This window comes from Clytia hemisphaerica, unplaced genomic scaffold (genome assembly GCF_902728285.1).
Source record: "Clytia hemisphaerica strain Z4C2 unplaced genomic scaffold, Clytia hemisphaerica genome assembly, whole genome shotgun sequence".
Lineage (NCBI taxonomy): Eukaryota > Metazoa > Cnidaria > Hydrozoa > Leptothecata > Clytiidae > Clytia > Clytia hemisphaerica.
In genome coordinates this window covers 452,415-524,503 of record NW_027103839.1, presented here as the reverse complement: position 1 = coordinate 524,503, position 72,089 = coordinate 452,415, and the positions used below count along the sequence as shown (strand labels likewise).

At 35.2% G+C, this 72,089-nt stretch overlaps 2 protein-coding genes and 2 long non-coding RNA genes across 4 annotated transcripts; 2 read left to right on the top strand and 2 right to left on the bottom strand.

Moving 5' to 3' along the window:
* Positions 1–5,901: 5,901 nt before the first annotated feature.
* LOC136807436 (uncharacterized protein KIAA1958-like) lies at positions 5,902–7,227 on the top strand. Its single transcript, XM_067064024.1, has one exon. The coding sequence runs from the start codon at positions 5,902–5,904 to the stop codon at positions 7,225–7,227; it is 1,326 nt and encodes a 441-aa protein (XP_066920125.1).
* Positions 7,228–27,359: 20,132 nt separating this feature from the next.
* On the top strand, positions 27,360–33,948 carry LOC136807365 (uncharacterized). The gene is made up of 3 exons (XR_010846670.1): positions 27,360–27,487; positions 33,507–33,573; positions 33,842–33,948. It is a non-coding gene; the product is annotated as an uncharacterized lncRNA (long non-coding RNA).
* Positions 33,949–43,556: 9,608 nt separating this feature from the next.
* LOC136807456 (uncharacterized) lies at positions 43,557–50,836 on the bottom strand. The gene is made up of 3 exons (XR_010846680.1): positions 50,683–50,836; positions 43,854–43,965; positions 43,557–43,687 (listed from the first exon to the last, which is right to left on the bottom strand). It is a non-coding gene; the product is annotated as an uncharacterized lncRNA (long non-coding RNA).
* Positions 47,565–50,371, bottom strand: LOC136807431 (uncharacterized). Its single transcript, XM_067064018.1, has 4 exons — positions 50,111–50,371; positions 49,488–49,555; positions 48,332–48,718; positions 47,565–47,988 (listed from the first exon to the last, which is right to left on the bottom strand). Exons 1-4 carry the CDS (start codon positions 50,369–50,371, stop codon positions 47,565–47,567), a joined length of 1,140 nt encoding a protein of 379 aa, XP_066920119.1.
* Positions 50,837–72,089: the final 21,253 nt, after the last annotated feature.

The following is a 72,089-nucleotide window of genomic DNA, read 5'->3' as shown; positions in this document are numbered from 1 at the left end:
TGTGAGGGGTTGAATCTCAAAGCTATGATTAACTCACCAACCTGTTTTAAAAATCCTGATAGGCCAACTTGCATTTACCATATGCTTACAAATAAGCCAAGTCATTTTCAGAAAACTGCTTACACTATTACCACTGGAATATCGGACTTTCACAAGATTACTCTAATAATCCTAAATGAAAACTTTGAGAAATTGCCACCGAAAACAATCAGATACCGATCTTACAGGACATTCAACAGTGATACTTTTCGCATGAAACTAGATCTGATCATCAATAGTGATAACAGTGATTTTGAATCAAAAATAAAATGTATCATAGAAGAACTAGACAAACAAGCTCCTTTTAAATATAAAACGGTTAGAGGTAATAATATGCCTTTTATAAATAGAGATATGAGAAAAGCCATCATGATAAGATCCAAACTCAAGAACCTGTACTATAAAAATAAAACACAAGAAAACAAAACAAAATACAATTTTTTTGCTTATCGCTATTGAGGAGGACTAAGAAAGACTACTTTGCCAACCTTAAAGATTCCAACATAACTGATAACAAAAAGTTTTGGAAAACTGTACAACCATTGTTTTCAAATAAAGGTTCAAACAATAAGAGTTATACCTTAGTGAATAAAGAAAATATCATAAATGACGAGAAACAGATAGCTCAAATATACAATGACTATTATGGCCAAATAATATCAAAACTAGACTTGCCTGAGCCTCCCTATGTTGCATTTGACGAAACAAATAATCATACTGAAGTTTGTATTCAGAAATATAGACAACACTGAAATCAAGAAAACTGAGTATCTAAATAAATTTTCTTTTATACCAACAACGAAAGAGGAAGTAGGGAAAATCATTAAGGACTTAGTTCAAGGAAAATCACAGCCAAGCTCAGACATTCCAGTGAAAATCATAAAGGATAATTGTGATATGTTTTCCGAGTTTTTGTGCTCAGAAATAAATGCGTCATTCGAGTCAAACTCTTTTCCAAAAGAATTGAAACTTGCTAATATAACACCTGTGTATAAGAGAAAAGGTTCAAAGAATGACAAGAGCAACTTCAGACCGGTGAGTATTCTCCAAGTTCTGTCAAAAATTTATGAAAAAGTCATACATGCCCAAGTCTCAACCTACTTTAACAACATTTTGAGCAATAGACAATTTGGATATAGAAAAGGAATGAGTACACAAACTCCACTTTTAGTCATGACTGAAATTTGGAAGAAAGCTACAGATGAAAAGAAAAAGTTTGCAGCGCTACTCATTGACTTATCAAAAGCTTTCGACTGCATCTCGCACGAACTATTGATTGCTAAACTTGAAGCATACGAATTTTCATAGCAGCCTATCTATCAGATAGAAAGCAAAGAACGAAAATTGGCGACCATTACAGTACCTGGCATAATGTTAAAGTAGGTGTTCCCCAAGGATCCATTCTAGGGCTACTACTATTTAACATCTACATGAGAGATTTGTTCTACTTTCTTGAAAATAGAAATGTACTGAATTATGCAGAAGATACAACACCTTTTGTGATAGCTGATTCTTGGGAACAGGTTGGTGAGGAGCTCTCGAATGGAGCTGCTATCATCTTTGAGTGGATAACCCAAAATCAAATGAAAGGAAATGCAGACAAGTCTGAGTTGATAGCTAACAATACCAGCAAAGAAATCTTCATTACTATACAGAATGAACGCATCTTTAACAGCAACTCAGGCAAGATCCTAGGATTAACTTTTGACAACTGTCTGACTTTTGAGCCACATATTAACACGATTTATAAGAAAGCTAGCCAGAAAATCAGTGCACTTGCGAGGGTAGCACCGTACATGAATCAAAAGAAAAAGCAAAGGCTCATGAATGCCTTCTTTCGAAGTCAATTCAATTATTGTTCGCTTGTCGGGTCTGGATGTTTCATGTTCGCAGGCTAGATAAAAAAATAAATCACCTCCACGAAAGATGTTTGAGGATGGTGTATTCTGATCATACATCTACTTTTGAGCAGCTTTTAGAGAAAGACGGTGTCATCAAATTCCACCATAAAAATCTTCAGTTGTTAGCAATAGAACTTTTCAAATGTAAAAATAACATATCAGATCTAACTAAAGAAATTTTCAAACATGATGAAAATATCAAAGTAAATCGCAAAACACCTTACTTCAGATCAAGAGAAATAAACTCTGTTTTTCACGGTTCAGAGTCACTTTCATTTTTAGGGCCAAAAGTTTGGGAATTAATTCCGGATGAGTATAGAGATATAGTTAATCTTAGTATTTTTAAGGAAAAGATTAAGCAGTGGAGGCCTACATCATGCCCGTGTAGAAACTGCCGGACCTATATTGACGGTGTTGGCTTTTTGTAATCACCTTACAAATTGTAAAGTAGCGTTGACTTTTATTAGCCTTTGTTGCTACCTGCTTGTCAACTTGAAATAAACTATTAAATACATACATACATACATTTTGGCGCTAAATTTAGAATTTGGCTTTCTCAGCAGTTTTACACTATTTTTTGGACGCCAGTGGGAATTTTCTAAAAAGTTTCAGATTTCCATTAAAGATTTCTTCAAAACATTTCTATGAGTAGAATTCTTCCTGAAAAGTTCAGCGGCGTCGCTCGCCGGTTTAGCTGTTTGCTGAACGCATTTAAAGTCCCTTGGATGTTGGGAAGGTGGCTTAAACACGATGAAATCAAAATTAAAGGGAAGAATTCTCTTCAAAGTTTGACTCTATCCCTCCCGAGTGACGTATCTTTTAACCATACACCATACCGGCGACCAGCGACGTCCGCGACGGCTCTGCAATTAGATTTTTTTTCTCGCTTCGCTCGCGTTACATTTGCCGTAGTTCTTGATGTTTAGGAAAACTTTGATGTCAAGATAAGCGAAGTGAAATAATAGATATGGCACGAGATTCGTCGAAAAAAGGCAGCCCGTGGGGTACTTAGGTAAGAGAAGGGTATGGGTATGTGTCGGCCTTATGGGTGCCTTTTTTGAAACATGGCAGTTTGAAAAATCGGAAAATCAAACTTCAGTCCCACTAAGAATCGGAAAAATAGGAAAGTTTCAATTATTTGCCACCAGAAAGATAGAAATTTGGTCAAATTAGTCCCAAAAAGTGAATTAAAATTCACACAATTCCCTTGTTTCTTCTCCTCTTTATTCTGCTAAGGGTCCGAGGGGCAGGACCGAAAGTCAACACGCAACCATAGTCCCCCCGGTAAGGCAGCTAGGACATGCAGACAAAAAAGCGTGATAGCGCACTTTTATGTTGCTTTTTATAAAATAACTTCGTCATATCTTTTCAAATTCAACAATGACTTAGATTTACAGCAAAATAATTATCGACATAGATGTTGAAAGGTCCCTTTTTACGAAGAAAGAACTCTAGTTTTTACCGCCTTTTGAATGTATTTTTAATGTTGCTGTTGTTCTAACAATGTGATTGTGATTGTTGTGTTTTATTTTATATTTGTTCTTTTCTTTAACAGATTCTGTTAAAAAGATTTTCTTTTGTTTTGAAAAGAATTCGAATGTCTCAGATCAAATAAGGTCGTTAATTACATTCGAAAACATAAAACAAAAGAAAAGAAAGAAAAAAAAAAGAAAAAAGTCTAATCTATCAATCAAAACAAACTTATCGAACAACTCAAAGTCTTTATAAAACGGCGCGAATCTGATTTAACACACATGTGGAGTAAGAAGTATAAGTCATCTTTTGGAAGAACAAAAACATTGCGTGCGAAAACGAAAGTAGCACAGACAGAAAGACAGAAGACCAAACGACATACAGACTACCACTATTAATATATAGATTGTATTTATATTTTCTTATAAATTTGGCATTATCAGTTTTTTAGCAGTTTTACGGTATTTTCTAGCCTGGATATCCAGGCTGTAAACTATTCCACAGTCTGGTTTTTATATTTCATCTTCTGGTTTACAGTCTGGTCTCCCTAAAGCGATTTGCATTCTCCATATGAGAATGCAGTCCGCTTGCTTGCGCTCACTTCGCTAAAGCCGTAAGCACCAATCTACACGGCGCAGAGCACTTCTAAAGCAAAAATAGGATAGTCCTCCACTTGCTAGTGAAGAGCTTTCTGTTACACGAAAACATGAAAAAGAAGAAAATAGAGGCAAGTTCATTTTCCAAAGAAACATGATCTGATGGTTGGTCATGATAATGCATGCAAACTTGTTGATGGACTCTGGTGTAATCTTTAGATGTTTTAAATGGTTTCAGATCTTGTAAGGATGCTTTTATTAAATTCTGTTTTGCTGCCCTGGGTTGGCTAAGTAAGTTTTGGAAACATGGGTTTGCACTTTCATTCTCTAGGGAGACCAAGCTCTATAATTTTAGAACTTTGTATGTTGAGGTAAATTTTGTTTTTTCTAAAATTTTGAGCTTGGATATCCAGGCTAGGTATTTTCAGGACGCCATTATAAATTTTGTAAATATTTTCAGATATTCACTAATTGATTTTTAAAAACCTTTTAATGAGTAGAATATTTCCTGAAAAATTCAGAAATGTTGCTGAAAATCCTGAAAATCCCTTTTTTCACATTTTGCTACCCAGAATTGGTTAAAATTGGCTCATTTTCCAACCGCTGGAATTTAGGGAATTTATATTTTATAACCTTTTACTGTCACAAACTGAAAAAATGTGATTTATGGGCCTTAAAGGGCCAAAAGGGGGTTCTGCCGGATTCGGACTTGGAACCTTAAAAATTGGCAGAATGCCTTCCAATAGGTTAAACAAAAACTGGCTGTTGACGCCCCACCCTACCATGGGAGTATAACGGTTCGTTTATATCTTCTTTTTCCAAAAAGCAAGTCTCAAAAGTCGCAAAGTTTCCCAGGTCTTGGGCCGCTTACGGAGATGAAATTTGATATCACCCACCAGGATGCATCCTCTCTTATTTTCCCTATATTTTCTACTTTCCTATCCTGATTTTCTGACTTTCTCAGGTGTTTCTAACAGCTTTTTAAGTACACGCTTTTTTTATAAGAATATCAGGGTGAAAATTGGCCAAATCGTAAGAATGCCCTAAGAATACCCTCTAGGGTGAATTTCACAGAGTTTGATAAGAATACAGTCATTTTGTATTTGTTTAACAGAAAAAGCTGCTTCCTTTCTTAGAGATAAATTGAAGCTTTGAGGAAGAAATATAATTTTAAACCAAATGCTTACTCAAAAGTCCAAAACTCTCAAATTGATAATTTTTCATGTTTTAAAAAAGTCAAGTCTAAAAAGAATTTCGGCACTTTCTTAAATATACTTGACCCTCACTACACTATTCTTATAAAAAAAAACCTGTATTTTTCTGAAATTTGCCCGTACCAGTGAAATAGGTCTCCGACCCTGGCTCGAACCACCAAATGCAAGCAACCTTGGTTAACAAACCTAATGCCTTACCATGTTCCTTCTTAAGTTCTAATTCAGAAGGGTAGATATTTTTAAAACATCGCTCAAATTCACCATCATCTTAATAGCTAGAATATCGTCTATGAAGCAAAAAGTGTGTCGAAACCGCCTGGCTGTAAAAAAGGCAGCCTCGATGTTTCTTAAGAAATCGGTCTTTTGAGCCTTAAAATGTTTCTTAAATGTTTCTAAACTTTGTCAAGCTTAAAGGACGTATGTCGATAATACAATAGTCTAATAGACTTATTGTCGACCCAAAAAAATATAAGCATTTTGATTGGCTAAGAGCATCGAAATAATTGCGATATTTGATATTTGCACACTGTGAAAATATGACCGCGTCGACTTTTGGGGGACTGGGTACGCGGGCAACTAAAACCAAAACAAAAACGTTCGAAAATAAGATCAAAACAAAAACAAAGCGAGAAAATTTTTTTTGGCTGTTCGGAGATCTTTTGAGAAAAAACAAACAAAATGAATCGTTTTGATAGCTGCAACAATGATAATATCCAGCAATTTATTGACAAATCGAAAAATCAAAATACGACTAAAGCAACCAGTTTGTCGAAGAGAACATACGATGCTTGGGCTAACGAACGGAACCAAACAAAGGACAATGAACTTTTAAATCCTGTCGATCTCGACTCGTTGTTGCAACGGTTCTTCGCTGAAATCAAGAAGCAGAATGGAAAGGATTACGAGCCTGGTTCACTTGCAAGCTTACAATCTGGAATCGATCGCTATCTGAGGGAGAAACGCTATCAGTATTCTATAATGAATGACATTGAATTCTCTAGTTCCAGGGCTGTTCTTGAAGGAAAAGCTCGACTCCTTAGGGAACAAGGAATGGGGAAAAGACCAAACAAGGCTGCCAGTTTAACAAAAGCAGAGGAAGAAATTCTTTGGGAATGTGGTCAGCTTGGAACTGAAAGCCCTTCTTCGTTGATCAATACAATTTGGTGGCAGTTTTCAATGCATTTTGGGCTCAGAGGTCGTCAAGAACACCACATTATGAAAGTTGAAGATTTTACTTGGAAATTGGACGAAGATGGAAATGAGTTCCTCACCTTTTCGGAAAGTTTCTCCAAAACCAGGCAAAATGGTCTTCGTGAAGTTCATCGTGTAGCTCAGCCAAAAATGTTTGCTAACGGTTCGTCTCGTTGTCCTTTGATGATTTACAAAACGTATCTTTCGAAACGTCCTCTTTCACTTCGACACTCAGGTCCATTGTATCTGTCCATCAACCATAAAACAACCACGAATGTCTGGTTCAAAAACCAAAAAATGGGCCAAAACACGATTGATACGATTATGAAGCGTATGGTAGAGAGTTCTACTCTTTCTACAACAACAACAAAGAAACTATCAAATCATACGGTGAGGAAGACTGGAATCAAACGAATGAAAGCAAACTCCATTCCACGTTCGGAAATTATCACAGTCACTGGACATAAGAGTGAAGCAGGGCTGGATCCTTATGATAGTGGGGACGAGGTTGAACAACGAAGAATTTCTCATGCCATCGATAACGTTCCCTGTTCCTCGCGATCAAATCCACATCAAAATTGGGTCGTACCTGCAAATAACCACAGTGTCCAAAATCCTACTTTCAGTTTTTTTGATCAGCATCAACAAGTTTTGTGTCCACGCACCTCAGCTTTTAATTTTAGTAACTGCACAGTCAATTTTTATAATCAATCACAGGCACAGACACCATCCAAAGCTCCTTGTTCACCACCACGACCAAAAAAACGCAGATACATTATTTATTCAGACTCAGATTCTTCTCAAGAAAATTAACATTTTGGTTTACTTTTCCACGTCTTGACTCGTCGAAGTCTGTTTTGGAACTAAATGTTTTGACACGTATTGGAATTTATTTTTGACAAATAGTATGTTTAGAAGATATTGAAACAATGAGCATAAATTATGTCTACTTTTTCTTTTGTCTCATCCTTTTGTTTCATCCTTTTGTTTTGCAACATTTTGAATCGTCATTCAAAAAAAAAAAGATTTTGTTTGAAAAAAAGACTTTTTTTTCTCTTTGTTTGAGTGAAGGTTCTTTTGTTATCAAATCAAAACATTCGAAAATTTGAAAAATCAAAACAAAAACATTCGAAACTTGCCTCCCTCTGAGAAAACCCTTAGGAACGTGACTGTTTTGGACAAAAAAATGTATAGGTTTTTCTATAAACAAGCCTTTCGACAATGATTCTTGAGAAAACATTTTTTTGGGTCGACAATAAATTAGTTATCACATGATTTCTCGTGCAATACTCAAATATTTTACTCGTACCGAGATTTTACCGAGATTTTTCCTCGCCTAAAGGCTCGGAAAAATATTACGGAAAAATCTCGGTACTCGTAAAATATTTCTCGTATTGCACTCGAAGTCATGCGATAACTAGTACTAATTTGCGGTACTTTCCTATCTTCTATATTGATTTTCCGACAAGTATTTTTCTGAAACTGGGCAGTTTGCTGGGCCAAGTCCAGATCTCGTTGCAGTGGCTTTATATATAACACACCTTTACCAGTTGGTTTTTTTCTTCAAAAATTTACCATGATACCACATAGTGCCAACTTCTTCAAGAGGTTGAGATGTACCACCCTCTAACGCACGAAGCAGGCTAAATCCACCAAATGAGGATAAGCGAGGATATACTTTAATTATGTTAGCAACAACTTCATTGCGACCATCAGCTTGCTTAAAAGCAAATCCTGGTTCTTCAAGCCCAGCTCGAATAAGTAGTTTCATTTGTTCATTTGATGGACAAACACTTGAGAACTGGTAAGGGAGACAGCAAAACTATCTTATGTACAACTTGAATGAAGATAGGGTCCACTCAGATTTATTTTTTGGTGGGTTTCCTTCGGTGGTTTGTTTCCTCATTCATTTTCCTGAGAGCGTTGGGAAACTGCGTCTTAAGTATGGTGTTATAACCCTGATTATCATTGTCACTATTTAGTACCTTAGGGAAGAAATTTTGGCAGGAAATAAAATCCTAGTTCTGTAGGTTGTGTCTCGACATTTTTGCTTAACCTAATTTTATTCTAATACCAACTTATTCACCATAATTCCCTTGTTTCTTTGCCTCATCTAGTCATGACAATCTCAACGCAACAATCAAATTCAGGTTTCCTTTGAGGATTTTTCATCAAATCATTTTCAACTTCTTGATGACAATTTTGATACTAATCGATTTAAAAATATTTATACAATTACTTATTTTATTATGATCATGCAATAAATATCGTCCATTTATTCATATTTTAAAATAGTTTAATATTTTATTCTACAATTTTAGTGGGTCCCCATTTGTATATTTACAGCCAAATATTTGCTTAAAAAGATTTTATATTTTGGGGACCTAGACCATGGTGATGCAAGGTGTCAACTTTGACCGACCATGTATCTCCAGAACCAAGAGCTTTTAGGAATTTTCGAAGCTAAAAGTCTTTTTCAGGTGCCGCCCCTTCTAACCCGATCGCCTCGCATGCGATGTCAGGGCGAAAGTTTTTTTTCAAAATTCTCACATCTCTGGTAAAGAAGGGGTTAAGAGCCATTGGCTGTAATGGAAAATACAATATTTTAAATTTTAGCTTCTACTTGAACAAACTGATGAGGAAATTCAAGAAGTTTTAATGACTGATGATTCAGTTGACAAAATAATGGAGAGAGTAGGATTCACCTCGTTAATTACAAAATTTAAAATTTCCCAGAGAAATGAATTTTTGAGGTAAGCTCATTTGTTTAATTAACCCCATAAAATTGATAAATAAGATAAATAAAATAGGAATATGGAATTTCTCAAATTTAGTGATTCCTCAAATTTAAGAATGTTCTGTCCTTTTTTGGTTATTTTGGTTGTTTTACTCTCTGTCTCTAATAGCCTGTTTGGAAAATTGAGGCAAAAGAAGACTATATAAGAAAAACTGAATACAACGAATTTGAAATATTCCAGGAAGTATCCATTTATGAAAAAATCTTAGCATCATGCTTATAATGTAATTTTTTTAACTATCTAGTTTTCAGATGTGTGCATTTCAAGGAAGAGATCGAGCCAAGGCTCCAACCTCTGAATCGATTGGCCCTAGGCTTAGATATTAATGGGTTTCTTGAAATCATCCGGAAGAATTCAAAATCTTTCAAAGCTTGTTTCATTAGAAGAACATTAGAAGATCTTGATACAGCTGATCTCATGCACACCAAGTTTAATGGACCTGAGGGTTCCAACCTCCGAACGAAAATAATGAAAATAATGAGATTTTTCGATGATGCCATGGATAATCTGCTTCATGGAGGTATCTTATTAGGGATCTTTTTATTCTCATTTTCTAATATATAACAAAGCTTATTTTAAACTGAAAACGTTTTCAACTTTTGAAAGGTGTTTGTAACTTCGGCAGGGAAATCTTTTTTCAAATTTTGCGAATTCTGGCCTGTTTTTGGAAAATATCTCTGTTACAATTATCTTTGCTTTTCAAAGCGCTTTTCAAATTTTGAAAGGTTGCCATTCGTAAACATTTAAAAATTTGTAAAGAATCCCAGATTAGCGAATATTTGAAATTAGGGATAGAATTAGGGTCGTCTAGGGGGGGTCAACCTTCAGGGTAGTAAAGCATAGCTAAAAGTGGTTATGCATTAAAAAAAATTTCGAGACCCACCTATCAAAATTCCTAAATTAGACCCATACCCATCTAAGAAGTACCCAGGTATTTCGTGAAAAAGGGCTTTTGGGTACCTCAAAAATGAGCAAACTGACATTGCAGGGATCCAAATTTCATTTTGCATTGATACATTTTATACGCCAAATCCAGTTTTCACTCTAACTTAATAAGAAAACTTGCCCTTTTAACCCAGGACGCCCCCTCATCCTCTGCAACTGACTTTGAACCTTGTCAAAAACTACTTTTTATAAAATATATGTAATTTTGACATATACTACCATAATTAGAGGCCAAAATTTGCCTAAGATGGTCTGTGATAAACAGTGATCAACAAAGAAAGCATACCATTTTACTAAAATGTAATTTTGAGAAGTAAAAAAATACAGAGTCTGGTTGTAGTTTAAAAAAAGTTTGAAAGAAGACCCACGGGCTTTACTACCCTGAAGGTTGACCCCCCTGGTCATCATGCAATGAACAAATTAAAAATGCAACATCTTATTATTTAAATTTTCTTCAACATGGACATCCCAATGAGTGCACGGAAAATTAATGGCTTTTTTCCAAAGCAACAGTTTGCTATCAATGATACGATACAATAGAATAGTAGTAGTTGAATCTCCATCTATGTTTCAACATATGTGACTCATCGATATCTACTATACTTTCCCACTTTATAGGTATTGATATCGCAAAATATTGTGTGGGTTGCAAAGGTAAAACTTTTGGGAAAATTTCAATTTTCAATAGCTTTTAAAAACCACCCTCGCAATACGGGCTTTATAGATTTCTGTGTATTTCTCTCTGTAAAGCATAGTCTGCAAGCCCCTCCCTTTTCGAGACTTTTTCAAGTTCTTTTTTCGAGACTTAGCTACCCGGGGGGGGGCACTGACCTTGACGACCGACGGGGACGTGCTGTCGATCCTGTCAGAAATGAAATTTGATGAAAAATAGACCCTGTCAGAAGAAAAATTCGATGAAAAACCTATACCCTGTCAGATTCTATGTTAAAAACCTACTCTTTATACACACTTTTCACGTTTTTCGTAAAGTATAACGCGATATCAACATTTCCAGGCTAAAAAACTACAGCATTGCATAAACATTAAATCTCAATACCTGGAAAACCGACCAAAAGAATCGACGACGTGAGTTATGAAATTACAAAGTAAACATATCTTTAATATTATTCAAAATCATCACTCTTCACTTCCACAAAATGTGTTTCAAAGCTAGAAAGGTCATACAATATTATAGATGTACAAGAACAAATAGAACGCTAAAGTTTTAAAAAACGTAATAATGAACGTAGATAAATTTCAGATATCCGTTTCCAGGATTACCGTAGGATCACATAAGATTCCGATTCCCGCTCTGGCATTACTGACGCTTTTCCAGGTCATTCCGCTAGTTTTCCCGGGCATACCGGCAGAAAAAAGTGAATTAATCCAAGCTGGAAAATCATAAAACGCAAAAAAGAAGTAATCTTTTGATTATTTTTATAATCGGCCAACTTGTTTCATTTTTCTCAACTAGTCGGGACTAACTATCATCTGTTTTCAAGTGGCAAGTGGAATGTTATAGCAGGAATCGGAATCTTATGTGATCCTACGGTAAGGTTCTCAAAATCAGAACTGGTGAAGTCTAGGTTTGAAAGGAGTATTTTGCAGGTATAAGCTTTAAACGATGCTTTTACAAAGATGGCGAGAGGATGTCAATGAGACTAATACAGAAGAGTCGACAGTATTGTTCTGTTCTACAGCTGTTCTAAGCCTACATCGGAATGTCTCAACGATATGGGAAGAAACAAAACATAACAGTTGAAATTCAAAATCTGGAAACAATGTTGTTAGTACCACTATTCGGCTGAAGATTTATTCTAAATAGTTCAATAGAGGTATCTTTGAAATTAGCCTCGATCCCTTTAAGAGGGCGAGACAACAGCAGCAAAGCGCCTGTGTAGGCCGTGCGATAAGTATTTGCAAAAAGCTGTTTGCCCCTTGCAGGGGTCTCCTCACCGCCGTATCAAAACGATTTGCAAAATAACTCTACATGCAAAAATAGCAAAAACAGACCCTGTCAGACACACATCATGAAATTGCGCCCCTGTCAGATCAGGATTTTGCAATTTTAGATACCCTGTCAGTAATTCTGAAACACTGAAAAAGGTACCCTGACCAGCAGCACGTCCCTGTACCTATTTTTGCCTAAGTGCCCCCCCCCCGGGCTTAGCTAAGATTATTTTCTATTGTAAGGCAATTGCTATGTTTTTGTCTGGTTATTGTCTTCTACAAGAAGTTAATTTTTTTGTTCTTCCTTTTCATTTTTTTTAATTTTCAAGTTTTTCGTTTTGTATTATTCCACTCCTCAATATCTTTCCAACGATACCAAATTTATTACGATTGAAACATTCAAGTTATAGACAAAAAAGAGTGCACACTTATCGTGAACAGACTTTAGTTGTATTTTTTTTGTCCCGTGGACCTATTTTCAAAATTCAAACTATCTTAAGTAGACTTCTAATTTAAGTGCGTATTTTTATTTCGTAAGTACTTCTATGTCCCTTTATATATAGGCACGATCGTCTTCTCAGATCTTCTTCAGTTCATAACCGGAACGCCTACAATACCAGCTGGAGGTTTTCAATCCCAATTGACAGTTAAATTCAAGCCTGATGACAAATGCCAGGAAAATTGCAAATGTCTTCCAGAATCTTCTTTGTGCGACTTATCAATTGTTCTACCTATGCATTTACCGTCGTACGAAGACATGGAAGATTCTATTGTGAAAGTGATTAAGGCGTCCAATGGTTTCGGGCATGTGTAAATAAATGTTCTGACCATTCCGTTGTCTCATCTTCTGTTATTATTTTTGTTTTGGCTAAAAATCGTTGTCAAAATCGTTGGACATTTTTAGAAGGTAAACTTGTTAACAGGCGTACAGACTCATTCATGTTATGGTTTTGGTTTTGGTCAAAGCGTGTGCTGTACTACAGTGTGTTCCGCAAAAAAGTATACTCAAATAAATAAAGTCAACTTTTGAAATAAATGATGATATGTTTTGAATGATTTTTATTGCTACTGAAAGCACAGCTATTCAGCTTTCTACCGTCCAAATTTCATTTCGAACAATTCTTCTTTAAGTGAGATATGACGCTTTTACTACACCCTGTTGGAGTTTAAAAAAAGTCGAGATGCATCATTTTTATTACCAAAGAGTTAATTAATTTTTGATTGACAGGTCTGTTCTTTTTGTCAATTTGATGAAACTTTGCATTTTGAAAGATTGACCTATGCAGCTTGGAAATTAATTATCTCATTAACAAAAGGCTTTTCCAAAGGACTTCTTTCAGCAGTGGAAAGAAGAATGATTTTCTTTCTTTTGCATTAAAAATTTAGATTTTTTATATCTTTCTTCCAATTTGAAATTAACGTTACTTTTTAGTGAAGTAATTATGAAAAAAATTACTTGATCTCCGATGTTTAAAATCTACACCTTTGCTTACTTATGACTTGATATCTCTTGAATCGAAAATTCTCTTGCAATGAATTTTTGACTACAAAAAGCTTGATGGTTATGCTTTTAGCTGGTTTAAAAATTAAGCTCAATATATAGATAGCTTTTTCAAAGCTACGCTTTACTTTTTGAGTATACTTTTTTGCGGAACACACTGTATAGTGTTTCATAGTTTTATCTTTTATATAAGCTTGTCAACCCTGGGAGCCGCAACTCGTAGTGCAGAGTGATTACGATTTGCCGAACTGATTTTAAAATATCTTGTTTTTTACCTCGAGTCTTGTTCCAGGATTTTCTAATCAGGGATCATGGCGTTGAGTGCTTTTTTAAACTTTTAACAAACTTACTTTGTCTAAGATTGTTTTTCTGATAATTATATGCATTATAGATTGAAGCAATTAGTAGATGTAATCGCATGATAACCAGTGCAATTCGAAAATAATTGCATGAGTGATTTTTTTTGTTTTTAATTTTCCGATTCCGAAGGACGAGAAAGGACGAGACAAATTAACAACAAAAATAATCACGAGTGCAATTTTCGAATTTCACGAGTTATCATGCGATTCCCTGCTAATTACCCGATGTTGACTGATATATTTTTACAGATTTTTTCGTTTGAGAGAAAGTTTTATTTTACTTTGTTTGTTTTTTTATCCCAACATAATGTTATCACGCACACTTTTCATCTGCTGTTTCTGGAAATAATAAATGGGAACTCATTGACGACTTGAATGATGAAATTTTTTCATTCACATCATTATATGATCTTTATAATCTTTTTCCTGAGGGCTGGTTTTTTTTGTTTACATTAAATCAACATCATGTTTTGTCAATACTGAATGTTTCAATGCGTCGTTAAGAAATGACCATAACTATACTGAATGTTTCAACGCGTCGTTAAGAAATGACCATAACTATTGTTCTCATGAATTTCTAAATAGTAATGAAAATGGCCATGAACAAAATTTTCACAACAGCACTAAAAATGATATCAAAATTGCTAAATCTCCAGTCAAAAAAAATGTTAAGTACTCAGATAATTTTGAAACAGGTTGTCATTCAAGAAACATGAAAGTAGCATGCAATGAAAATTTTAAGCAGCAACAAAAAAGTGAAAACATTCAAACAGATTCTGGATCTTCATCTGCTACAAAACATTCACAAAATCCACCTGAAAACGGGTTGGTCTAAAAAGCAGGGTAGCCAATTGGGTAGCCAATTGGGCTAGGTTATGGGGTACCTCTTTTTGCCTAAACTTTTGAAATATGAAACCTGTTTAATGTGGAAATAACTATTACAACATCTTGTTAATGATTTTATGTAATAAAATTTAAGATTCCTTTCGAACTTCAGCCACAATAGCCTTTTTTCTAAAGGTACTGAACTTTGTTACTTCTAAAGAGACCTGGCGCCATTTTGTCTTCCTTCTTGGCTTCGTTTGAAAATTTACAGACCCGAATAAAAAATATATTCAAAACAGTTTTTAATTTTTTAGATTTAGATTTTATTTATGTTTTTAATTGTTATTTCCGTGAAGCTGTAATTCGATGATAATAGCTTTGGAATCGCCTTTGGGCCATATGATCTCTAATCTTGTCATATGTTAACAATCCTTTGTTATTGAATCTATTATTTAATTTAAATCATATTTAGATGTTTCAAACAATTAATTCCTTTCAAAATTTTTAAATATGGCAGCTTATAATAGGTACAAAAGGTCTTTTTAAATAGCTCTATTATAATGAAGCTCTATTTCTTACTCCTCGTGCATTAACACGCGGTAATTTATATCTTTGTTTATCTTTGGAATCATACATGATCAACCTAAGTATCAATCAGATTCATGCTCCCTGGTCAGTAAAATGTGGTTCTATGCATTCATTTTCGGTATTTCTATTTTGGTCTGTAAAATATTTAGGTACCCTACAACCTAGCCCAATTGGCTACCCTGCTTTTTAGACCAACCCCCTGGAAACTTAATTCATGCTCAAAAGTTTCATGATTCTCTTAAAATGACAATTAAACAATGCAAAGTTTCTTTTGAAGCTTGGCCTTTGAAGAACTGTAGCAAAAAACTAAATGATGAAAACTATAAATGTACAAGATGCACAAGGGATAAGGGTTCACCAAAAATATTTAGCCGAGAAAACAGGATGATTCCTAGTGTTGTGCCTCCAGAATTACAAAGTTTAACGCAATGTGAGGAAATGTTGATCTTGCGTGCACTTCCAATAATGTCAGTTTACACAAAGCCAGGTGGTGGGTATTTTGGATATAAAGGTCATGTTATAACCTTACCGCATAACGTTCAATACATTGCTTCAACCCTTCCAAACTTAACAAAAGATTTACCTATCATAAAACTGAATGACCATCCTAATAGCAGGCAATTTTATGTGAGACGAGTAAAAGTTCTCGAAGCTTTAATTTGGCTTATTGAAAATAATCCCCACTACAGTACTATTCAAATTGATTATGACAGAATTAGTAATTTGCCTGCAGATGGGTATTTAGACATTGAAAGTTTACAAGTAGAATACCCATCTGAAAGAACTGATGAAGGTCCTGAAATGGAAGTTCCAGAAAAAGAGAATATTGAAAGTACCAGCTTCCTTCCTAGCAACATAGCTATGCCCACCGAGAAGGAACGTTTGAACAATACTCTTGATGAAATAACATTGGAGATAAATCAGAACGAGCCAATTAATCCTACTGATCCAAATGAATGGGTTAAGCCATCAATTCATCCTTGTAAAGTTAAGTTTGAAGATGCAATGAAGAATGTTGATGATGATTATGTAGATCTTGTTAATTCAATTCAGCGTCACACAAAATGTAATTCTGGATATTGTTTGAGACATGATAAATTTGGCAATCAATTTTGTAGATTCAAATTTCCATTTGAGCTAGCAGGAAATACAAGTATTGAATATCAAAAACTTGAAAAGTGATTATAGAACCATTATCAAAAGTGAAAGGAATGATAGCCGTATAAACAAGCACCAACAATTTATGATCCAAACATGGCGTGCTAATTGTGATATTCAATTGATCATAGATTATCATGCCTGTGTGGAATATCTAGCAAAATATGCCTCCAAAGCTGAAAAAATGTCTGCTATTTCCAAAGATAGCTTTACTTCTATTGTATCCAAAGTCAATGATGACTGCAATATACAGTCCATTATTAAAAGGCTGATGATGAAAAGTGTTGGATGTCGGGACATGGGTGTTCAAGAAGTGATGCACTTTCACTAAAATTGTGCAGTTCCTCGTTTCAAGTGTTTACTGTTTCTTTAGATGGACCTAGAAAATTTAAAGTGCAAGAAAATGAAATTACAACTGAAATGTCCTACTTAGATTGCTATGCAAACCGAATGAATCTTAAACCAGAATGTGCTCGTTTGAACTTTTTAAATTTTTGTGCAAGTTATCTGGTAGTTAAGGAGAAGATTTCTAAAAGAAAAAAGTTTGTCGTTGTTAAAACATTTCCAACTTTTAGCGCAAACCCACAAGGAAAAAAACTATGGTTCGTACTGTAAGTATCAGCTGCTAAAGTACAAAATATGGTTTGATTTCCCTTCAAATGCATGGAATCGTTTAGAAGAAAGCGATGAAAATTTTGTTCAACAGTGGCTAGAATTTCTTCAAAGTACAGAGGCTAGAGATTCTTTCCCAGACTGGGAAAGTGAGATAGCTAATGCTGAACAGTATGTCTCTGATTTAGATGATTTTGTTGAAACTACAGGGCAAGGATTTGAAAAAGAAGAATGGATGTATTTTGCTGAACTAAGTAGTCAGAAAAATCAAAATGAAACTTTTTCCTGTGGTGTAACTGAGGAATATCTTAGAACATTTCTCTCTCTCTATTCTAGTGAACAAATTTTGGCAATGCCTTTTTGGCTTAAAAGAATGAAAAGTGAATTTGAAATTCCAGATAGACAATCAACGTTGATATTTGAAAGAAACCGTTTAAATGATGAACAAATGCTGGCTTTTCGTATTGTTGAAAACAATTTCAATAGTCCTCCCCCTAAACAATTAAGGATGATATTGACTGGTCAAGGGGGTTCAGGGAAAAGTTATTTGGTTGGTGGTTTGAGAAATTTACTTGGTAGGTCATGTGTTGTGCTTTCCTATTTTGGTATTGCTGCTTTTAATGTTCAAGGTCAAACTCTTCACAGTTTTTTTCAACTACCAATACATGGGAAAAATACAGGAATATTGAAAGGAAAAAGTCTAGCCAAACTTCAGCATAAAATCGCAGACATCAAGTATGTCATAATTGATGAATATTCGGTAATTGGTCAAAGAATGATGGGTTGTATTGATAGCAGGTGTCGACAGGGAACAAGTTTACAAAATGAATTGTTTGGTGGGTTGTCTGTAATTTTAACTGGGGATGTTGCACAATTGCCCCCTGTAACTGACAAAGCATTGTATTTTCCATTCCCAAAAGATGATTTAAGCTTACAAGGCTATTTTGCTTATATGTCATTTGATCTAGTTGTTATGCTGAAACATAATGTAAGAGCATCTTCTGACATCCAGTATAACAGTCTGCTTTCACGTTTGGGGAATGGAGATAATACTAAAGAGGACTGGGAGTTGCTCAGAACTCGAAATTTAAACAATTTCCCAGATGATTTTGTCAGTGGCTTTTCTCCGAATCTTGCTTATACTAATGATGTGGTAGCAGAAATTAATTACAAGAAATTAAAAGAGATGGGTTCCCCTTTACTTACAATAAATGCAAAACACAATTGTTCCAAAGCAAAATCAATATCAAGTGTGGACTTAGGACTAGAACCTGTATTGAATATTTGTGAGGGTGCTAGGGTAATGTTAACTAGAAACTTGTGGACTGAAGCTGGACTTTGTAATGGCTCAATGGGCTATCATCAGCACATCATTTATAAAGAATCCGAATCACCACCAATTCTGCCAATAGCAGTAATAGTTGAGTTTGAAAATTATTCAGGGCCTACTTTTGATCTTAGATTTCTAGATTGTGTTACAGTTGTACCTGTTACTTCAGAAATAATTGAAAGGTCAACCTCCTTGGAAAGAATTCAGATACCTTTGAAATTGAGTTGGGCTACTTCAATTCATAAATCTCAAGGACTAACTTTAAATAAAGCTATTGTTGATATAGGCAACACAGAAAAAGTTTGTGGGCTTGCATATGTTGCATTATGTCGTTTAAAGAAATTGGAAAACGTTTTGATAAAACCCTTTTCATTTGAAAGATTAAAAGCGGTAAAGCAATCTAAACTTTATGAAATGAGGCAAGCAGAACAAGATAGGCTTGAGCAATTACAAATAATATCATAAGAACACTCTCAAAACTTGACAAGCAGCTAATTTTGTAAATGATTTATTGTATATATTGTAAATTTATGTATAACATTTGTTTAATTGTCAGATACAATATGGTTAGTCCAAAGACATAGAATCGACTTCTCCTGCTGATTTGGGATCTACCTGTACCAATGAATCTACAAATCCATTAGGTAGTTTGGAAAATACTCCTACAAAAGCCACCGCAAAGTCATCGTTTCCGAACTCCACTCTTGAATTTGACACTCCTACTAAAGCCACTAAAAGGTCATTGTTACTGAATTTCACTCCTTAAAAACTCCACCTGCTACCCCTTCAAAGGATTTGGCAGCCACTCCAATTTCCACAGGAAAAAAATATTGATTACATAGCCTAGGGATTGTTCATTTTCAGATTTGGTTTTTTATTCGATCACATTAGTCTAGAATTTTAAGTTCGGGAAAGTAAGGAAACTAGGGAAACCTATTTTTCCATGCTGGAAGTGTATTACCAATGTGTTAGTGAAAACGGATTTCCACATGTGGTAAACTATTATTTTTAACTTTCTAGTTGCCCATTCAGAATTACATCAGGAAATTAAAAATCCCAAGTTTTTCAAAACTGATTATGGATGAATCGGGAAAAGAGAGATCACGAGTTTTTAAAATGCTTACTTTCTACAAGCTGGGGAAAGGAAATATCACCAACGGATTAGAATAGGTGGATTAAGAACTCATAGAAAACACTCCTCGTTAGGTTATCAAACTTTTTTACGAGTTTGCTAGCAATTAAAACTTGATAAGTTGTAAAAAAGTTGTAAAAAATCATTACTTTCAACATTTTCATTGGTCACGTGGTACATTTTAAATAAGAAAATGCACTTTTTTAGCCCTTTCTATCCAATGCAGAAATTAGCCAAATAATTTGAAATTTATTTTTCTAATTCTAAATACAGTCTTCTTTCACCGGTATGCAACCCATTCGTGACCCATCGATAGTTTCTTAGTTATAGACCATACGTTAATTTTCACTTATCTGAAGATTGCCATTGACAAAAGATTAAAAATTTACATTAAAACTGGTCTAGCGTTTGTTGATGCTAAAACTTAAGTGCAGGATTTAAAATATTTGCAAAATCATCAAAATTGATCGAATCATAGGACAAATTCGTTTTCGAAACTGTATAAATTGGAAAATTGTTCTTATAAAAACAATGAAAAAACTAAACGAGGAGTGCGCAGAGTCATTTACAGATTTTTCTTGTAACAATGAGAAGACAATGGATCTCTCTTGGGAGCAACGAGAGAAGTTAATCCACCTATTCTAATCCGTTGATATCACGAATTGTGACCTTGCTTGCTTTACTCTATTCTTTCTCTGGATCGGGAAATGTGATTTCTCGAATTAGGGAAATAAAATTTCCCAGATGGGGAAATTCGATTTCCCGAACTCTTTAATTTGAGTGTATCCTTTAAACAATCAATTAAATCAGAACTTATTCTTCAAACTCTCAATTAAGACAATTCAATTAAAAATTTTAAACTGTCACAAATTAGAGCCTAAGTTCGGGAAAAATGATTTCCCTAACTTGTATTACGCATGCGTGAGAAAAAACCAGAAGGGATTTTTCACTCAAAAGTGTTCGAGTCGTTTGTAAAGCAAACCATTATGAGGGTGTATTCGATCAGTGTGTAACACAACGCTAAAGGTGAGGCGTCCCGCCAGGGCGGCCTCATTCGTTCGCAATGGACTTGCGTCGCAAGGGCTCAGTGGATCAGTGAGATGGGTTTGAGGTCATTAAGTTGGCTCTCTAGTGCAGCTCCACTGTTGTGACAAAAGTGCCGGGATTCTCAAAGTAGCGCAAGTACATGTCAGAACGAATGAGAGCTATCGAACCAATGCTCACAAAATGATCGAATACATTTAATTATTTTACCAGCTTTCTACAAATCAAGATTTAATTCGTGAATATGAGTTGGGTTTTATTGGGGTTCGCTCGAGAAAAGCACTTTTCAATAATAGGGAAATTTAACATCCATAGGTAGTCATAAGATCGGGAAATTTCATTTCCATAGCTAGGGAGCTGTTGCATCTTCCCTAGCAAGGGATCGGTTAGGGAAAAATCCAGATTTCCAGATCTGGAAATATGCATTTCCATAGCCTAGGGAATCAAAATTCTTTTCCTGTGTTCTTCGGAATCGGATCGTGAAAAACAAGGTACTAATTTCTTATATTTAAAGTTTAATGCTTTGTGCTCAATGATGTTCATTCAATCAATTTGATTTTTGTTCTTTGTGAATTCTGAAGAAAGATTATTGACTACACTTGATTGTACATTTTCACTTAGCCATCATTCACATGAATTTTCCCATGGCACAAAAATAACTTCACTTCTTTTTATAAGTAAAATAAACTATTTTTCTATTTTCAGATCTTCTTGGATACGTGGTGGAGATCGGTGATGGATGCACAAGCAAAAGTGATAAGAAGAATATTTATTTCGACATTGATTTCCAAAGATCCTCAACTGACACCTCAAAAATCAGGATCATGAAGTCCAAAAAGTATGATCTTGGATATTTTAACAACCTTGTGACGAAAAAGCTACCCGTTTACCTCCAGGCACTTTCACCAACAAAGAATGGAAAAATCTTTTTAATGAGCTTCTGGGCAGTAGTGCTACTCTGCTTCATGAAAATTTGCCATTTGACCATTCCGTATTCACTTCTATTTCTGTAAGCGGCATATTAAACGAAGAGCCAGATGGAACATTTACCGTGAAAGGTCAAATCAAGTGGATTGGTGAAGCACGTTCTATAATGAGAAATGGTTACAACAAATCTGTGCGTCATGCGAAATTGGTGGATCAAGCTGGGGATGCAATCACCATATCTATTTGGGGTGGACTTATCGAGAAAGCTGTCACCATGAAAACTTTCAAGTTCACAAAAGTAGCTGTCTCACACTTTAGAGGAGTTAATTTGACGACCACATGGGATTCAGATATAACTGAAGACAGTGACGAGGATGGTGTAAGCTATGCATGGGAGAACATTCCCATTAATGAAAACAAATCTATGTGCTGCCCAACTGTATTAGCTGCCAAAGTTGAGCAGTATTTCATCTGTATATTCTGCAAGAAGAAAGACCTTCCAATAGCAAGATTTCTAAAGTTTCATGTGGGCCGTGCGAACGTTCTATGCCCATAAAAAGGTGCAAACTTGCCACCTTCTGCGAAATAACCTTTGATTATGCACACAACCAAACTACCTTAACAGCCTTTAATGATGTGGTTGTCAACTTTTTTGGTGAGAATCTAAATGTTGATCAGTTAGAGGATTGTATATTAGAGATGGACATTTTCTACGACAATAGGAGAGTTATACAAAAGTTACAAAATCATGATGACTCCAAGGACATCTAAAGGTTCCCTCATGAAATCATGCCATTACTTTGTTGTTGATAATGGCATATTGTATTGTTTTATTGTCTTTTAGAGGGAAAGTTTGTTACTATTAAAGACTTGTTATTTCAAACCATATTTTTGGACTTTTTTTGTTACTATTAAAGACTTGTTATTTCAAAGCATATTTTTGGACTTTTTTTGTTACTATTAAAGACTTGTTATTTTAAACCATATTTTTGGACTTTTTTTGTTACTATTAAAGACTTGTTATTTTAAACCATATTTTTGGACTTTTTTGGACAATTCGCAGCCATGTATTTCATCGAGAATTATTCTTTCAAAACAAGACTATAGGAGTCTTAAGTTAACCCTATATTCCCGAGAAGTATATAAATCAGAACTATTAGGTAGTTGTAGGATGAGTTCAATATAGAAGCAAGTAAAGGCTCGATATTTCAGGTTAGGTGGTGAAGTTAGATATTCTGTGTTTGGAAATATTTTGTAGAAAAAAATGTATATAAACATAGACAGTGAAATGAGTGTTGAGGAACCATGGACTTAGGATTGTAATACTTGGTAGAGACATATTTCATGTCTATACCGCCTGAACCACTATCCCATAGGTACATTAAGATATCAATGGTACATAACTCATTTCTCTTGTTAAAAATGTTGATTAATTGTAAGGAATTTTCTTACCTTCTCTTTCGAGAAATGTGGTATCAAAATTTGAAGCCATTGTAGATAAATTAGATGAATGATAAACGTAGATAACTTTTTGAAGATTAGCTCTTTACTTCTTTGTGGTCAGTATGGAAAGGATATCTTCCTCGTGAGTTTCGAAATTTCAGTCAGTTTGGGGTCTGGGTAAGATATTGTTATTAATTAGTATGTTTGTTTGGGGAAATGGGCTCTAAGTTGACGACTCCTTTTGTTATTAAATAAGGTATTGTTCTTGTCCGTTTCAAGTTGAGATTGAAAGTATTGTTTAATGTGATGTTTCATCTATTGTTTTAAAAATTGAATTAAAAGTATTGTTTGGTGTGATATTTCATGTATTGTTTCAACGGGAACTTGCTTATACAGGGTCCTATTGAGTCGTTCTGTTGAACGAGTGAAGTGTGGGCGAGGCAAATATTCGTTTAGAAATTTTTCAGTGTGATTTTATTTCGTATTGGGAGTATGGGAATGAATGTATTGTCTTTTTAATGTAAGTATTTTTTATATAAGCACTTATATGTGTGTTCATTCTAGCATATTTTCATGAGTGATTTCCTTTAATGGTTTTTTTCATTACAGAGGGTGGTACTTTTTTATAAGAATTATTACAGGTACACTTTGTTTGTCGTTTCATATATGGCGTCATTGTAAGTATTTCCTTGTATTTCTATTGTTTTACTTATATGTGTGGCTGGAAAAATGACATTTACGAATGAGCCTTTTTTAAGCATATTTTCGGGTGTAAATTGAAGTGATTTTCTTAGTTTTAGAGCTTTTCTTTCGCAATTTAGGTATTTCTTATAAAGGTATTGTTGAGTGTGATCCTTCAATGCGACGAGTCTGTGTGATTCGGTGATTTGGTGATTTCTTCGGTATAAGCATTTTTCGCAATTATCTTTTTATAAGCATATTAAGATTTTTGTTCCGTGATTGTTTAGGATTTAGTTTCATCATTATACGTAAGATAAAAACAAAGTATGCTTTTTCGTAAGAACACCTTGAGCTTTTTAATAAGAAAATTTTTGATAATATATTAATAGTTTATTTCCTAGAAAGAAGAAGAAATATATGTACGTATTGATTTTAAACTATAAATTCGTAATCGTAGACTACAACTTTGTAAATTTAGTTTTGGTTAGTATGTCTTTAAGGTTTTTATGTCTTCTATATACAATAAATGGTTTGCAAGGGTATATCTCGTTCAAACTCGTATCCCTTTTTATAATGTCCCAATGCTTGTTGAGTAATTTTTGGAGTCTAGTGTGGTGTTCACAATATTTGAAAATAAATGGGAGGTGGGTTGTGATTTTCAATGGTTTATTTTTTAGGTGTACTGTCTGTACTTTTCTGAGATGTGTGATGTTTTTTTGTGTTGGCCGTGTTTTTTGTGTTGGTCTTGATCAGATGTGTTGGTCTTTTCTTAGTTGTTCTAGATCATTATATAGCTGGTTATCATCCGTAGTTAGATTTCTATATCTCAGAGACTGGGTGTGTATGATATTTTCTTTAGTGTGTAATGGGTGGTAAGAATTAAAGTGTAATAGGGAGTTTACACTAGTCTGTTTTTTGAAAATTTTGCTTTTAAAAGTATTTGTATTTTTGTCAATATAGATGGTAGTATCTAAAAAATCGATTTGTGATTCTGAAAATTCATGTGTGAACTTGATTGTTGGGTGTATGTTGTTGATATGTATCATAAAAGTATCTAGTTCACGTAAAGTTCCATTCCATAACATGAATATATCATCAAGGAATTTTTTGTAGAGATTAATGTGTTTGTATAGTTTTGTTTAAGTATATTTTCTTTTTCAAACTTTCCGAGGAATAGGTCTGAATAAGGTGGTGCCATGCAGGTGCCCATCGGGCAACCATGTTTTTGTTTGTATAAATTTTGATGGAAAAGAAAATAGTTGTTTTCCAACACAAAATGAAATATAGTCTTTAAAATTCTGTTTTTTGGTGTAAAGGGTGGTACGTCTGATTTAAGGTTTTCAATATAATAGAGGCATGCTTCTATGCCTTCGTCATGTGGGATGTTTGTGTATAAAGATTTAACGTCAATTGTTACAAGATAAGTAGTTGTTTCTACTTTCTTGTTTACAATGATCTTTAAAAATTCATTAGTGTCTTTGATATGAGATTCAAGTTTGAGCGTTAATGGTTGGATATATTTTGTAAGAAATTCAGATATGTTTTCATTCACTGAATTAACAGAAGAAACAACAGGCCTTCCTGGAATGCCGGGTTTGTGTAATTTTGGGAGTATGTAGAATAGATTAATCCTTGGGTTTTCAGGTGGATAAAGAAAATCAAATGTTTCTTTATTGATTTTGTTTCGATAGTAAATTGTTTCCAGGAAGGCTTGTATGTTTGTTTTTAAAGGATTATCTTCGATTTTCTCATAAAAAGATATGTCTTAGAGGTGTTCTTCTGCTTTTTCTTTGTATAAGGAGGCATCCATTATTGTAATAGACCCTCCTTTATCTGCTTTTTTAATTTCAATTTGTTGGTTATTTGAGAGGCGTTCTAACGTATTCTTTTCTTTAGTATTTAGATTTTGATTTAAGGATAAATGGGGTAGAGTTTTTTTGTATGACTCAATTTCTTTTTTAATTTTAGTTAAGTAGAGTGTTAGGTTTGTGTTTTTGGAATTGGTGCTTTCCAGTTTGACTTTCTGTTTCTTTTCAGTTTTTTGGTTTGTTTGTTTGGAAGAGAAAAAATATTTAGTGAACATTCTATTTTCAAATTCTTTATAAGCCGTATTAATGTCATCCATTATATCAGTCAGATTTGGAGTGGGTACAAAAGTGAGGCCTTTATTGAGGACAGACCGTTCAATGTTGCTAAGTTTCATCTTTGAAAGATTTGTCACAAGGTCGGATGGTTTTGAGTGGGATTTTGAAGTAATGTTGTTATAATTAGTATTTGATGTTGATAAATTGTTCTCTGTTTTATATGGTCTACTAGTACTCTTATATACATTATTTACATTAAAAGTTCATAAAAATCGTTGTCGTTTATCTTGTTGTTGGTCATTGTTATCGTTCGATTTTCGTTTTCTTTGTCTTTGGGTGTTTTGCTGGTTATAGTTTTCTTTCACCTCTTTGTCACATTTTTGTAACTCTTCATCGCTAAGTTGGTCTTTAAGTTTTTGTCTTTCGACTTTGGAAGAGTGTTGTTCAAGATACGACATTTGTCTATCGTGTTGGAGGATTCGGGTGGTGTGGTATTTGTATTGTTTAGAAATACGGTCTTTGTCAGGTGTGAGTAAGGATCCATGTTGTCGTTTGGGTGTTTGTCGATGGCTTCTTGATAGAAGATCAACGATGTCTTCATTTTGAGGGTTTGGTTTTTGTTTTTGTGCCTCTTCTTGGTTACTGAAGATTCGGTTGTTCGAAGAATCTCCATCTATAAAAAGAGTATTTTAATGGGAGTAGTTAGATATAAAGTCATAATTGTGATGAGTATATATGTGTTAAAGTATATTATTAGTGAACATATGGCATATGTGTGTTTATAAGTATTAGTATATTTATGATATTTTGTCTTTCATAATTAACATGTGATTTTTATAATAAAATAAAGTGGCTTTGTGTATTTTGTTCAAGGTGTGTACAGTGAAAGGACAAGGTTTTAATTTCTAAATTTTTAGTTGATTTTTTCGTCTTACTCTGTCTGTAAATCTATTTAGGTATTTTTTTATGGTTCTATTTTATTAAAAGCATAAGAGTTGTAATTAGTGTGTTGTATCCTTTTAAAAAAAATTTTGCTTATAAAAAATACGTAGTGAGACAATTTCTGTTGAAAGTCAAAATCTAATTATCGCACAATTAACTTGTACAACCTATTTTTCATGCAAAGAAAAAGCATTTGTTTTGATTGGAAGGTTCTTAAAAAACTGAATTAAAAAAATGCTATTTTCTCATTCTCACGTCAGCATGTTTCTAAGATGTTTCTCAGTTTTTAGGCATTCTGAGCCTCCTGTTTCTTAAAAGTGTGTTTCTTAAAAAAAGAAAAAACGTGTAATTCTTTTCCTCACGCTACGAAAATTATGTTTTGTTTTGACACGTGATTACCAATTAGCCAATCAACATTCGGAAGAAGGGAGCTGAAATGGTTAGGATAATGGATAATTTGTTTGGATTACTTTATTCAACGGGCTCGGATGGTGCTCAAATAGTTGGGACCAAAGTTCGTAAATATGGATTCAAACGGTTAGGATTGGAAATGATTATCAAGGAGTTCGGGACTGGTCAAACGATTAGGAGCAAAGTGAAGAGAACGGTGCACATGGGGATGCTCGAGGTCACTACTCAAGAAAACACAAGATTGGTATTTTCATCAAAGGATGCAAGATTTTTTAGCCGTATATATCCAGGATGTTTGCTGTTTGAGTCTTCCAATTTGAGGAAAGGAAAAGAAAAGGCAAAGGTAAATATTTTTTGACACTTTTGCTTTAAAAGGATAAACAGTTAAATATGAAATTCAGTCCAGAGATTTCTTTTTTATGGTCCTTAGCAAAACCTCCAAATTTTACAAGCTACAAGTTTTTCAAAATTGAGATATTTAGGTTTGGGATTTACTAATTCTGCTTGAAAAGAAATAATTTTAACGTGAGGTACGATAACCTCATATGTTTTCCAAAAGTCATATATATTATATTGACTTCAGGGTGTTAGTTCCTAAAGAATATTTGGAAGATTTTGAGTGGAATCTTTTAGCCAAGTTTCATTTTTTAATTGGTTATTCCTTTTAAAGCAAGGCTTTATTTTTATTACCACACTCCTTACACAATAATAACAATAGCCTGATTAAATTCTAATCGTACATATTGGGCCATTCAAGAATTTGTCTGTATGTAACAACGCAAGGGCGGGAGGGCAGACGACACAAGAATTTCAAAATTACCAAGGGGCAAGAGAACAAACTATTAATTTCCATTAAAAACATAAAAAAAGAGTGGAATTTTCAATGCATTTTGCGTCGTTCGACAAGTGGGTTACAAATATTTTCTGTAATGGCCCATTTCAAGTACACATTTTTTTATAAAAGAACAAACTATTTTATAAAAGAACAAACTATATAAGAACATATAAGGCTTTGATAGCCAAAATCTTAAGAACAAGTTAAGAATATTTTTAAGGTTTTGTGGGCTTAAAACTGATCACTCAGAAAAATGAACAAAGATACTAAAAAAATGCTGAATAATATAACATAGTAATAGTAATAACATATTAAACATTTTTAGGCTTGAAATTGAAAAGTTAAGAACATCTGAAGCCTTCAAAAATTTTGGACATATTGTTATAAAATGTGTAGCTATCAGTGAACTATAAGACCAATGCAAATATCTAACATAACAAAACGAATACCTTAAAGGGACATAAAAGTAGTAAAATGTAAACAATTAAAATCACGTGTCCAAAACAAACTTGTAAAACAATTGAAACAATCATTTTTTTATTTTGATTTTGTATCCCGCTGCATACGGTTTGTTTACAAATATCGTCAGTACTTTTATGTCCCTTTAAGTGGGTAAATTTTTGTGTGTACTAATTTTTGCAAGACGAGATTAAATGAGTTAAATTTCGCGAAATGACCTTCTTTATTTAATTTTGCGACTATATAAATTGTAACTAGAAAAGAGATGTGTGTTTTTTAAAGGAACAAAGGCAGACAAAGTCACTCAAAAGCTTTCAAAAAAATTTTAGGAGGTTAATTGAGTTTACAATTGAAATGAAGGGTTGAACTCGTAATATAATAATTTGATTTCTTTCTTTCATTTCGCGAACTTCTATTTTCGTGATTGTAAAATTCCAAATAATTTCTTGTGGACTAATTTTCACAAATCAAAGGCCTTCAAAATTTTTGCGTGGACTAAATTTTGCAAAAATGGCCAAAATTCACGAAAACTGCGAAAATTTATCCATTTTTAAGGTACGTAATAAATAATAAATTGATAATCTCTGAAATTTAAGGAAATCTTTGAGACAATCCAAGTCACTCGTTTTCAACAATTATAAAAAATATTAGTTTAATGATAGATATTCTGATATCGAAGTATAAAAACAAAACAAAACAACTAAAGCTTAATGTGTGCTTTTATCCAATGAAATTCTTCAGACTGCTCATGCCCAATAAACCAAATGTTATCGTTCTCAATGGCAACAATCATTGGTCTTGTAAGAGAACTAAGCAACACTAACCTGAGATCAGATTGTGAATGTTTTCTGCACACCACGCTGAAGCTCTAAAGGGATGTGTGAAAACAAACAATCTGACGAATATGCAATCTCGAAATCGTAAGGACCGCGTTCGTCTAAAAGGACTGGGAATGACAACAAAGTTGCGCGATTGTGTTTATGAATAAGGCGCCGTATTAGTTTTTATTTTTCCGGCGCACAACAAGATTCTTGTTGTAGAATTTTCCGCGGGAGGACTATTTTCCTCAGATGTATAATTTTCAAGTGCCTTTAGAGGTTTACCGTGCGCGTAAGAAAATTATGAACATCTGTTATCAGGTTAAGCAACACAGGATCTTCAATAGTGCCAACATTATTCCCATACCATAGGCCAGTTTCTTGATCTTTGAAAGCATTGAAGCTTGTTATCTCTGCATATACTTCATTTTCAATTTTGATCAACTTATTGATCTGAACAAACAGTTCCTTGTTTTTAAAATAACAAAATTCTCCAACTTTATAAAAAACATGATCCTCAATCTCATCACAATCTTGTCCAATTTTCTTGAAACTTTTAGCTGTCAAGCTGTTTGTTTTGAAAAATGTTTGTTGTTCTTTGGTTAATGAAAACTCTTTTCCTCGATCAACATTTTCAATCACCCCTTCACGTTGAAAAACAGCATTACTCAGTGCACACAGGGTATTATTCCGATCGTATAAATGGCTGAATTTTCCCATGAACTGTGAAAACAGAACCCAGTCAAGAATCTAAAAGTGGAAGAAACATTATTTATCAATACCCCTATTCTATCAGTTTAACCATTTTTTATAAACAACTCCATTTTTTGTCATGCCTGGATTTGCTAAAGATTTTTCGAAATAATTTTTGCAGGAATTACTTTTCACTTTTTTCATGGGTTTTCGGCAAAATCCTGAAAATTTGAACCCACGAAATATAATTTTTGCCAATTTAATTGAAAAAGGTTTTTAGATATCAAATACTTGGGTAATCTTACTTGTGTAGTTTCCATGATACATTCCTCCATTTTTGATCGATTCATGACTCGTCTTGTTATCCAGCTATTCATCCTCTCAAAGGCGTACATCCAAAAGGCGTAGAGTGGACCATTATCCCTGATCTTGTTGATGATATGGTGTAGTAAATGGGTTGTTATATTCGCAATTTGGATTGTACAATCCCTTTCAAGAAAAGTTAGTGCGACTTCCATATCTTCTTCTAGTGCTGTCAGTTCTTCTTCATCAAACTGCCTGGCATGACTTCTAGCCAGCACGTCAAAGAAGAATACCAGAGTGCGCCGTTGTTTCAACTCCAGCATATCCTTCAGGAGATACGTCCAAACACGATTTGCGGTGTACTAGAAGTAAAGGTTACGACATGTAATTGTAATTTCAAATCTTTGTTATTGGGAACTCTTTGTGGACATGTTGAGAATGAACAAACTCAAAATTATTCTACAGCTCATCTGGTAGTCTATTACACAATATTTAAAACATCCAAAAGTTTGCTCCACCATTAAAACATAAAAGTCATTAAATTAAATCATAAATATTGATCTTATTTGCTACATACCTCTGTACAACTATGTGTATTTTTCAACGCAACTTTTGGTGCAGTGAAAACATCCCCAGTGAACCCAGAGCAATGACTTGGAAACCTTAGCTCCTTTTTACACCTGTTAGAAAAAGATAATTCATTCAGTTCTAAGAAATTAAACATTAGGCGTACAAACTTTCTTCACGAGCAGAGATTTTCCAAATTTCAAAGTACACTTTAAATCTAGGCAAAAGAGTTTATGTAAAAATTTTGTCTTTACCTGCTAATTAAGAGGGAACGATTTTTGTTTCAATATTTGGTAGATAGCACTCACCTGTGATTTCCAATGTTAATATCATTTTCAGTCAATGTTTTGAATTTTTTTGGACGACAATTCTTCTTCGATATGGCAAGTTCATCCTCAGCATATTGCATTTTCTGTTCATCCACTTTACCTAAAGTCAAAAGGAAAATTGCATAGTGTGCATAGCAGTGCATAGGGGTCTGAACTCCCTTTTTTTCATACCAGTCTGTACCAGTAGGGTATAAAAAAGAAATTCTGCCCAAAGATATGGAAGGAATCTGGAATTTCAAATCGTCATATCTTTAGTTCTTAAAAATATTTGGAGATGTTACTTCAGACCATGGAAGGCTATTTTATTCTGCCCATCCAATTTTGATAACAAGATGATGCAAATTTATGTGATAAATATTTTACCTATCAGCCAGTTAATTATTGTGTGAACAACATCAGTGATCGTGTGCATACCATCTGGTTGATAATGTTCATGGTAGCGATGGTAGCTCAATTTCATGAAGCAGTATGTTCCTGAAAAGAAAATCAATTTCAGATGAAGTCTTTCACAATTTACTTCTACAAGTGACAAAAAATTAAGAGCCTCTAGCTCCCTGATGAGAACGAAATGACTAAATTAGCATTTTTACATTAGATTATTATCATTTACCTTTAGTGCCTTTGTCTTTGGCGTAATTCTTTTTTTGGTTTTTTGATTTCAGAGATTCAAATTTCTTCCTTGTATCAGCTTCTTCCTCTGGTGTAAACGAAACAGGTTTTTCTCTGTTCTCAATTTTGCCATATGATTTGCTTTTCCGGAGACAATGAGTTGCTTCTAGATATCTGGAAGACGAATGAAAAATAGGAAAAGTCAAATTGAAATTAATTGTTGGGGACCTTTTGCAATATTTGGGGAAAAATCGCCACATATCACTTTAGAAAGAGCACCTCTACTTTATGATATTTTTTTTTCTAAAAAAGTCAGGAAAAGTATGGCGCAAAAAATGCTAAGAATTAACATTCTGCGGTACTCGAATCTAATTTAATCGACTTAGGTTGACAAATTATTTTACATACCTCCTATTGTCTTGGTAAACAGTTTTGCTCAATGCATGGCAGTAGCAACCTTCGATTTTACACCATGGACAAGGCATCCGACCACCAGTACCTATAAAAGAATGAGATCAATTTTAAAAACAAACAATTCAACAAATATTTTTGCAAATTTTTCATTCTTTCTCTCAAAGGTGTGAAAAAGGCTTAAAATTTCAGGGTAGCTCAGAAACTTTTATGCTTATATAAAAATAGTGTAGAGCAAGAGAGAACCAATTTGAAATTTTTTTTTTCAGATCTCAAAATTACCAACCTGGCTGTTGTAGAACTTTACCAATAGCAGGGAAGTCCAGGATGTACTGTAAAAGGCGCACTTTGATCTCAATAGGAGCAGCCATATACTCTGGTTGGTACATTTGACAATGGGATAGAACCATCAACTCGTCAACTAAGATGTCTAGGTACGGGTCTACATGAAAAGCTTCTTTTCGGCCATTGCCTGGGATTATGCCAACAAGCATGATACCACCAACTGACTTTCTTAGTGCACTGGGGAAGTTCAGCAAGGAAATCATCAGGGGCCACATGGAGTAAACTGTGTGCATAGTTTTGAATGGGTTGACCCCATCACTGCAGAAACTCATTGCACATCCATTTGATCCGTCAAATTCCCCATCTTTACTGAACCATTTTCCCCATCTTGCAGTGTCCCAAATATCCTTTATGTACCCATCTTTTGGGCGAACAGTGTGTGCATTTAGAATTCTAACCAAGTTCTCGTCTCCATATAGGCGGGCAATCCTCGGTCCTATTGGAAAATACTTAAATGTCTTTTGCTTGCTTCTGTCTTTGCCACATGTTGGACAGTTTGTGAGCGTTGAAAATTCATCACGGAAAACAAAACAGTCTCCTTCACAAGATTTGAAGGTTTCAATCGGGATCAGAAAATCCTTGATCTTTGCTTTGGCTTCATCATATGATACACACGATTCATTAGGCTTTGGCAATTTGAAAAGTTTGTCACATCGGAAACTTTCAGAAACTGTAGCTTTTGCATAGCTTGGTGTGAAACAAACTTTCTGAACTCTAAATAAATGTGGTCTAGGACTGAGATGTCAGACCCTTCAAATAAATGTGTGGTTGCAGCTGGATGGTCATTGAAGAGGGTAGGGTAATTAGGACATTCAATTGTTGGTAGTTGATTATATTGGTCGGATTTGGCTATATGTAGCAATGCGTCTTCACTTGCGTGTCGATAAACTGTCTTAGAGCAGCGGATACGACCATTACATCTATGGCTGCTGCAGAAACAAGCGACAGCTATAAAAGAATTGAAGTTGAATTCATCTTTTTTTACTTTCACAGCCATTCTACTCGAGAGGAAATCAAAGACACAAATATCAAGAGCTACTCTATGGCTTCTACCAGAACTGTAAGATTTATTGTTTAAAACCCTCACGTGCTTCACAGCTTTTTAAATTTATGCCTTCTCTCCCCGGACAATATACATCCTCCACCCGGGGTGTACGAACATTTTCTAGAAGAACCCAATCGAGTCTAATGCTTAAATTTTCATAATATCTGAGTCTAGATATGCTTATAAGTGTAATGCTTATGAAAAATGTATTTATATGTTAAGAATATTTCACCCTAAATTTTAGTAATTTCTTAAATACTTGATGTATTGCTTATTGTTTTAGGTTTCAATACCCGTTGTCGAAATGCTTCACAATCAACCTGGCAATAAAACATCAAGTAAAACAAGCGATCAAAATTTCAAGCAAAATTAGTGATTATCGAGAAAACTGGATAAGTGAAGGATATAATTGTAATCTTAGATTGACCTGGGTTAACCATAATCGTTTATCTCTATATTTTTATCTCCACTCTTCAAAGCTTGCATGTACTTAGCATTGAAAATTATCGGTTAACCTGGAACTGTTCACAGTGTATAAGACAGTATCACTGACTAGTGATAATAGAATATAAGGAGAACATTTATTTATCACTTATTTTCTTTTAGATAACAGTGTTGGAATAGGCAGCTTTACGTACTAATGACGCTCTTTTTCGTTTTGATATGACGGCAAAATGCTTTATGATGCTTCAAATATTTTTATTGTATTATATTAGTAGATCAAATATTTATTTTTATAAGCATAAGGTTTATAAGCATATAAGGTAGAAATTTGAGTAAAAGAAAAGCATACGACTTCACGAAAAGCACCAGTGCTTAGACAATTTGTCCCCGTTAACCTACCCTATTATTTTTAAATCAGGGCACCCTATTTTAACACCCTCCTTGAGCTGTCGAAAGAACCTCAAATTTTGCAGGTAGGTTCCCTATGAACGATTTTGGGCTTATAAATTTTGTAATTTCTCGGTTTCCCTATTTTTATTTAGGAAAAACGATTTTACCCCCGGTTAAAAAAAGGTTAACTTGCAACAAAAAAAATGCCTAAATTAAAAAAGTCTTTAAGTCCAAAAATTTTTTTTTACTTACTCTTAGGTGCCAAATAAACGCCCCCCCCCCGCTTGTTAATTTTTCGAAAATTTTCCAACCCCCCCCCCCGGACCTTATTAGGACGCCCCCTCGTTTATTAATTTTTAAGAATATTTTCAGCTATCAAGGAGAAGGCCCCCTATTTTGCTCTAAATAGCCTTATTTTGGGTTTTCAGAAGTACAATTTCCAACCCCACGGCAATTAGCCCCCCCCCCGTTTATTAAAATATCGAAAAATTTCAACCCCCTGTTTATTTGGCTATCCCCCCTCTAAGCATTTTCAAGCTGAAATGCCTAGATAATCGTTGACTTTTATAATGTACCTTAAAGGAAGAAATTTGGCGGATTTGGTGGATTTGGCCAGAATCCGCCAAATTAAGTTCCCACCAAAAATTTTTTTTTCCGCCATCCGCCAAATTAAACTTTTTGAAAATATGATCTCTTTTAAGGTGTTTTTCAGCAAACGCCAAATTAAATTCCCGCATTAATTTAGTTTTTTCGGCCATCCGCCAAATTAAATTCCCGCCAAAATTTCTTCCTTTAAGGTATGGTCATGATAATAGATCTAAAAGGATTAGGATTAAAAGTAAATCCATTTTCGAACACTACTGGCACTTATCAAGAACTACTCTTAGTAGGTGCCAAACAAACGCCCCCCGCTTGTTCAATTTTTTCTTGTTAAACGCATTAAGGCCGGGGAAAATATTCGTCATTTTTCCCCAACAAAGTTTTCCCCGATAAGGTATATAAGAAACCGATTATTAGCCGATTTTTGTTATTTACTTTCTCGTGTAAGAGCTTTATAAAGATGATTCATAGTTGGCGGAGGAGCGGAATCGGCCCTATTTTTGGACGGAATGGCGGAATTTTGCGAAAATTAGACGGAATTGCGGAAATTGGGTCCTCCGCTGGAGACGGAAAATTAGACAATTTTATTGCAGAAAAACGGAATTCAGCAAGAAGTTTTACGGAATTTTGGAATTTGCAAAAAATAATCACAATTCGCACCCCCTGAAACACCCCTCCCCCTGACAAATGATATTAATTGGTCCGATATTAAGGAGGGGGTAATACTAGGGTTGAGGGGATACGGGGTAGCCAGACCTCCAAACCCTGGACCCTTAGAGATATTGGACCCTTAGAGATATTGGACCCTTAGAGATATTGATTTTTCACAGCGATCTGCTATCGGATTCAAAATATCGATAAATTTTAATTTTTGTCGAGAAATTTATCAATCAACAAAAACTTTTTGTTTTATCCTTATTGTATTTATGATCTGGTCCTACCGTCAAAATTTTAGGTCTGAAGCACCACTACAGTCGGAATTATGTGAATTCCGATTTGCGGGATCTGAGAGGGGATTTTGAGGGATCTGAGAAAACGAAAGTGCTCTGTTTCAAGAAACCTGATTATAGTTTTTGAAAATTTCAGATTTTAGTCTCTTCCGTACATCAATTGCACTATATACACAAATTTCCATCTTCATTCGGCTATCAAAACTCGAGTTATTAAAAAAAACGAGTCAAAGTTTCCCCGATTTTTCATACTTCCAACACCAGATCACCGTGGAAATGGTGACCCTTAGAGAGACTGAAAAATTCCCTACCCTTATTATTATAGAGAGCCTCTTGGTTGCGTTAAAATTGGCTTGACACGAAAATTGGAGTTGCTTATAAAAAAATGTTAAAGGTTTACTACTCAGGGAGGCATGTTTTTTCAACTTCTGTCAAGGTAGAATATAGTAGTGTCTATCTGTCTACAAGTTCTTTTATAAGAACAGTTTATTGCATTTTTAACCTAATTTTTCTTTGGAAACTGTATGAAATTGTTCCTAAATGTCGAACATTCAAGAAAATCGGAGTTGCTTATAAAAAAATATTGAAGGCTCTACGTTGGAGGGTTAGTCTTTCGAATGTATTACGCAATCAAATAAAAAAAAACGTTAAAAAACAAGAAAAAAAAGGGTTTACGAATTTGAAAGCTGACTGTTCTGGACTGTTAGTTCTGGACACCAGGCTTGACACGAAAATTGGAGTTGCTTATAAAAAAAATGTTAAAGGCTCTACGTTGGAGGGTCAGTCTTTCGAATGTATTACGCAATCAAATCAAAATAAGAACGTTAAAAAGAGAAAAAAGTAGGTTTACGAATTTGAAAGCTGACTGTTCTGGACTGTTAGAAGAAAGATGAAAGAAGTTTGGCATATTCTTGGACATCATCAGTGAAGAAACCCCCATTTTTACTGCTAAAACAGAAGCATTTCAAAAAGTTAAGTATACCTCTTTTATTTGAATTCATTTTTCAGGAAACCATATTCTTTTGAAAAAATCTGAGACAGTTTGTCGAGATTGTCTTGATTGTGTAAAAATGTTTAAAGAAATGCATATTTCAGAATTTTTGAGCTGTTTTATAGCTCCAAAATCTAATTTTAGAACAATTTATCAACAGTCGTTGCTTTAAAGAATAAAATCGAACGATCCCTCGACTGTCGATAAGGTAAAATGAAACGTTAGAACACATTTATCGACAGTTGATATCCAATCGAACGGCAAATAGAACTTTTTCTTGGCAGTCGATAGTGAATCGAATTATCGAATTTTTTTCGGACAATTTTTGAAGTGAATTCAAATCTTTGTTTCATTATTTTATTTCACGACTGGATTTCAACGCTAAAAGATGTCTGCCAACCAACAACAACAACAAATTTTAACATCACCACATTCGTCAGCCGGTATTTCACCAGAATTTTTACGCCAAGTATCCAGCTACAGAGCACTGCTGCAAGAACCAACCAACAACAACTGGATCATGCAAGCACTTCATTCCGCCACTCTACCTAACAACAATCAGCTTCAACAACAACAACAACAACAACAATTACACACCCCTCCAGCAGCTTCCCTCCAGCAAACTATCGATTTCAATTATTCGGACGATGAAGATCAAGAGACCGCCGACACGACCAAAGGCAAACCATCTTATGAAGAACTTTATGAATTTTATGCTAAGTGGAAAGATGTTGTACCCTTTTGCATGTGTAAAGAGGTAACCTACGATTACCGGGACTTCATTGACAAAAAGTGCACACCCTATTTACGTGGTAGGTTTCACTTTTCTCCCTTCAAAGCCCTTTGTGTGAAAATTAAAGTAAAGGATTTTTTTTTAAGAATCTCTGGGATTACATGTTTTTTTTATAAGCATTGCACTTGTAAGCATATCTAGGCTCAGATGGGGGAAAAATTAAACATATGCTAAGCATTATCTCGAGCCTATGAAAAAGTATATGCTACTTTGTAGTATGGGTGTAGCAGCATATAAGCAGTATTAAGTATTAGGATATAAAGCATCCCTCAAGCATATTTTCAGTCTTATAAATTTTCGACCTAAGCATCTCTGAGCCTGTTTTCGGATTTTTGTATGCTTATAAAAAACATGTATTTTGGTATTTTATTTCACGGTTTACACGCTTTTTTTATAAGAACCAATAAATTTTCGAATTTGTTTAGTGTCTTTTAGTGATATTTTATAAATTACTAGTAAGATTTTTTTCGCTTTGCTGGGAGGGATTTTTAGAATATTATTGAATGTTGTGACATTAGTTTCATGGTAATTTTCACTTGATTCTCTTAAATTAGCAAAATCATACGTGGAAATCACGAAAAAATGGCAAGTAAACAAAGGAATTTTCAGGGGCGTATCTAGGATTTTTAGGATACCCTGCAAAAGAGATTCAGCTATATATAGTGATTCAGCTATATATAGTGTCTAAGGAGGGCCCACCATGGTTGGGCCCGAGGGGCCAGAAATTTTTTGAATTTCGACCCTCTAGATTGGCTAAAACAGCCACCTTTTTATGCCCAATGTACCATGAACCAGAGATAAAGAATTGAAATTCATTTCATTTAAACACAAAATGAAGCTGGTAAAACTAAGATAGGTTTTTGGGTTAAAGTGTTTCAAGAACCAAAAAAAGAATGGCCTCTAAAATATGGAAAAAATTAAGGAAAGAGAAAGGAGGTGTAAAACATTGGCAATTCATTATATCAATGACAAAAATTATAACTATCATGAATTTTTTTAAGAACTTTTTGAACTTTACACAAAAAAGTAAAAAATGATAGCAAAATAATACAATAGCACACAAAAGATTGTAAATTATACAAAAATCTTTATCTGATCGTGATGATAGCAATAACAATAATAATAATATTTACCAAACTGTCTAAAAATTTTTAATATAATTTTGATTCTTATTATGTCAAATTTATTTATCTTATTGCTGCCAAAAAGTGACTTAAATAATTTCAAGCAGATTAATAATGAAAGCCTTTTGCCATTTCAAACGAAAATTTAGAGAAAAAGTGCAAAACTATTTTATTCAGACTGCTCAAGAAAAGAGTATTTCATTAGAAAATTGATAAATGTGATGCATGAAAGTATCCAAAACTAGAATTTGTACTGAAGCTGAAATCTGGTGTCTTGTTTGGAACTGTTTGCCAAATCAAGCAGGGAATCCTGTACCAGGGGTAAAAAGCCCCCAATCCGAATTGAAAACAACATATGTCATCAGAAACTCATTTATTCATTATGTACATAATGCAGCATGTTTTATGTTTGGTATCAAAATTCAGTTGTTGTGTTATAAATTTTATATATTATGCATCCAAATTCATTTGCATTGGCAATTACATAGCAAAATCAAATCAAGATGTACTTTCCAGAGATGATAGATATTACATGACAAATATTGATATCCAGTTTACAGGGAAAATTTTGAATCCAAAAACTTCCAAGAAACTAAATGTTAGGTACACATCATCATTTTGATTGAATTATTCCATTCTGTTGTTTCCTTTAAGTTAAATATGGTTTCAGTCATCTTATTAGCAGACTTGGTCAGTGTTTACAAAGATTTGGTTTCGTACCAACCACGTGAAGGAGCAAAATAATCCATTGATCTAGGGGCTACTGGACAGTATGATGGCAACTAACCTGAAAGTATATAATGAAGAGGGAATTAGGATCTTTGCAAGCTACACCTACAAATTTAACAAACACAAAACCACAAAACAACAAAATTTAAGTCAAACGACAACTGGACCAATGAAATTAATCTTATATATAATAACCGGCTGACTGTTGGTAACCGCCAACCACAATGCTTCATGACTGAGCCAATCTACTAAACTTCTTGGATGGTTTTTTTTGGTTCTGAGAATAATACTTACAATTCAGGAAAAGTTCTGCACACGTGAAACGCATCGAAGTGTATCCATCAAAGAATCATTGCCCACAAGATGGAGAGAAATGGAACTGTACAGGCAATTTCCATTTGGAAGAGAACTAAAACAAAATAGAGAAATCATTTTTAAGATTGTCGTGCAGTTTTTATGACCAGTACTTGACTGGCAGATGCTGGCTCGTAAACTAACATAGTCAAATAAAATATGTTTGTGTACCTCAAAATAGAGTGCGAAAAACCCACACAGCTCTTTTTCTCTCCCCAGAAAAATTTTTTAACCGGCCAAAACATATTAAAAACATTAGGGTGTCAAGGTCAGAATCACAAAATTTTCAATGTTATTTTTTTACTCTTATTTCAAAATAAAACCACAATAGGTTGGTTGTCCCTTTCTTGCCTCTTAAATTGCCACAATTTCATCTCCTGTCGTCAACCTTTTCTTAGCCAGAGTGATTGGCCAAACGCAGGCATGAAAAATAATAGAAAAAAATACCACATACCTTACAGATTTGACCTTCCTTGTTGCAATGGATTTCAGAAGATAACCATAAGAAGAAAAACAAACATTGAGATGACCTTGATGGCAGCCCTCAGATGACGAATTTGGAGAGGATCGAAAATATGCAGGCTTCAAATTCTGCAGAATTTGCGACAAAATAGATAAAATCAGGACTGTCTATTCTGTTTTTTCTTCTCAAAGCATCTAAAGCCATTTGACGAGTCTTGACTTTTAACGTTTTGACACTAACAGCCATCAAATCCCGGGCAAACCCTGCATTTCGACCTCATCCAGGTCTTTCTGCAAAATTTTGCAGGGTGCAGGCCTGCAAAACGCTTTTGTACACAAAATCTAAAATACAGACTCGAATTCACGCTTCCTGTAACGCGACTTGATAAACAGTTTTCTTATATTTACCGCGAACTTTAAGTCAGTAAAATAAATCTAATGACACTAACAAATGATCCGGAAAAACAACTCCGGGTAGGCTAAAAACAAGCTGTGACAAAAATGACTCCGGAGCATACCCTGCGAGTGCATGTTTTGCAGGGGTGTCGCACCGCCCCTGATTTTCTGTCAAAAAGGTCTCCATTTAGTAAAGAATTTGATTAGCAGATAAAATAGTTGATCAACCTGACACCGAGGCTCTTGCGTCTACCAAAAATAACGAACAACCTTTTCTTTTTTCTAGAATATTGCTAATGTTGCTCTGGATCGATACAAAATTGGTATTGGTATGGAGAATGTGAAGAACACATATTACAAAAAGAAAGCTGTCAATTGGGTATGTTTAACACCCCTGTCTCAGTGCCCCAGTGGAACTTTTTCTCAGAAATTCCTATAATGCCAGTGGTGATGGGGTTTTGGATCTTTTCAATTCAATTTCAAATGGGGATTTATAATTATAGGGCAATTCCCCAGTAGAATTGAAATTTTGGTGCTTTTTATTTTACCAGGACGGTTTTTTGACCATGTTTTCCAGAGGATGTGGGGGTCCACCGGAACTATGATACAGGGGTGTGTTTTAAGTAGAGTTTGTTTAGTAGCCTTTGATTGAGTATTCATTTGTATTTCATCTTGTATATTTATATATATATATAACACTTTCTTTTCTCTATACAGATAATGCAAACCTTGAACGGCCAAGCAACACCCGGACGCTTCAACCGAACTGAGCAAGAAGCTTTCGTCGATATTAGCTGGGAAAAGATATTCTGAAAAAGAACAGTAAGCCTATTTCTACCACAGCATAATCTCTACTACTCAGGGAGGCTTGTTTTTTCAACTTCTGTTAAGGTAGAAGAATATAGTAGTGTCTATCTGTCTACAAGTTCTTTTATAAGAACAGTTTATTGCATTTTTAACCTAATTTTTCTTTGGAAACTGCATCACAAATGTCGAACATTCTAAGAACGGTTCTAGTCTTAAGATTTAAAACTCAAGATTATTTTCAGTTTCATTTTCCAAAATTTTCATTTTTGGAGTCTGGGAAAAGGCTTTTCATCGAAACGAGGCTAGACTGTAATATTTCCTTTTTTTCGTTTCTTTTCAAGGAAAGAGGCTGATTCAGAGGGTGTGTCTGTGTACCAATACAGACAGAAGAGAAAAAGGAGGAGGCAAGAGAAGGCAAATCAAAACCAAACATTTACGGACGAACAACGGGACATTATCGAGCAAGCTGTTCAAGAACTGGCCGAACAAGAACCAATTGAGCAAGAACTAATAGAGCAAGAACGTTCGTCCCTCCTATTACAGTCATATCCACCCAAAATTTCAAAAGGACAGTATGTTGCAGTGGCTTGGAACACGCGCCTTGGATTGGCTGAGGTAACGGAGGACCTTGAGGAAGGAGAGGATAGAAAGGTGGATTTAATCGAAATCAAGACACAGGCGAATGAACTTATGTTTAATTGGAAAAGAAAGACTTACGGCGATGTGGAAAGTAAGTATATTTTGGGAGTTGTCCAGAAGGATAACAATAACCAAATTACTAATATTGCGGAACTTGAAAGTCATTATGAAGCCTATTTTGATAAGTATTTTGCAGAACCACCTAAGGATTCTTCTGAAGAGTAATTTTGCTCGAACAAAGTGCTCTTCAAGTTTAGTTTAGAAGGTTTGACACTGTGAACACGATTGTGAAAATTTTTCCTATGGTGCTGTCTCTGTTTCCACTTATCACAATGGGTCTTGTTTTACAGTAGTCTACTTTCCACAAAAAAAACTAATTAGTTCGCTTTCATTTTCGGTTGTCTTGATTTCAGAATAAAACTACTTTTTCATCCTCTCTTTCCTCATATCGTTGACAAAAAGACCCTCAACTTAGTGCTATTCTTTCCATTAGGATAAGATCACTCTCACTTTTGTTCGGCCTTATTGATTTTGTTTTTGGTAAGGGCTAACAGTTGTTGTTTAGCTTGCTCAATCATGTTTAGTTGTTCGTTTGTAAATTTCAATTAGCCTTTTCGCGCCACTTTTTCTTTATCTTAAACAATACAACCCTGAAAAGGTCTCTTGTGAATTATGAAATGGTTAAAATCTTGTTCGTCTTTTACTACCGTACTTTTTATACAAAACAACTTAACTGATACACATAATGGCAAAATGTGCTTTTATGTGACCGGAAGAAAAGAGAATGTCACTTTTTATACAGTAACAATTTATTTATGCCACTTTGATTTGAAATTTATTTAAATCTATTAACATTCTATGATATATTATTTATATATAGTAAGTACAGGAAGTGGTTCACTTGTGCGCGGATTTTCCGCTAAACAGAGAACTTTTTTGCATTCATGAGTCTCAAAAATGCCAACATTATTTTTGAACATTTTGAGAGAGCCTAACATTTCCGTCTTTTTCGCAAATTTGATTCTCACATAGGATCAATTTTAGGGATCATTTTAGAATACTCTGGGATTATATATATACTAATGCCATAATTTTTACAATGTTTATATATTATTTTATCAGTTCCAAATTTATTTTATATTTCATAACTTATTACATAAATTTGTAAATATATTTCATAACTTATGACATAAATTTGTAAATTTTATTTTTATGTATTTTTTATAAACTATGGCGAATGGATTCAACAAATTTGTAAATATATCAATCAAATCAAAATATTCAAATTAATTTATAATAATCATTATTATACTCTAGCAGTTCTACTTATTATAAATAAACGTTCATCATGATCAACGTTACCAATTTGTCTACTTTTTTTGTTCAAAGTCGTGAATTCCAATCGAATTAATATCATCCCATTAGCATGATCTGAAAACAGGTGATCATTCTAAAAAAAGAGTAACGTCGTCAGATTAAGATAAATTCTTTGAAAGTGAAAGTAAAGAGCAAGACGCAAAGTTTTATTTATCTCGTCGAAATCTTTTTTTTGGCCTTAAATTACGTTAAGTTGTATCTTAAGTCTTTGTAACATCGTTTGAAATAAAAGATTTTACCGTTTCGTGTGGAGAAACTCTTCATCTACTTTGGATTTATTTATCGTTCGATTACAGGCTCTTTTCTCCAAGTATTTCGAATTCACTCATCTTTCGATTGCCGATTAGTGGTCTAAGAAAGTAAGAAAATAGTTTTAAGATCAGACTCGTGGACAAGTATTAAAAACCCGTTATAAATTCCGATTTGGGATGTATGGACAATTCTTTTTGTAAACAAACATTTCGCTTTTCGCAAGGCGATAAAATTAAACGACGAGAGGGAGAAAAATGGTTTCAAATTAATTTCCCAATTCCGCTACACTCTATATGATAGAATTTCTTGGCATTCAAGATCAGCTATCGACAGCCAAGATCAGCTAATCGACAGTCGAGATCAGCTATCGACAATCGAGATCAGCTATCGACAGCCGAGATCAGCTATCGACAGCCGAGATCAGCTAATCGACAGTGGATATCAGATATCGACAGTGGATATCAGATATCGACAGTCAATTAAATAATTTCGGCAGCTCATGAAAAGTATTGACTGTCTATTTCCAGGCATCGACTGTCAAGAAAAAGAAAAAACTGTCCATAAAAATGATCGACTGTGGATAAAAAACATCAACCGTGTCCACAATTGATGTTTTCAGACCTAGTAGTGATACTATATGGACGGCCCCTTAGGCTGAAACCCATCAAAAAATTAAGAACATTGTAAGAACATGCCCAGCCTCAGTTTGAAAATAAATGATAAGAAACAGTAAGATTTTCCACTTTTCAAGCAGTTTTATCCAAATTTGAGGATGAATTTTCTAAAGTAAAATTGAGCGTCGTAGTCCAAATTTTACCAACTTTTAGTGTTTTTATTTTGGCATGATATTTGTTGGCTTAAAATAGTCTGAAAATTAAGAACACATTTAAGAACATTTTAGACTGTAAATTGCCGAAAGCATAAGCACATCCAGGCTCAGCTGATACTTAGGTGTTCTAATAATAAAAAATGTGTAAATACAATTCCTTTTTTCCTGGACATATTATACTTTTATACAAGAAAAAATTAGATATTGAAAATTTCATAAAGGCGTTTTTTCCACAAATTGTGAATTAGAAACCACACTCTTCGAGAACAAGCTTGATCCCAAGCTTGTCAGTAAACATGGAAATCTATTCTAAGTTTGATAAATAATCTAGTAAACGAGTAAATAAATCTATGCCATGATTGTCATCATTTTCGGAATTGTGTTAAACTGTTCAAGAATAAATCGAGAACTGTGCCAGCACGGTTATTAGCGAGTTTCCGATGTCACGACGAGAACGGCAACGGCGACGCCAAAATGTTGTTTTGATACTTCTGCGCATGCCCAAACCTCCGAGGAAAACCCAAACCAGCGTTGTCTTCAGGCGACCGACGGCAAATTGGCCATTTTGAGGTTGTCGCAAAACGCTGACACATTTTTGTAAACATGGCTGAAGTAGCAGGAGCAAGCAGCTCTCAAAGGTGATTTTTCTTTTATTTTCAACCATTAAGAAGCATTTTTACAGCATATTTTTTACTTTTTTTGCCAAATGTGATCAGATTCTCTCTATTGCTTTGCTTGAAAATCAAATTCAACATTTTTCTCGTGCCATAACATGCATTTCTTGCACTGTATTATGCAGACATTCTTTCAGTCTCTTTTATAATGCAGGTTTTTGTAATAAATCTTTCTCTCTATTTTTAAGCCAATCCCAACACAAGCAGAAGTGGACTCACGAGCATGATGTTGCTTTTATACGAGAGGTTCTACTGTTCGAGCCATGGAATTATGCCAAAGGGACTCCAAAACGTGGTGAGGTTTGGAAAGCAATAGCTTCTTCGTTGAATCAACTAGCAGTATTGTACTTCAAAATCGATGATCGTGCGGTGAGAGACAGAATCAAGACATTGGAGAAAAACTATATCAAAAACAAAAACAACTTGGAAAGAGCATCAGGTGTAGAAGTTGAGCCGGAAGACGAACTACAGATTGGTGTTGGGGAAATCATTCAACTGCTTCGTGAATCTGATTTGAAGCAAGCTCAGGAAAAAGAAAAGAAGAAAGATGGTGTAGAGAAAGAATTAGCTGATGCAGAAGAATTTAGGATGCAATCTCTAGAGACAAATAGTGAAGCACGAAAACGAAAAGGTGAAGATTATGGTACAAACAAAGGTGGGAAAGGTAAAAGAAAATCAGATGATACATTTGAATATCTACGTCAAAATACTCTCAAGAAATTGAATTTCGAAAGAAGGACTTAGATTTCAAGACAGCCGAACTTGAGCAGCGAAAAGCTGAAAGTAAAACGTTCAGAGATATGATTTTACAACAACAACAACAAAACGCTGCATTAATGCAGCAACAACAGCAAATGAATGCTGCTCTGTTACAATTCTTAACAAAAAAATAACCCGAGTTTCATGGTTATCTTTTCACGTGTTATTTTTTGAGTTGATATCACCCATTATTACAGTTATCATAAGCTTTATTTGTTATTTTCTGCTTGATGCATTGTGTTTTTGAGCTACATTGAAAAATTTATCTTGCTTACATTCCGTCAAAACTAAAGAAAACAGTATGTTTTTTGTACTGAGTATAATTTTTCTAGCTCTAAGTTACCAAAACTGAAAATTTTGCGTTATTTTTCTAGGTTCAGGCCAGGGCCGTGAAAAAGGGCAACTTGCATCACTGGAGGGAAGCTTGCGTTGCCTCCAAAAAGCAGAATTTTCTGTGTAATCAAATTGTAAAAATTCAAAAGTCAAAAGTTTAATTTACATTTTAGCTTAGATAATTTGCAGAACCTGCTGTTTGGAGGTAATGAAAGCTTCCCTCCAATGATGTTACCCTTTTTATGTTAAGTTATTATAGGGTTATTCTTCCAAAACCCAGAAAAGTGTTTTATTTTTTAACTCAAAGGGTTGTTTTGTAGCTCTTTATACAAATATGAAAATATAATTATTTATAATTTAATTTCTTAACTCAGAGGGTTATTTTGAATTTTATTTTTTGAAATTTTTGAATTACTAAAATGTTGTTGTTTATAGTATTTATTTTTTAAGCAAGAACTTTTTTTATAGCTCTATTTTGGCAAATTACTAAAATGATATTATTTATAGTTTTTATCTATACTGTTGTCGAATGAAGTTAATGAGTTTTATTTCAAAACTAATAGTTTCACGCCGTGGAGACGATCATCAGTTGAAAATAAAATTTAAAAAAACTAAAGTTCGTTTTGAATGTTTACGAAGAACAATGTACTGGCTTCTTTTGACAACAATTGACGTCAGTCTTTCGAATCGTGTTGTTTTAGCGTGAACTTGTTCACGTGGTAGTTTTTATCTATATTGTTTGTAGCTTTCTCCTTTTCAGAATCGATAAAAGAATAACCTGATGTATACAACCTTGAAAATATATTTTGAACATTTCAAAAAAAAGTTTCATCCCATTTTTGCATTTTTCTTAGAAGTAATGGCCAAAAGTCAGTTTTCTGAGAAATCCTTTATCAGGTGAATCTTTCCCCAAACTTCAAGGAGATCCTAAGCAAAATTCTTGGAATTCTCTTGGTTAAGTTTTCAACTTGTAATTTCCGGGAAAAAATTATTGAGCGTGGGTAAGAAGAAAGGGATGTCTTCTGGAAAAAAGAAAGATAGACAAATGAAATATTTGAGTAACAAACAGAAGAGGCTTTCTTTCATTTAGATGATTTTTAGTCCTATTGAAAATAACTACCAATACTTGGGGGCTGACAATCAAAAAATTCAGATGTCATAGACCCATAAAAACAAGAACGAGCATTCTGAAGCAAGGCACAAACTATGTACATTTTCCCAACAGGGCTAAGTTTTATCTTAAGCTGTTTATGAAAATCAATAAATTTGTAATAATTAATTATGTCGCCGAAAACCCATTCAACGGCCACTCTAACTGAACTCATTTGTTGATTCCATAGTTTTTGCTGATTATTCACTCGATTTCCTTTGAATGGGGCCATCAATTGGCGACGAAGGGGGTAGGCAGGGTCACCATAGATACATAAGGTTGTCCCATCAGTTGCTCTCGAATGCTGAACCAGTTGACCTAGCAAATTCGACCTTGCCAGCATAGTTGCATCATGCCTTTTACCTTCGATTGGCCCGGGGGGGCACTAGGTATGCGGACTGACGGTATGTGCGGGCCAAAAATTGGCTTTTATAATTGCACCCTTACAGTGCAGCAAAAATGAGTGAAAATCATACCCTTAGAGTGCATTTTCCCCCAAATTTTCGATCCCTTTCGTGCAAAAAATGGTCAAAATTCTAGCATTTTTGGTCAAAATATCTAGATTTTTAAAGAATTTTCTGAAATTTCTACCCTTACAGTGCATCTCTAGTTTTTCCGACCCTTACAGTGCATTTTAAACATATTGGAAAAGGTACCCTTAGGACCCGCACATACCCGTCGGTCCTTTTGCCCAGCTGCCCCCCCCGGGCGATTGGCCCATAAAGATTTGCGACCATTCCATTAGGAGCAACTACGGATTGAAACTTTATTGCATGTACTTTTTTGTGTCCATTGTACATTACTCTTTGATTTGTGCCTGGTCTACAAATTCTTCTCACAGTCCCATCCACAAATCCCCAGCATGTGTGGAGAGGTGCTCCTTTGTTGTGGATTACATTTGCATAATGCTGCAAATTCCTTGGGGATAGCCATGCCTGGTTGAATGTTCTCAATAAATACCCCCACGTGTTATATACAAAGTTCATAGCCGTGTTGGCTACCATGCAAAGTTGTGGCACTGACAAAGCAAACCTTGGAATCGTGTCCATGTAACGACATGGATAGGCAAATCGTTTGAGCAGAACACATAAACCAACAATTCCTGCCCTGGTGAGCAGAGATACCTTTGAGATGGCTTAAAAACGATGCCATCTGAAAACAGTTTCAAAAGTGTCAGAACACAATTTAGAGAAGGAGTAAAAACCACATCCAAAAACTATCCAGCGATTATTTGAAAGCCATTCAATTATGGCTTTTAGATTGCTTTCTTTGATAGCTTTCAGATAGCGTTATTGACGAAAAATGAAAAGCAATCGAAAAGCAATCTCAAAGCAATAATTGGATGGCTTTTGGAAAATATCCTGGATGGTGTATTGATGCCTTATGTTTGTTTCTCAAAAAAGGTATCCACAAGCTATCCCGGATTGCTTTCAAATTGCTTTATAACTCAGTTCACAAAATGGCGTCGTGAACTCCGAAATGGCGTATCGAAAAGCCATACAAATTAATCCCATGATGCTTTATTTTTGGACACATGTTAAAGATGGCAGACAGTCATCAAACTTTGAAGTCAACAAGTTTGGGTTAGTCAGTCAGTCAGTCAGTCAGTCAGTCAGTCAGTCAGTCAGTCAGTCAGTCAGTCAGTCAGTCAGTCAGTCAGTCAGGACAAAACTTTAATAAAAAATGCATACTTTTTCGCAATATTAGATTATACATATATAGATGCACCAAATCATACAGCAAATCGAAAATAAATTGTAAGTATTCTAGTAATTCTAGAAGTATTCAAGTTTCCAAAGTGAGATTATTATATTCTAAAAATCTGTGCCTGGGCTGGTCTAGTTCTCAAATCTTTTCAGCAGTAGTTAAATAATACGATAATAATAATATAGATTTTTGAAAGTAGGTTACCGCCCCGTCTTTTGAGTTTTCAATGTTGACTCCCTTCAGTGTTCAATGGAAATATAATTAAAGTAAAACCGAAGGTCTTTTCAGAAACAAATTTAGAGTAACTTACACTTTGTTTGCGTTTGGTGGTTCTTTGTGACACTAAGTGCTGTCTTCTCTTTTTTCATTGAATGAAATATAATTTTCAAACTAATGCAGCTATTTTCGCTATTTTCTCTAAGAGCAGCTCCTCGCATTTGTGACTTCTCTCTGGAACTGGACTTTGTTTTGTTTTTATTTTTTAGAGATTCTAATTGCGAATGTTCGAATCAAAGTTAGATGGTGTCTGAATGGCTTTTCTAAAAACATCTTGAAGACAAAACACATCCATTAAGCATCCAAACTTGATATTCCAAAAGCCATCTGAGTCGATGGCTTTGAAATGGTTTTTTTGTAATCTGAAAGGTATCTGAGCTAAACCATCGATAAACCATCCCCCTAGATAGCTTTTTGATTGCTTCAGGATAGTGTTTTGCTAATAAAGTTTTCCAGATGTCTTTCTAATACCTTTCAAATTGTTTTCATATGAAATCAAGTTTATGAGGGTGGGACTTTGAAACCAGTTGTACATCGTATTTCCTGGGGAAAATTCATGTGGTGGTATAAAGAATAGAAATCGTTCTTTAAAAATCGAAATTCCGATCTACATTCATCGTCATTCATCTGATCTAGGTCAAATGGATCGTACTCCCAGTAGGGCAAGTCAAGGTTTGTTGACCTGTTGAGATCATAAAGCAACACGAATTCTTCATCATTCAGATATCCATCCCCATAGGCTTCTACAATTGCCAGTCTGTTTCTCTTGAAATTCATTTTTCTTCTTTCCTCTTCTCACAAAACAAATCATAAAAGTGTTTTCACGTACAGTGATTGAGTGATCGAATTCGAATTCGAATTCGAATTCGAATTATGGAACGAAAAAAGTTTGTTTACATAATTAAGGGTCGCGTCGTGGCAATTTTTTTCGGAATAGATAAAGACAAAAACTGCAACGGTGACGGCAACTTCAACTTTAGCGTTGCCGTCGCCGTTCTCGTCGTGACATCGGAAACTCGCTATTACTGGAACACTTTAAGAATGTGATGGCTCGAGAGTATCCATCAATACACCCATGAATAACTAACCTCCAACGAATCAGCTTATGGAAACCATCCATGTGCCTGTATACAAAAAAAATAAAAGAATTTTCTAAAATCATCACATACTGTTAAAAACACTGTTAAGTCCGAAAAAGAAAAGGTTTTACAAGATAGACTGGTCATTCCACTGTTTGAATTGTTTATCACTTTCTTTTGTTTTGTTCAAACTAAAAAATTTAAAAAAATTTAATTTTAACTTAAGTATAACTTTCTCTCAGAATGGTTGGCAGATCAAAAACAGGGGGCTGACATAATCATTAAAAATTTCAAGGTAGGGAGTGGAAATAGGAATTTCAGAGGATTGGTTTTTGCACTAGCAATAGTTGCTATTTTGCCCACAAACTGCATGTCGCCTCATGATTATCGAGGTGGCGCTGTGGTATAGTGCTAGTGGTGATCGACTTTGATTCCTGTACGAGAGACCAAGGTTTGATTCCCACTAACGGCAGTTCACTTGGAATGTGAACGGACCTTCGCCCGGGTCAACCCATGCCATGTGAGGGGAATTGGGTAATCAGTCCAAGGTTGCTCGCTGACGGGACACATCCCATTGGTGGGGGGCGTACGGGTTTGACGGTGTGACGGTATTAACCCTTTTTTCTATGGGTGTTTCGGTGTTTGAAGAAAAAAGTGACGGTATCTCGGTGTCAAACATGCCATACGGTGACAAAATTAAGGATTTTGGCAAATTTTGCTGTCGGTGTTGACGGTAATCCAAGAAATATGCGTCGGTATTTCGGTGTCTGCGACCCCCGTACGCCCCCCTCATTGGTTGACACAGTTCGGTTGCGAGAATGGGCGAATAGCCTGTTGTAACTAAAGAACATGGTCAAAAATAGTGTGACATTTGGAAAATGAGAATTATTCAATTTTTTTACACTTTTGGTGATATACCGTCAACAACCCGATCTTTTCACTTTGCTGCCTAACATTTCCAGTGTATTTTACGGAATTTTTAAAATAAATACATTTAAAAAACGAAAGTGAAACAAGCGTGCAACAAGCGTGCAACAAAAGGAAAACAAATGAAATGACAACTTTAAACAAATTGAGGACCAGAATTTTAGAGGAAAAAAACATAGGGAAAAGTTAGGCACCGAAGTGAAAAGATAGGGCTGTTAACGGTATGAGGCTGACATCATTTTCAGTTGTTGAAATTTCACACACTTCAAGTTTAACCTGTCCCCTACACTTGTAGTAGTTTGACATTTACCTTCTAGATGATTACAGAAATATAAACACCTTTTGTCAGCTTCAAATTTTCACTGCAATATCTTTAAAAAAAAGGCAGGCAAAATGTCACAAAACAGGGGTTTATTTTTGACCACATTCTAAAGCAAATAGATACATAAACAAGGTATATTGCAAAAGTACTAAAAAGGATAAGAAAACCTTGCAGGACATACCATAATGCATTCGGAGAAGCAACACTATAGACTTTTCTAGTTATTTTTTTATTTAAAGATTGGCGGTTCGGGTTTACTCTATCAAAGGATTCTCTCACACGTTGGCGTTTAACTTTGATACTCCTTGATAACAATGCACCCATAACCATACGTTCTCCAGAATTTGGAGAGTTATCCAATATTTCTTCAATCACATTGTCAACCTCATAGTCATTAATATTATAAGTCAGTATATCTTCACTAAAATGTTTTCTCCGTTCTCTCAGTGTTCTATCGGAAACTCTAATGAGGTCAGCAATCTGCTTCCACTTTAAACCAATTACTTTTAAGGCAATAACCTGATTCTCGTCAATTTGTTTAAATGAAAGATAGTGTCGCAAAATGAAAGATAGTGTCGTGAAATGAAAGATAGTGTCGCGAAATGAAAGATAGTGTCGCGAAATGAAAGATAGTGTCGCGAAATGAAAGATAGTATCGTGAAATGAAAATAGTATTTATTTCCGCTTTGGTGCGCCATACTTTCTTGCTAAAACAAATTGTAAAGTGTTTTCTTTGATAGATTTCCAGAGACTTTTATGAAATTTGGAGACTCTTTAAATTATTTTTTAGCGCAACTGCTTTTTGAAAAACTGAAACATTGTTATATTATGTACAGTATTGTATGTTAGTTTTCTTAGTCATTTTTTTTTCGTTCTTTCCCGTGCGCACGGCATTTCGGACTTTAGGTGTCGAACCGGGTTCCGGGCCTACTTTTTGAAAATTTTTGTTTTTTGATACTGGGCCTATTTGTTTCATCACTATTTTTGCTATATTTACTATAAGTACAATCATCTCAATTTTTTCTGTCCAAAACTTTAGCACTTTTTGTAAATAAACTTGCAAACTTCCTATCAGCAAATATAGTAAACACATCAACCTTCTACAAGCAAAGCAAAGATTGCAATTTCTTCACAGTAAAAATTGCAACTAAAATCATCAGACTGGATGATTTTTCCGATTGCCGATTTTAAATTTTTAATAAAAATTGGAGAAGTGAAGAGCTGAAGCTGTAGCTTGCTCCACACACGGATCTATATCTGAAATCAAAACAGCAGTTAATTTCATAATGGTGGGATAGTGGCCACACAGCCGTGAATAAACAATGGATTGAAAGTCACTATTTAAAATTTAAAGCACAACCAGGGATCATCAAGATGGCAGACAACAAAACTTGCAATATTTGCTATCATTTTCAAAGTTTTCATGGAATTTCATAGCACTTTTAGCAGATAGCATCTACAGCAATTATAGTAAGTGAAACAAATAGGCCCACTGTCGTTTGTCTTGTTCTTGTCTTGTTCTTGTCTCTTTCAGTCAGGAGTAATACCTTAAACAACGCATATACCTTATTCAAGTAACAATTCCAAATTTCTATTGTTTAATATTTAAGAATTAGTGCAGTTAGGAACATTTGGCGAGTTCCTGTACGCGACCGCGATCCAAAAAATCATAACAACACTCATTAAAAAATGGCGTTCGTGTTTTTTCGCACTTTTTTTAGCCTAGACGATGTAGCAAACATAGTAAATATAAGCACACTGTGCTTTTAATTGGCTGAAAATTTTTTTTGCGTTGGAAAAACTTTTTCAAACTTTCAGCAATGATTGACCAAACTGTTACAATGAAAATCATCCAGCGCATTTTTTATCTTCTTATCTTCTTAATCTTCAATGAAGCACTACTCAAAGTTTACTGAATTTAAGCACATAAGATATTCTTAGGATTATATTGATAATCACTGAAACACCGTTCGTTGTGCGCTGCGGTGGAGTGTATGACGTAACTCGCGCGGTAACTAACTCGCCTTTTGTTGGAAGATCATATTGGGCGTTTTGGCATTACCACCCTCAAAGCAGCGGGCGCCTCTGTCTTTCCGCAACTCTTTCCACCATTTTAAATGGCCATAATAATAGATCCAAAAGGGCGCCATGATCTTGGAAGATAATTTATTTTGGCCTCCAGCTTTGGGAAGTAGCAATGTTTTTGGTTGTTTTTTTACGGAAAATAGTAAGAAACTTAAGTTTACAAGTGTCATTTAGTTTTTTCTGGCTTAAAGAATGGCAGGATCCTGGATGGTTTCCCTAACTGTAGTGGGAATATTTCCCAAACTAGGAAAAAGGGCACTCTCTCGGCTATACCATTCCAGTGTGGAGTTGGTGCAAAGGCCAAGCCAAAGGCGTAAAGACGATATTAGGCACTTTCTGCAATCACAACGAGTACGATAACAAGATCGTGAAAACATCAAATTCACACCTTTTAGCTGTCAAAACTTGTCAAAACTATAAGTAAACCCCAATTTCTCGTTGTCTCTTCTCGTGCCCGACGGCAAATCACTCATTTTGGCGTTGTCAGACAACGTGATATTTCTAACATAAAAATCAAGATCAAGCAAAAAGTAAGACAATTTTGAAAATTATATTTCAGAATCTTTAAACTTTTTATAACTTTTTAGCTTCTTTTCTTGTGCTAGATGTGTAAGTTTCAAGTTTTGAAATCCTGATTTTAAATTTGTTCAGTTTGTTTATTTCGTTACTACCTTAAAGGAAGAAATTTTGGCGGGAATTTAATTTGGCGGATGGCCAAAAAAGTTTTTTCAGAGGGAATTTAATTTGGCAGATGGACGAAAAAACTAAATTTGGTGGGAATTTAATTTGGCGGTCGCTTAAAAATTTAACCTTAAGATGGCGTCAAAACAGCGAAAAAATAGCAAAAACACCTTAAAAGAAATGTTTAATTTGGTGGGAATTTAATTTGGTGGATGGTGGAAAAAAGAAATTTTGGCGGGAACTTAATTTGACGGATTTTAGTCAAATCCGCCAAATCCGCCAAATTTTCTTTCCGCCAAAATTTCTTCCTTTAAGGTAATAACATTATAAAATAATTCTGATCATCACAGTAATTTTAGTTTGCATTAAAAAAGAAGAGCTTCGAGATTTTCTCCAGGAATTTTTCGTTTTTCGTTACTTTTACAAAATGATAGACGTTGTTGTTGTGAAAAATAATTGCGGAATCAAAAAGGAGCCGCAACTGCAACTTCTCTATTTTTCTCACCTATATGTTATGTCACAAGTTTTGCCGTTGTCGTCGTTGCCGTTCTCGTTGTGACTGCGGAAAGTTTCTATTGCATTCCTACGATGTAGGCGAAAATTGTTTAACGATGGAAAAGGGGGGTTTTAGCAGGGGGTTTTGTGTTTTGAGGCGACTTTGTTCTTCTTAAAATGTACTTAAATTTGTGATTGATAAAATAAAAAATTCAAGAAACTTTTTACTTAGCTTAACGTTAACTCTAGATCTGACTGGATGAATAAACCAATGTAGCTGTTTTTTTCAAGTAGTTTGAATAATTTGTCTTTTCGTTTAGGTTAAAAAAATGAAATATCTATGAAATGTATATACACACAAAACAAACAACTCGAAGAAGCCAAGAATGGGCATCGTCCAAGTTCTCCGTCGACACGGTCGATAACTTTTGATATCTTGTATTTATGGGCACGAGCTGACGTGAAAAACGTTTTCTCTTTAATGTTATTATCACCTTTTATATAAATTGTGGTTGCACTGTCGATAAGATGTTCATTCTGTGGAGTAGAAGGCAAGCACCAACCAACTTTTGTTTGGCTAACAAGCGTATCATTTGATTGTCCTCCTGGCAGTTGCTGGTGGCCCATACTGTTGTAAAAAGACTCAGCGATGGCTTCAGGACCACCCTTTGATAAACAGTCAAGCACATCCGTCCAAATGAGCGGGATGTACATTTGAACGGGGTTTTCGACACAAATTGACCCATGGAAAAAAAAATTCATTTATGCAGTTTTCCAAAATATTACAAAATTGTCCACTGGTTGTTCAAAGTTTCTCGTCATCTGCCTTTAGATCTCGCGTGCTAGCGCGTAGAATTTTTAAAACGGAAATATCTAAATTCCGTATTTCGATCCGGTGCTGGACTTACGTCCGAGGGATCCTGTATTCTTCAAAAGTCGAAATGATGGATGAAGCTCACCAAGTTAAACATTTTGCGCAATTAAAGATTTCTTCTACTTTGCAAAAGAGCTATTAAATAATAATTGTACATCGTTTTGTTCACTTGTAAAATAAAAAGTTATCAAATGTTATCATAATTATGACTTGTGCAAATATGAAAAGATTATAATGACTGAAAATTGCTGATGTTTGAATCACGAGATTCTGGGAACTTTTTAGCATTGGCATAAGTGATGTACTATGATGGTGAAAAGAATTGTGTGACATGTGATGGATTTAGCTTAGTTTACTTTAAGCGGGGATTTAATTCGGCGCGATAGATCAATTTCGTAAGTTTTGGTGGTGGTTAATTGATTTGGCGAAATGCAAATTTTGAGACACTCAACTTACTATGAAATATATTGAAAAGTTGTTATTTTGTGCATAGTATTCTTTTCGTTACACAAGGACGGGATTTAATTTAGCGAATGGTCGTTTTTTTTATTTTGGCAGGGATTTAACTTGGCGAATTTGTCCGCCAAAATTTATTCACTTAAAAATGTCCTAATGGACTCTGGTAGCGATTTATATTTTTGTTAAAAAGGTCAAAAGGAACTCTCATTAAAAGGGGACCCAATTGTCAATGCATGCTGTATGGAGTTGTGAAATGTACTTTAAAGTCAAAAAATTTCGTGGTTTTTGCAAATTTTCTAAAGTTCGTGAAATTGCAGTTAAAACTCTACAACCCAACCCAAAGTTAAATTTCTTCCCGGGGGAAAGCCAGGCAAATTGAACGACGGGTATGTGCGGCAGCAAAGGGTGTAAGAGAAAAATCGGTAAAAATTCGCACCCTTCCAGTGCATTTTTCTAAAATTTTCAACTTGGTGGGGCTGAAATTACAGAGTAAATTTAGGTGAAACGAAGAATTATTGCGTTCCAAAAATATATTTTTTGTGTTCTGACAGGGGTGCAAATGTTAGAAAAATGCACTGTAAGGGTACGCATTTCACTGATTTTTCTCTAACACTGTAAGGGTGCAACACCCCTGTCTGACAGCCCCAGTGGAACTTTTTTCTTCACAATAAGCTCATGTAATGTTTCCAGCTCACCCAAATAGACACTTATACGCATGCATATTTCTCGTTCTTTGAAACCATAAGTATTTATGTAGCGTGATGAAGCAAGGGAAAAGAATCGCGGTAAGTCACCAACAAGGGTCGGGGTTAGGGATGGTGAAATACGGCGTTCTTTGATAGTTAAAATTGGCGTTCTTTATGTCGTTCTTTTTGTCGCCTTTTCATAGTTGTTTGTCGTTCTTTTAACATGGTATGGAAACATTAGATGAACAGTCTCTCAGTGGGGATCAAAGTTACAATTGAAATCGCAATGGAGTTCTATTGTTTTGAGGTTAAAAAATCCAGTGGGGATGGTTTTGGTGTGCAATTTTCAAACATTGAATTTCGAGGGGATGAAATGAAAGTCATTTCCCAGCTGAAATTCAAGGGTATTTCTCCACCGGGGACGAAATTTTGACCAAATTTTCCAGTGGGACTGGGGTCCAAGCGGCTCTGTGACACAGGGGTGCTTCTAAAAGCCAATTTTTTCGCTGTACATACCGTCAGTTGTTGGCAAACCTAGTGCCCCCCGGGAGCACTTTCATATCACTTGTTTGGGAATTCCCCTTTCGTGGGAAGCAAAAAACATCAATTTATAACTTTATAGCCAGCTGGCACACAACGTTGTTTCAACGTTTATCTAACGTTCACAACGTTTATAACTTTAGAAAAATTGAAACAATGTTGTGTGCCAGCTCGGTAAGAAACAAAACAAAAAGAGGCTGTTCCGTTGAGATTTTGAAAACCTTAATTTTAAGGCAAATCCGTGTTAAAAAATTTGAGTCGAAATAGTTTCAACTGATGAAAGACTAAAAGAATTAATTAATTTCATAAGGATACGTTTTTGAGCCGACATTTTGTGAACATATTAAAAGTTTCCTCATATTTTCTTTGGAAGTTTTGGACCTACCTGGAGGTCCTATAAACTAACCTTTGTTCGTTCGTCCGTCCGTTCGTCCGTTCGTCTGTTACCAACTTTTCTCAGGATTGTCACCGCGAGTTGTTAGTCGCCAGGCCCAATGACAAATATGCCGGCCATATACTATAATATTTTTTATCATGCGGCTGCTCGATTGATTAAAAAAGAAGTTATTTTGAAAAAGTGTTCTCGTTTTCGGAGTGACAAATATACATGCCACGGGCCTCTCTAAAAGTTTTCGCAATGACAAATATACATGCAATGGGCCTGTCGAAAAATTTCCGCAATGACAAATTACTGGACATGGGCACGGAAAGGGTTAAAGTAGGGTACCATCATAGGTAAAGATTATTCCAAAATTTTGTTGGCTCAAAAAACGCATGTTTATCTATAAGAATCACTATTAATAAAAGCATACACTAATGTTCTTAGCCAAATTACTCAATTGTTTAATGAGATAAATGCTCGTGGAGGCTTACTTTTTGAAGGACTACTGTGTTTCGTCATGTAGGTTCGGTTGCTAGACGTGTCTTTAGAGAAAAATGGGCCAAATTTGATACTTTTTGAGCACATCACCAATTACTTAGTTATTTTAACTTCTTTCATTTTTTATGATTTTTTGCACAAACAATAAACCCTTGAATGTGACAGAGCCGATTTTCTGAAAAAAAATTGGGTAAATTTCGGCCAAAAAAGGGATAAAAAAGGTTTTTTGGACTTTGTGACATATTTAATAATAATAGTAATGCTATACAAGTTCGCAGGCCACCGTGCGAGCACATGGGCCTCTATGAACCACTCTTTGTTCGGTTTAAAGTTTGCATCCTTTAGTGACGTGTTCATTTCTTGGGCTTTCATACACCACTCTTTGATTGTCTTCCTTTCACTTTTCGTAAGATCTTCTGTCACACGGAAGGGCAATCTTTCTCCTTTAGTAATTTCTCTTAACACTGTATTTTTGTCTTCTTCGTTTGCAAATCGGACTTTTATTGGTCGATAGCGTTTTTCATCTTCCTTTTCCTTCGAAAATTTTCCGATTCTTTGAGTTTCTTCAATCTTTATATTCCTTAAGCCTAGTTTCTTAGGTAAGACTTTTTCATTTAGATATTCTTTGTCGTAGATTTTGGTTGACTCCTCTGAATCTTCAGTGGATTCGTCAACATCATGAAGAATTAGATTGCACGCCGTGGATTGAATCTGTCGTTCCTCCTGTTTTTCCCTTCGAAGTACGTTTTTTCTCGATTTGCCTCGACGCGACTGCTGCGTAGCTTTGTGATCTATTTTCTCCTTTCTTCTCAATGATGTCTTCCATCTTCTTTTCGATCGCTGCCATTCTGGTCTCAAAGCTATCCTTTATTTCGCTGATCATTGTATTAACGTCTTTGGACTTTAGTTGAGTGATTTCTACGTTCTGGGCTTTCATTATATTTTCGCAAGCTTTTATCTCTTTTCGGAATCCTAAAACTGTTGATGTTTCACATGAATTGACCCGTTCCAATAGATCAGGGGTGATCACGACACAGTTTTGACAGACAAAAGCTCTCGATTTGTATGTTAGACATAACTGGATTTGATAGACAGGGAGCTTTGAACAAATGTAGTGTACGATTCGATTGCACTTTTTACATTCAAGTGTGTCTTTGGATCTTCAATCTTCACTTGTAACACATTCAGATGGGCTGCAAAGGTCGTAAATTGATGCTGAATTCGGTTGTTTTTGTAGATTTTCCTGAATTTTCACCGCCATCTTTACATCTTTTAACAACACATCCGTTCAGTTTTTATTTGACGTCAGAGTGATAATCATTAATTTTTTTCTGACTTTTTGCATGAAAGTAGGACATCATCATAGGTAAAAGATGGCTCAAGCGGTTTTTTCAAAAAATAATTTTTGGGTTAATTTCAGCCAAGAAAACGGCTGAAAAGAGGGTTTTTTAGGCTAGGTGATATATTGGATCATTTCTTTTTTCTGAATTATTGCATTTATAACGAAGGTAAAAGACGGCTCAAGCAGATGTTTTGCTTTCATTATACTTTAGGCGTACAAACTTTCGCGAGCAGAAACTTTCGCGATTTTCGCGACTTTTGGCCTTTTTCGCGAAAGTAAATGTCATTGAAAATTTTTAACAGGGCGATTCGCGAAAGTTTATGCTCGCGAAAAATTCTTAAAAGTATTGAAAATCTAAAAAACCTCATAATTGTAATAAATATCCAATTTTCAGCATATTCTCATCCTCTAATGTCTTTTTGAAGTCAAAGAGCAACCGTCCTAATCATATTTAAGGATTATTTTTCACTTTTAAGGAAATTTTTATTCGAAAATCCTCATTTTTATCCAACGATTCGCGAAAGTTTATGCTCGCGAAAGTAAATGTCGTGAATTTCGCGATTTTTCTGCCTCGCGAAAGTTTCTGCTCGCGAAAGTTTGTACGCCTAAAGTAATCTTTTTTATTTTGACCAGTTATGTCTTTGTTTTAGTAGTTCAATGTTCATTGATTAGTCTTGATAACCAGGTAGGTCCATAAAAGTATCCCTTGTTTATCTTAAAATTTTAACGTCTAAGTAGGTTGCGCTTTTCATACTCTGGCAGAATGATTGTCGATACTTAAGGTTTTAAATCCATTGATAACTTTATGGGCAGCTTCCCCTAGAACTTTGGGGGTAATGTGCTTATTATATGAAGCTTTTCTCATTTTTTAATGACAAGCCTATTGTATTTCAACAAGCTTGTTAACAATGTGTCTTTTAAATTCCATTCCAAATGGAATTAGTAGGAGTGGTATTGATACGCCCTTCTCACAGCCCCGGTGGGACCCCACCCACTCGAAAAATAACCTCATAAATTTGGTTCCCAGTGGAAAATAACAAAGAATGCTATCCCTATTGATAACTTTCTATCTTATTCCATCCCAACTGGCCTTTTTGTAGTTAAAACAATAGAATTCAAATCCCCGGTCATAAAAAACAACAGAACCTCGATCCCCTTTGACATTTAGGTACTAATTTTTATCCCCACTGGTCAAAAAAATCCCATACCAGGTCTGTGATAAAGGGGTGTTTTTACATGCTCTTTTACCATCCACGCCCTATATGTGGAGTGCATATAGCTAATTTCTTTATTTTTTGTTCTAGTAAAAAAATGGAAAATAGAAAAAATCTGAAAGCGCCAAATCTTTTACCATCGTAATATAGACGAGAGTGTAAATTCACCCTCCATCAAGAATTTTCCAAAAATAATCCGTATCGTAGAACATTCAACTTGAATAGCAACGAGGTCAGGGAAATTTATGTCGAGGCGTTGAAAGTGAAAGGTTATTTCCCTCAGAGAGGCCTATACCTGTGTGAGAACTGTTATGATTATGCGAAGACCCTTGTACGTGAAACGACATCACAGCCAGAACAAAAATGCGAAAACAGAGAGACACAAGAAAAAGATATTGTTAAAAGTATCGATGATCTTTAAAACTTGCTGGAAAAACTGCCTGATATTGATACAGGGTCAATTCTTGACATAAAATCACGAAGCCTTATAAATATGATTGCAAGAGTTTTTGTCAGCCTAAAGGTTTTCAAAGATGGGGAGAAAATCTCAGGCCTTTACAAAGACACAATTTTTGAAAGCGGTCAAACTGGAAGACTACATTACTCACAGAAATCCACTTTTACTGTAATTTTTGACAGGGGTGACTGGTCACAATATTGAGTCATCTGTTTCCAGTCAAACAGCTTTTTCTTATTCAGTAATAGTAGAATCGTTATATCATTTAAGGAATAATAATTTCGTTTTACCAATGAGCTTTCTGTCAAATTTGCTTCAAACGCTGGTTTCTGGATCCAAAACAGTAACTACGATCAATGGTAAACTTTTATGTGGTGGTGGAGATACGACATTTCGCGCTTGGTTGAAGGCAAAAGCTATCAAGTCATTGGCAACACCAAGTGGGGATCTGGTCGTATTCATTGACATCATCGGAAAATATATAATCAAAGATTACCGAATCCATCAAACAAAACACACTACCGCCATCGTTGTAACTGCAACATTGTTCATCCCTCTTGAAAATTCAATGAAAAACCTGCAGAAAGATCAGAAGTATTGTCCTGGTAATTATAGCAGTGGTAAATCAGAATTTGAAATCCAGAAATTGATTTCGGAAGCGAAACGAAAAGCTGAAGAAAATTACCGCACCTATCGATATTTGTACATTGCTGATTTGCTAGGTTTGATGACAGAGAATACGGAAATCGAAACAAAGATAACGGAAAGAGTTGAACCTTGCCACAGATTTGAGAAGGAAATGTGAAATTTGCGGCAAACTTTACGCAGGATTAAAACGTGTATGTGACATCAAAAGCTGTAAGGGTAGAGTCTCCAAACACGATCAAGATGTACCAGTCACATGTAGTTTTCGATTCCCGAAATATCTGAACTTACACCAAGCCACAAAGAAAAGTGCTGCAGATATTGCAATGGGTGAATGCATCGGAGTAAATCCAAATAGCTATGTTAACATGAGGCAGGTACTTACAGAATTAAAAGCCCGGGTAATAAATAATGAGCATAAGTGGGTTTTTGTGGGGGCAGATGGGCCACCGTAGACTTTGATGCGCAGAATAATGATTGAACAACCTACTGAATTCAAATGGCTTGGAATCGTCTCTGGATTAGGACATTTAAATATGAATCAACTTAAAACATTATTTAAAATAATGGATCCTGTTGTCATGAAAGTGTTAGCGCAAGATGTGCTAAAATTTAACACGTCGAAATCTTACCAATATTTCATCGATTGTAAGGACAAGTTTTGAAGTTTTTCTTCATGGTAGTATGATGGAAGTAATTCGGCTCTATGCTTCAGAGCCGGGAGAGTCTCCCAGTGCCGTTGGATTCTTTGAGTGGACACTCAAAATAACGTCACCGACCGATGTCGACGATAGTCTCATCGACAACATTGAACAACTTCCAATCGAAGAGACGTTAGATCTCCCCAATACTGAAGATGAACTCGATACTGCCCTAAAAAACACCAAACTTGATATAACTCCTGGCCCCGATGGTGTTCTACCAGAAGTACTTGTACATGGTGGAAACACCCTGAAAGCCTTCCTCTTTACTATCATCTCGATGTTTTGGGCAACTGAAAACTTACCATCAGAAGTCCGAGACCCAAACATCACCATACTGTTCAAAAAAGGAGATCGGAGCCAATGCGGAAATTATCGTGGAATATCACTCCTAAGTGTCGTGGGAAAGCTGTTTGCCGACGTCCTCTTGCAAAGGCTAAAACGCACAGCTGAGAAAGTCTATCCACAATCACAATCGGGTTATCGTTCAGGCAGAAGTACCATCGATGGAATCTTCACGTTGAGACAGCTAATTGAGAAAACCAAAGAGCAACGCCAGCAGATGTACATCGTCTTTGTCGACTAGAGAATTCTTGTTTAAGATATTGGGAAAGCTTGGCTGTCCTCCAAAATTCGTCAGACTCGTACGAAGTCTATACACCCAAGTTAACGCTCGTCTTATAGTCGATGGAACCTTAACGGAACCGTTCGAATACCGCAGTGGCGTAAAACAAGGCTGCAAACTCGCACCCACTCTTTATGGTATTTATGCTGCTGTACTTCTCCTACTTGCGTACAAAAACATTGGCCATCGGTTCAACATAAAGATTAGGTTTCGTTATGATGGTGATCTCTTTGATTTAAAAAGATTGAAAGCCAAAACAAAAATATTTCTCGATTTCATCAGAGAAGCCCAATATGCTGACGACATTGCAATATTCAGTGACTCACCTCTCGGTTTACAACAGACTCTGTTAACAGCTTACAATGATATGGCTAAACGTATGGGTCTTTCTATCAACATCAAGAAAACTGAAACCATGTCTATCGGTCCTGAAGAGCAGTTCTTCATAGATGATACACCACTGAAAAGAGTAGATCAGTTCAAATACCTCGGAAGTATCGTTACCAGCGACGGTTCGGTGAACGCTGAACTAATCACTCGAATTCAACCTCTATCATCGGCATATGGACGTCTTCGTGAACGTGTTTTCGATTCCCATAATATCACAATCTCCACAAAATTGAAAGTATATGTCCAATGTTTATTACCTCTCCTCACATACGGCTGCGAGACATGGACACTATATCGAGATAACATCAACCAGCTCCGTACCGTTCAACAACGACACTTGAGAAAGATTCTTCGTATCAAGTGGAGTGATTTTGTGAGTAATGAGGAGGATGAATGATGACCTTCCCGTAAAATCTCTAATGTATGGCGAACTCGATAAAGGGTCTCGCTCTGTCGGTCGTCCGAAGTTGAGATATAAAGATACGTGTAAAAGTGTGCTCAAGTTGGGAAGAATGTTGGATAGTTGGCAAGATATAGTTGGTGATTGCCCGGTATGGAGAAGCTCAATTGCTGGTATGTGTGGTAAAGTCAATGAGAATAGAATTGCAAGCTATCGACGGGGGAAAGAGCACCGAGCTCGAAAGAAAAATTTAAGTGTAAATTGATCAGATAGAATTTATTTTATTTTATATTGTATTGATTAGTGTTTTACCCGCATCGGGTCATAGGCGCATTATCATTATTATTTAATCCGATGTGGAGTACTATCAAACTTTTAAAAATCAGGTATTCTGGAGAGTTGAGCAACACGGTGAAACTACGTAGAGTTGTGGCTGGGCAATTGCACTGCATCTTAACATCATCATAATCTAGAGAATCGAAGCTAGCAAGATAGTACCAAAATAGGTCCTTTATTTGTTGACAATTTTCGGGAAATGTTAGAGTCGTGCATTTTTCTTCTTCCAACCTGGAGAAGCGTTTTGCAAGATATACATCGAGAAACAGTAATAGGGTGCAATTGGAATTTGCTTCCGACATTTGCTTTCCGACATTTGTTCAATCCATTTCAAGAGAAGTTCTGATGAATCTTGATTTTGGTCTCTGCCAACTTGAACACCCAATGTATGGCATAGTGCAGAATATTCTTTATCCAGATTAATAGCAGGATTCTTTGAGGATGGAATCAATTCCAGTTGTAAGCAAATGTGTGCCATCGATGACACACAATTACCATAAAACCAACAATTCCTTTGGTTGTTGAAGATGCCGATTTTGCTTTTTACTTTAATTTCTTCGGCGATGATATCATTTCAAGGACGAACTTGTGGCCATCAAACACTTCAAGAGTGTCAGCTTCAAGGCTATCCGGTAGAGTTTTCCAATTTTCGATTGCCTCCGTTTTCCTAGCCTGATCATGTAACAAGTTAGCTAAACCATGTGTGTTCTTTTTTTGACATGATTCACAAATAAAGATCTTCACCAAATCCAAAAACTCTGCATCTAAACTTAAGCGATGTCCATGATACCGCTTCTCCCAATCAAAACAGATTACCATGAATACATCCCCTATGGCATCCCCGGCAACAGCATCCTTGCAATGTTGTATCTTGAGAGTTTATTTGTTCGTTAATTACGTCACCAGCGTTTCCAATCTCCTCGCATACTTCCTCTACATCTGCGGTTTCGTTTGTTCTTTCTTGATCTTCTTCTGCATCTTCTTTTCTTTGACTTTTTGTAGCTACATCTTCTTTTCCAGTTTCGCTTTCCTCCACTACCTGAGTTCTTTGTTTCTTTTTTCGGAGCTTTCTTTTGCACATAATCAAGTTTAGCCTTTTTCGAAGGATGGAGGAACTTGTTTCCAGTAGTATGCTTCCATTTTGATCCTCGATTCCATTTTTCTGTCACGACTTTTACATGGTTATCTTCAACGTCGTTTTGAGCAATCTTGACCAAATTAATGTTTTCTCTTACCCTGAACTTCCCAGCACCTTTGATGATTTCTTCTTCATACTCAACAGCAAGCTCTTTGGTTCTTTCTCTATATTGTTGGATGAAATTAGTAACCGGCAGGTTGGTATCGTGTTTGAAATAATTCTCAATACTTGCATTTGAGGGCTTCGGAAGATTCTTAAAACAAATCTTTGTCCAAATTACTACCTTTGGAAGCATCTCCTTCCGAAAATAACTAAGAAATGACGGCGAGTAGTACTCGTTTTTTTTTTGTCCGATCTCTTTGCTTCACTCAGCGTTAGCGTACGATTCCAATACCCAATCCATTCATTTTTCCTCCCGTTCTTCTTTATTTTCTTCGTTTTCTTTTTCTTCGCCAAGTTACCATTTATCTCATTGCCAAATTCAGAGTCAGAGTTGCTATTTTCGGTTTCTTCCTCTTCTTCGTAAGTGGCGACATCTTCCTCTTCAACTTTTCTGAAATCTTCATACAACTCATGGTCTTTGAACTCGTTTACTAACCGTTCAATATTTGAAACTGATACTTCTAACTGTTGATTGATCGATTTTGCAGATAGAATATTATTGAAAAGTTGGACAATGGTTGCTGTTGTCGATTATAATAGTAATAGGCTGACACAAATCACCAAACAATTCTATCTATTTTTCTCACAATGTCAGCAACATTACACTGATTGATTCGGTATTGTGATTGCTTGTAATGTACACAGCCTCAGGAAGAGCAACTGTACTGTTATACTGATATCTACTGTTATCTTCATCACCATGGCATAAAGAAATATTTTTTTCATTCCTCTTATCTTCTTTACAATTCCCCCAGTAGCATCGGAGCAAACGATATCTCTTTCAGCAAGGTTATGATAGATTCGAACATTTTCTTCCGAGAAAAGAACAATTTTCAATTCTTTTTCATCCACGACAAATCTCTGGATGAAACCATAAAAGCGACGGTTCAACATTTGCATCTTCAATTCCGATTACGTGCTGAAGCACTGCTTGTAACACTTGTTATGGAATTTTTCAAGCGTCTAATTTGACTTTCACTAGCTCTCTTTGTCTTGTAATAAGTCTCTGCAATTTTGTTGACTTGACATTGTTTCCCTTTTCTTGGTCGCCCAGGCTTTGGTCTCTGATAACAATGGCTAACATATTTTGAAGTTTAGAAGTGCAACAGATGACTGCTTTCCCTCATAGGGCTCAAAACGCGAATTAGTCGATTTTCAAACTAAGTGGTTGTATAATTTTAGAGCTCCCCCATTGTGGTGGAGAGCGACCATTTTTGGTGGAAATGATACTTAGGAATAGTGGCTAACATATTTTGAAGTTTAGAAGTGCAACAGATGTCTTTTCTAATACGTTATTACATTTCTCATCATACAAGATTGCTGTTTCCATCTTTAATAGTTTAGTTTAATACTTTTTTTCTGTAGAAGAAAAGATTTTAAGGCTTAACTTTCACGTAAAATATGTAGATTTTATGTTAATAGTATTTTTGTGCAGTTAGTGAGAGCTACAATGTTCTTCGTGTGCACAGACTTTTTAAAAACAAACTAACTTTTTTAAATGATCAATTAGGTCTATAAGATCACAAAAACGAGTGGTGAGAAAAATTTTGACCATTTTGCTGGTGACGTCATTACTTTTGCTGGGACTTGAAAATGAAAGTGATAATTAGAAGCTCAAATATGGCTCAAAATGAAAGATAATTGTCCAAAGATTCATACACCTGAAAAATCAATCTTTGAGAATCTATAAAGGAAAATAACTTAAAAAATAACGTCATCGATGACGTCATCGACAGTAAAAAAATTGAAAGATTTTTGTTTCATTTGAAAGAGGACTTGTTTGGGAACAAAAAATATTACTACAGAAAACCTTGAATTTCACTTGATAGGAAATTATTCTGTGAAATGGGCATGCCCAAAGCTAACCTTTTGCAGGCAAATTTAATGAATTAAAAATTTGCTGACAGGGGCTTTTATAGAGAAAAAATTTATTAATAAGAAGACTAATAAATGAACCCTTAAAAACAAAACCTTATGTTTGTCCTTTCAACCTGTTTCAGCATCTTTATATTTACAGTAAAAAGACCTAAAAATATTAAAGTCCATCAAAAGTATATAATATAAAGAAAAACTCTGGGTCCATATACCGACTCAATTTGTCCAGATTATGCCAAAATGACATTGATATCTCTAATGATAATATGACAAGTGTAGTCATAAATTTTTTACAATTGTGCCACTAAATCCTCATCGCTATGAATGAAATAAAGACAATTCAATTTCAGTCCATCTTCCAAGAGTGAACTCCCATGTCTCATTGGACCATAGAAGATACAATCAACCTTGGAAATTATGCCAGAATCTATTAAGGGTGACAAAATGCCAGCTATTGGACCAGGAACCTGTTGGTTTCCCTGCAATGGCTGCGACGTTGTGGTTGGGGCCGAAATCTCTCAGAGCAATGTCAGAGACGTCTCTTAGGCGTCTCAAAACGTTAACCAAAACTGCATTCGTATCAAATTGATTATCGGGTTCTCGGCAACAGTTGAGAATCATGTCAAAGCCAACTAACGGGTGAACTCTAAAATGGTGGTACCCATTGATCGTAGGAGAGACATTAGTAGAAGGTGTAAGCTGATTTCTGTCTTTGTATTCATTAATGTATTCTTCTAGCTCGGTGAGTGAAATTGTGTCGTCGGAGGTTTTATCCATTTTTGCTTCGTCTTCGTCCCCTGAACTTGTAAAATGGTACCAAAAAAAATATTTTCTATAAAAACATTTAAAATCGACGTTTTTTCAAGAAATCTGTAAAAATGGTACCCCTACCTTAAACAAGTTATATGCATGTACCTTTGCAATTTCTTCTTGATTTTAAACCCTTCTCAGCCCTTCTAATGAAATTGTATTCCTTTCATCTCTCATAAAGATCACTTCCTGCTAAAAATAAACATATAGGTTAGAGGTGTGCTTTCCCTATATACATCCTCGTTGCATTGCAATTTGCAACCATGCATTCCCGAAGTTTTAAAGACTAAAATGATACCAACAAAAGATATTTCATATTGCAAAAAGAAAAAAAATAGCAAAAATAGTGTTAATTTCTATTTTTTCTAATTTTAGAAATTATGGCCGACCTGGTTCATATTGGTTCCCTTCCTTAATCCAATGCCCTTAGTGTCTTTTTGACATTCAAATTTTATAAACTCACCTAAAAATATTTTTAGGGAATCCATCTAAATTTCTAACGAGAATTACACAAAAATCACACTAACTGGACTTATAGTGGTATGAAAGACAACTCGGTTCGAACTATTTGGTATCTTAGTGCTAGAAGAAAAACAAATTCCATTGATTGATTTGATATTAAGGCTTTAAATTATGTTAAATTATATTGATGGGCGTATATCTTGAACAGATAAAAAATATACGATTTTCATGGGGTTTTTCACAATTTAAAAGCTATTGATAACCAGGTGCACAAATCTAACCTGGCCTAGATATTACTTTTAGCAGGAAGTGAGCTATAAAGCGAATAAAAGAGATACAATTTCATTAGATGGGTTTAAAACCAAACAGAGAATACAATTAACGCTACAATTTCGTTTTATCAAATGCTACTGTTTTAGCCGACTCGACACACACCATTGTATTTGTAAATTTTTCTTTTAAATTCGAATATTTACATGATAGCAGTTATGGTTATTAAGTTTGATTTGGTCTATATTGACCCCTGCAATTATCATCTTCTGACCAAGAATCACTACTGATCAGGCTAGGTTACCCGAGTCTTGAAAAGCCATTACTGGTCTTTTCAAAAGCTTTTCGAGTAAACAAATCCGTATTTGGACTAAAATTACTCAAGAAACTGCCCATACAAGTACAAATCGGAAATGCATTTTGGTCAACTTGGGTTGGAGGCTTTATATATTGATTTTCAGAAGAAAAGAGTATAATTTTCGGAATCGGCACTCAAACAATGTCCATAAAAGAAAACTCATAAAAGGTCATTTTATCCCCCCCCCCTCTCCCAAGTGTGACAACTATCTTAAGGGAATTAATTTTCGCAGAAATAGCGGTGAGAGGGTCTCGAACTTTCGTTCTCGAAACCCACTTTTCGACATAATTCTCTCATTTTCCTGGGGACATTTGAAATTTTTAGAAAAATCTACATTTTGCGGAACATTTTCCCGGTAGACACCCAAAATCGCGAAAATTAGATCTGCAAAATTAGTTCCCCTAAGGTAGTTAATTTCTAGTCAGTTATCAATACGAAGCTCAAAAGGTAAATCTAATTCTGCAAAACAAAATATAAACAAAAAACAAGCACGACCAGTTTTAAATACTCTTGAGTGAGAGAGTAAGTTAATTTTATCATTCCTCTGAAATCACGAATGAGCCTTTCTCCATGTAAAACAAAACGTTTGCATACAAATCGTTAAATGACGTATATTGTTTAGGTAGATTCAAAATCTTAAAACAAGTAAAGGTTGTGGGTCTTACAAAATTTAAAGGAACATCCACAAATTCAACCTTAATGAGGGATGTAGGCACCAAGACTTCCGCATCTGTGATGAAACGTAGAAATTTCTTTAGCTGGGAATCGTTGATTGTACGGACAAAACGATGAAGCCATGTCAACACTCTTCCCTATCTTGTGCAGTTTTTTCGGTTACTAAAAGGTTTTTGATAAAATTTTCTGGTGTTGGCTTAAGGCTATGGTATAGCAAGTCAATAAGTCTACTGTCAAATTTATTCCAAAAGTTGCCCATACCTTTAATGATACATTTCATTCCATTTCATTCAATTTCATTCAATCCTCCTCTACGGATCCGAATCCTGGTGTCTCAATGTCAAACGAAGTAAACGACTTGATGGAGTTTATACTAAAATGCTAAGGCGTTTATACAATATTTCTTGGCAACAACATGCTACGATCCAACAAATTTACGGCAATCTTCCCCGTATCACATCGGTTGTACGCCAACGGCGACTCAAACTTGCAGGTCATGTCTCAAGACATAACGAACCAGCCGAAAAATGGATAACATGGCTTCCAGATGCTCAAAGACGTGTCGGTCGCCCCCTATGTCACCCTCAAATTGATTATTGAAGAGGAAACTGGTCTTGCCGGTAGAGATTTGCTAACAGTCATGTCAGATCGTCAAAAGTGGAAAAAAGACTTTGTCGATGCTTCACCTCATGGATGAATCAAGGTAAGTTAGGTAAGGTCATTCCATAATTTGGATTCTTAACCAATGTGATTTTAGCAGCTTTAAGTAAAAGCTGGTCAATGGTTGAAATAGTTGGTATTACTGTGAGGAAAGCGTCACTAAGGATGTCAGAGATGGCTTGCGTTTCTTTCGTGTAGCCTTCTTTGAATTTGATGATAAGTTCAGCATCTTTTGTGTGGAGGTACTCCATTTAGCCACCACAAAGCTCATCATCATCCAATGTCTCAAGGAGAACGGCTTTTAAAGCACTTTTACTTAGTTCCGTGGGGAAAACACCAAATTTAATAAAACAATGTGTTATGATTTCCCCCAAAGTTTCAAGGTCTTCTTGGTCAGTTTCGACACTGGGGACTTTCTGGCTGAAGCCAACCATTTTAGAGAATGCCTTGGCATAAAACTCTGAATAGCCATCCTTGGTTACACCTTCGGCACTTCCTGACTCACCAATAAACTTGAATTCGATTTTGCTGAGAACAATCGTTCTCTTTTTGTACAACTCCAGAATTTGTTCGTACGCACTTTCTCTATTGATCTCAAAAGTAATCGTATTTCTAAGTTTTTCTGACTCCAAATTTCTGTAATATTTGATCATCTGAAAGTCCTTTGCATTTACTTTCTCCAGGTCTTTCATGTCTTGAGCTAGAAATATGTTGTCTTTGACGTCAAACATACACGTCTCGACCAACGATAGACCTACGTTCTTTTTGTTTTTCCAACCGGCATGCACCACTTCCGAGAGGTTGGACCTGGGTGCCTGAATTGCGGTGAATGCACGGAATATAAGATGTTTTCTGTTATCCCACCATGCAAGCCAATCTTTTAGTTGAACCGCTGAAGCTTTAACAAAAAATAAAGAATTTTTACTAAATTTCACTGTAAAGAGAAA

Bases quoted from the DNA above. Each gene is read 5' to 3' on its own strand.
- LOC136807431 (XM_067064018.1), bottom strand. From the start codon at position 50,371: ATGAATTTCAAGAGAAACAGACTGGCAATTGTAGAAGCCTATGGGGAT. The intron at 49,556-50,110 runs GTCCCACCCTCA...TGAACACTGAAG, and splicing joins GATGTACAACTGGTTTCAAA to GGAGTCAACATTGAAAACTC. The intron at 48,719-49,487 runs GTATTATTTAAC...TCTGCTCACCAG, and splicing joins AAATCTATATTATTATTATC to GGCAGGAATTGTTGGTTTAT.
- LOC136807436 (XM_067064024.1), top strand. From the start codon at position 5,902: ATGAATCGTTTTGATAGCTGCAACAATGATAATATCCAGCAATTTATT.